The 70,876-nt window shown below is 37.4% G+C and overlaps 7 protein-coding genes across 8 annotated transcripts; 2 read left to right on the forward strand and 5 right to left on the reverse strand.

The window, feature by feature from the left end:
* Positions 1–1,301: 1,301 nt before the first annotated feature.
* Positions 1,302–4,124, reverse strand: LOC130745475 (uncharacterized). The gene is made up of 2 exons (XM_057597763.1): positions 3,898–4,124; positions 1,302–1,842 (listed from the first exon to the last, which is right to left on the reverse strand). Exons 1-2 carry the CDS (start codon positions 4,010–4,012, stop codon positions 1,550–1,552), a joined length of 408 nt encoding a protein of 135 aa, XP_057453746.1. The 5' UTR covers positions 4,013–4,124; the 3' UTR covers positions 1,302–1,549.
* Positions 4,125–11,078: 6,954 nt separating this feature from the next.
* On the reverse strand, positions 11,079–13,759 carry LOC130742366 (protein FAR1-RELATED SEQUENCE 5-like). Its single transcript, XM_057594467.1, has 4 exons — positions 13,543–13,759; positions 11,794–13,253; positions 11,599–11,688; positions 11,079–11,490 (listed from the first exon to the last, which is right to left on the reverse strand). Exons 2-4 carry the CDS (start codon positions 13,240–13,242, stop codon positions 11,419–11,421), a joined length of 1,611 nt encoding a protein of 536 aa, XP_057450450.1. The 5' UTR covers positions 13,243–13,253; positions 13,543–13,759; the 3' UTR covers positions 11,079–11,418.
* Positions 13,760–17,645: 3,886 nt separating this feature from the next.
* On the forward strand, positions 17,646–18,011 carry LOC130749102 (uncharacterized). Its single transcript, XM_057602389.1, has one exon. The coding sequence runs from the start codon at positions 17,646–17,648 to the stop codon at positions 18,009–18,011; it is 366 nt and encodes a 121-aa protein (XP_057458372.1).
* Positions 18,012–22,817: 4,806 nt separating this feature from the next.
* LOC130745476 (ADP-ribosylation factor GTPase-activating protein AGD5) lies at positions 22,818–30,312 on the forward strand. The gene is made up of 11 exons (XM_057597764.1): positions 22,818–23,061; positions 24,803–24,861; positions 25,030–25,120; positions 26,396–26,450; positions 26,561–26,651; positions 26,778–27,036; positions 28,185–28,407; positions 28,543–28,721; positions 28,933–29,166; positions 29,255–29,313; positions 29,924–30,312. The coding sequence occupies exons 1-11, from the start codon at positions 23,011–23,013 to the stop codon at positions 30,078–30,080; spliced, it is 1,458 nt and encodes a 485-aa protein (XP_057453747.1). The 5' UTR covers positions 22,818–23,010; the 3' UTR covers positions 30,081–30,312.
* A 1,296-nt stretch (positions 30,313–31,608) lies between these two features.
* Positions 31,609–36,727, reverse strand: LOC130745477 (putative disease resistance protein RGA1). 2 transcript variants are annotated; one of them, XM_057597766.1, is made up of 4 exons: positions 33,463–36,727; positions 33,350–33,373; positions 33,171–33,258; positions 31,609–31,954 (listed from the first exon to the last, which is right to left on the reverse strand). In XM_057597766.1, exons 1-2 carry the CDS (start codon positions 36,550–36,552, stop codon positions 33,368–33,370), a joined length of 3,096 nt encoding a protein of 1,031 aa, XP_057453749.1. In that variant the 5' UTR covers positions 36,553–36,727; the 3' UTR covers positions 31,609–31,954; positions 33,171–33,258; positions 33,350–33,367. The 2 variants fall into 2 exon arrangements, with proteins under 2 accessions (XP_057453749.1, XP_057453748.1); XM_057597765.1 differs by having other exon boundaries at positions 33,171–33,373; positions 33,463–36,726.
* An 11,783-nt stretch (positions 36,728–48,510) lies between these two features.
* LOC130745478 (cytochrome c-type biogenesis ccda-like chloroplastic protein 2) lies at positions 48,511–53,405 on the reverse strand. The gene is made up of 13 exons (XM_057597767.1): positions 53,278–53,405; positions 53,076–53,160; positions 52,710–52,826; positions 52,306–52,340; positions 51,783–51,913; positions 51,596–51,681; positions 51,478–51,509; positions 50,820–50,981; positions 50,195–50,267; positions 50,007–50,107; positions 49,268–49,360; positions 49,112–49,158; positions 48,511–48,948 (listed from the first exon to the last, which is right to left on the reverse strand). The coding sequence occupies exons 2-13, from the start codon at positions 53,158–53,160 to the stop codon at positions 48,873–48,875; spliced, it is 1,038 nt and encodes a 345-aa protein (XP_057453750.1). The 5' UTR covers positions 53,278–53,405; the 3' UTR covers positions 48,511–48,872.
* Positions 53,406–54,900: 1,495 nt separating this feature from the next.
* LOC130745479 (proteasome subunit alpha type-6) lies at positions 54,901–60,366 on the reverse strand. The gene is made up of 9 exons (XM_057597768.1): positions 60,124–60,366; positions 59,596–59,690; positions 59,426–59,507; positions 58,680–58,776; positions 57,313–57,371; positions 57,071–57,153; positions 56,859–56,954; positions 55,876–55,935; positions 54,901–55,241 (listed from the first exon to the last, which is right to left on the reverse strand). Exons 1-9 carry the CDS (start codon positions 60,197–60,199, stop codon positions 55,149–55,151), a joined length of 741 nt encoding a protein of 246 aa, XP_057453751.1. The 5' UTR covers positions 60,200–60,366; the 3' UTR covers positions 54,901–55,148.
* Between the last annotated feature and the right edge of the window lie 10,510 nt (positions 60,367–70,876).

Below are 70,876 nucleotides of genomic sequence, written 5' to 3' on the forward strand. Positions count from 1 at the left end.
AGAACAATACAAAGACTGGTAGTTTGTTCTTCCTCTCCATCTGGTATCTGCTATGACACAATATCAAGCAACACATTCCTTTCTTTTTTTATATCTGTTACTTTTGCTTTCAACCAATCAAAGAAATGAATCAGCTTCTCCTAACTCCTCCTCTACAAGATCGTCCGTCTCTTCCTTTATTGCTGAAACAAACAACTAAGTAATGAGGAGTGATAGAAACAATCACTTTAACATTTTGTTTCTACTCTCTCTTATTGATCGGTTGAAATTCATGTGTCCCCCTAAATTGGAAGTGTGACTTTTTTTTAGTGTTCCTCACATGAATTTCAACCAATTAATGAGAAAGCGTTGGAAAAATAGTGATAAAGTGAGTGTTGAATGCGGAGGCTTTGAAGGCGCGGCGCCAGTCTCTGATTCACAACGAATAACTTTTCGCTTCATGAGCAAAACACGATAGTAACATCAGAGGAGACAGCGGTGACAAACTATGGCATTCTAAGGAAATCCAGATTCAGTATTTCATGTTTCGTTGATCTATAAGGAAATCTAAGGTTGAGTGACTGGTGTTTAGATCACATCTTAGATTCCTTTGTGCCTCAACACACTACCGAATGTTTTATCTTGTAGTTTCTGAGTTGTCTGCTTCAATTCATCTTTTATTGTCATATGACTAATTTGATACTAACAGAGTGATACCTAGTCAAAGTGGTATAGCCTATAGGAGACCATTTGATTGGGGGTTTAATCAAATCTTGAACTGATGGGGGAATATAAAGTTATCTTTGGAATAATGGAAAATGATGCAAAGCAGCAGAATTGAATGGTATAGATTGTGACATTAGCTGTCATGGTTTAAGTGAAATTATTTAAATCAGAATGGAATGGAATTGAAACTGTAATTCCATTCCACCTTATATTATATCTGTTTTTCAATGGAATCTCAACTTATTATTAATTAATCTTACCATTCTGTCCATTTCCAAACAATCAAATGGAGACTACTCCAATTATAAAGAACTATCCATATATGATATGACAAGTCTTAGTAAGCCTTTGTAAAAATGGCTCATGTGTTTAATTGAAGTCCTACACAACATCAGAGACAATTAAAATGCATACTGCACAGATTGTTTTGTTAGGATCAACTTTCTGTGTCATAATAACAGTGCACTTTTCTATGAAGCTACTCTCAGAACATGATTTAAATTGGAAGAAACGAAAGGAGCAAAAGCCTTAATATTTTATTATCCTTATGGCACCAAAAGAGAAAGGTCAAATCAGTTGCTGTTAACATTCCAATCTGGTTCAACTTTAAAGACCTTGGTACCATCTTTTCAAATATACACTGAAATACACATGTTGCTTGGGATTTGTAATATACTCATTAAGAAATATATGATCATTAATACTATTGGAAACAACAAGATACAGGACCTAGGGTTATACCAGTGAACTTCCCATACATGGTGAGATGGAAGAACAGAAAGGGCAAATATTATATTACACTATAAATGTGTAGAATCTCTAGTGTGATCTAGTAAATTCCATTCTATAGACGAGACCGAATGAAAACCCTCCTTCCATTTTTCTGCAGAAGATTAATTCCCTTAAAGCCATCATTCGATTTATTTGGAGGCAGCGACTCCTCAGCGCGTTTGGTTGATGTTTTGTACTGCTGCTTTATGTTATTCATGTCTTCCTTCCCTTCCTCCATTTCTGTCTGAAAACGAAGATGTTCTGCAACCTTAAGATCATGGTTTTTCTTGGTTTTTAAAGGTGTAGGCAAGGGTATATTTATCAGTCCCTCCGGCAGCACCATCTTATTATCTACCTGCTTCCTGCCTGTAGTAAGGAAAGTAATGACATTTGCATATAAAAAATCTACATAAACTCTTTCATCCTTTTCTTTTTAGGTACCATTAGAGATGCATGAACTAAATAAATTCAACATTTCAACTTCATGATAAAGCAAAGTTAAGCAAACCACAATAATAGAGTGCAGCATTACTTGTACATGTTATAAAAGGTTCAGTATAGCAACCCTTCTGAAATATGAATAATTGGAGAACATTCAGTATAGCAACACAGAATAGAATGGTTTGCTATCTACAAAACTGAATAGAATAGAACAGATGGAGATGAAAGGGACAAAGGGACAACATAATGTAAAATAAAATAGACGGGGACAAAGTTTCTCGTCTCCAATCAAAGACCAATGGAAGAGAAAAGGTAGAAATATACCCAAACTAAATAAAACACAGCCGTTTAGGGTAAAGGTTGGGGCAAAATAAGTTTTTTCATCATGACTCACAAAATTGCAGCTAAACTCACGAGTCAACACGATTCTACCCGAGTTAAAGCAAAAAGGATTCTGCGAACGTGTCAACACGATTTCCTTTGGTGGAATCGTAAACTTGTCTGAGTTCGCTAGTTTGACAGCCATGATAAGGAACACACTTTTTCTACTTTTATATTCTCTCAAACAAGTGTAAAACTTATTTATGAATTATTAATGCTTTCTTCATTTGATAATTAAAATGCAACTAAGATGATCCATTAGAAGTTTAGACTTTAGAACAACTTAGAATTTTCTTTCATTATAAGGATTAGATACACACTAGTAAAGGGAAAAAACTAAAGGAATTGGTAGGATGAAGCAGGCATATTGACCAGACTGAAGTTAGAATTAGGAGTTTTGAGTCACCTAACATGTCACCAATTTATGACCTAACCTGCATTAGACTTGGTTTGGTAAGCAAACTACACCAAGATATTTTAAGAGTCTATTCTACTAAAAGAGTTAGATTTTATGTCATTAAAAAAGCCTTTAAAGCCTAATGGGTAGACATTGCTTCAATAAACAAGCAAGCATAAAACTTTTTAAAACATATTTAGCTAAAGTTGTCAGATCATGCTATAAAAAAAGATTTTAAGCCTAATAGGACTGCCCATTTAGCAGTAATAGCAATGAAAATAAACATTTTTAATACTTGTCCTATTTTAATCTCTAAAACTGTTAGGCTGTGCTATAAAGATCGTATTCTAAAATTGGTTTTGGGTGAAGCCAAATTTTTATAAAGAAAAGTCAATCATTAGAAGAAGCCTAATATCAACTACAAGTAAAATCTGTGCCTTGTATTACAGAGGTTTGCTTCCTCTAATTCCTAACTGGAGATTATGATCATTTTTATAACAAATTATGGAGTTTTTTGCTTTTCTTTTTAAAATATATAACTCATGTCCCCGTAGGATACCTCAAGTGGTAGGAGCTGGGGGGACATATGGGTTGGGTAGGGGAGGTCCAGTATCGATTCCTGGCGGGCACAATTTATCTTTCCGATGTACCCAAAAAAAAAATCTATAACTCCTCACGTTTAGTATCTAAAAACAAACCACTCATTTCAGATGAGTCAAACTCAAATAAAAGCACATGAATGTCAGAGTCAGAAATCAGTGGGTATAATCTTGTAACATAGGATCAAGGATATAGATGACAAGTAACAAACATGAGACTAAAGTAATATCAAACAAGGGACAAGATACTCTAAGTTGCCCAACCTATATCCTCAAAACTACTCATTTTCTACATCTAGTTTCACTTCAATCCAGCACAGTGTTGGGTTTGGGATATTAATTTCTGTATCATTCATTTTAATCAATAATTAAAATAATTCTATCTTATTTCCATTTTACAATATTGAGACAAAATATTGAAAATACAAACAATCCCATGTTAAAAAAACAAAAAAATCGAATCCCTCGAAATTCAGAAAAATGAAACGAATAATCTATTTCTTTCTGAACATAAAACGAGATAGAACTAGAGTTAGCGGTGATTCGAAGCGAAATGAAAGCTTTGGACCAGAGAGAGAGAGAGAGAGAGAGAGAGGAACCGACCAGGGATGATTTTGTGGGAGCCATCGATGGCGGAGCCGACGGCGAAGTTGAAGAGGTCGACGAGGATTTGGCTGATGGTGTGGCGGCGGGCAACGTCGGACAGGGCGGTGGCCATTCCGGCAATTTCGATGAGCTTGTTTCGGACGAATCAAGGTGTGGTTCTGTGTTTGTGACGAGGGAGCTTTCAGTTGATTCGTGATTATTTGGATATTTATATGGAAATGATGAATGATGATATGTACTTATAATATGTATATGAGACTGAGATATTTGTAGGCTAAACGCCAAATCAAACTTCTATCTTTTTCTTTTTTTTTAGTATTTTTTAATTGATTAATTGACTTAGATTTGGGATCAATTTCATGTTTGTTTTTTTTTTGTTACATAGAGGGGGCATGGTCCCTAGAGCGAAAAAACGATAAACAACAGAAGCACGAAGAGAAGTTAAAGCCTTCTCAACATCATGAACCAAAAGACTACGACATTCTGCCAAAGGAGAATGTAACACCTGTGTACCAAAGTCAAACACATGACCAATTTTAGCAAGACAGTCTGCAAAGGATTGGAGCTACCTCATCAAACACACTTGTGGCTTACGAGAATGTTGCACAACCTTTTGTGGCTTTCAAATCGTTGTTTTGTAAGGGAGTTGTACTTAAAAGAAACAGCTCCGCTAGGGTTTTAAGAAAACAGCTAGCGCCGTCACTCCCCTTGGGGGGTTCCCTCCTCCATTAGGGAAGTTTTTCTCCTGCTTTCTAGGTGTTTTGCTCCCACAAATGGTGGGTTTCTACCACATTAGGTGGTTCTTTACCCAAATAAGTGGGTTTTGATGTTTTTTCTGCTCTTTTCCCCTTTTCTTCCTGCTTCCAACTACCTCCACTCTGTCTTCCACCTCCATGTCCGGCCACCGCGCTTCCTTTCCCTTCCATAGCTGGATCTCCAACGATTGTGCAAGTGCGCCACAACTGAGCCATGTTCCCCTTGTCCAGACCTCCACGCACCTTCTCCCCACTAGCTCTCACCTCTTCCGTGAACACGTTCATCCTCCTCTGCCTCCGATCACCTGCAAACACCGTCGTGCTGCTGCTACTAGTCCAATCGTTGCGCCACCCGTTTCCGCCACTGCTCCCACCTCTGTCAGCTCCATATCTTGCCGCTTCCACCGTCCTTGCAGCCTTTGTTGCTTGGGATCTGCAGAAGCTTCTCCCTTCTCTTTGTTGTCAGATCGGTTGAATGACCCCCGTTTGTTGCAGCTGAAGCCTGCACTACTTGCAACACCGGCAGAGCCGGTTGTGATGTTGCTTTGGGAGCACCGATCAAAAAAAGATACATTTTAACTGCTTAGAAGTTATTTAGCTTTCTGTTAATTTGGGTTTTGAGAGGTTTATGTCTGGCCTTTTAGGGTTTTACTTCATGATTTATTCTGATTGAGTCAGCTGAGTGTGCATGTTTGAGCTTCATTTTCTTATGTTTTTGAGCATTGTTGTAGCACTCCTTGAGATTTAGTCTCACATGTTGTAAGTGTCGTTTGGCAACTCTTTGGGGCTTTAATTCCAAGTATCATTGACCCAAAAAAAACCTTATGGTGTGACAAAGGCAGGAACATGACCAATTGACCAAACTATTGTAAGGACATTATCCATTGATTTTGAAGAGAGTTAATGGGTGCACAACTTGAAGTATAAGAGTGATAAAATATATGGTCTCAAAAGGGTTTTTTTTTGTTGCAAAAATGGTCTAAAGTGGTTGAATGCATTGAATAAGTTGAATGCACTTGAGGTGATGAAAAGTTCAATAGAAGAATGAGGATCTCAATTGTAAGTGTTAATTTTTTATTTTTTATTCAATTAAATCATTTCAAAAACTCATATGTGATAATTCTATGAAATTTGATTAGTTGTCAAGTGTAAAACCCTTTTAAACTATAAAAACTTTATGACAATGTAAGTAGAGTTTACACACATGTCCAATCATCCAACAACACATCCTATTACTCAGAAATTAAAATACGTTGGCAATATATTCTGTATTGCTTGTCAACAAGAATATGGATTATCCATGTCCAGATTATGAAAGAAAGTTCCTCCATGGCATGAACCATGAATGGTACAAACAAAGGGGAGCAAAAGAGGCAGCAAGAGCAGAACCATGAAAGTTCCTCCAGGTGCAACCTGATGTATACTATAACGTCAAAAGTAACTAGTAACTACACAAGAGTAGATAATGTAGCTCAAGCTCAGCCAAGTTATCAGTAAATGTTAACCGAGTCAGTGACCATAGTTCATGCTTACTGCAATACATACAACTGTAAGCAAGTATTTTCTATATCTTTAACCTTCAAGATCCTGAACCATTGCTCCGCACCACATGACAACGTGGTAACCAAGCTTGGAACCTGTGTCGGCGAAGTAAGAAAATTAAAAGACCAGATCAGGTGGTTACTATAAACAAACCTATGGAATACTAATTTTCCCAAAACTTACCATCGCCGGCAATAATTCTTTCACAGAGACAGACCAGCAAAGAGCTGCTCCAACTCCTCCTCTTGGGATGCAGTTCTCTGACATAACAAGGTAAAAGTACAATACAACTATTCAGTTACTAGGAGCCAATGCAGAAATTAGAAACTCTAATGGATACTAAAAAAGATAAGTGAGAAAACCAGCTATAGCTGATAAACAAAGAATGGCCTACCTGAATTGACATAAGCTGCAGAATTTTATTAAGAACCTTTAGACGATGCACAACGTAGATACTGTGCGCAGGCAGCTGGTTCATTCTTCTTAATTCTTCATGAACGGCGGCCTGCTTTCTCTCACACCACAATGGTTTCTGTGGTACAGGCTGGTCCATAGATCCACTCTCCAGCATTTGATGATCAAGGGAATCCACTTTTCCACTAAACTGATCAAAGATCAACAAAACAAATTCTCAGAATCCCCAACTAAACCAAACAAACATGTCGAAAAGAAAGAATCCTAAAGGGGGCACGGGCAAAGACAACATTGTCAATCACAACATATATAAGCATGATAAACTTTAAACATTGGTGATAAATCAAGTACTCCAACCTTAGCAATCACCCACCAGGGTAACACACACCAAGTCACCAACAGAACCTAAAGTGTTCCACAGTTTGCACAACCAAAGGCTTTGTTTGGTTGGGTGGAAAGAAAGGGGGAGGGAAAGAAAACACGGAAATCGATGCATGAATTTAGACTAAGGTCCGTGTTTTCTTTCCCTCCCCCTTTCTTTCCACCCAACCAAACAAAGCATAAAGCTTGAGATAAGCCTATTGTACTCAGCAGTCAGAAAAATCAACTACAATAAAAAGAGAAACTAAAAAAGTTGAATCAACATGAATTGGTGTAGCAAGGAAAATTTCAAAACCATTTGACATAAGATAACAAAAATGAGTTGATTTTTACAACATCATCTTATACAGATAGATACACAAGTAAATAAAATCAAATTTCTGATTTTCCTATTGTTTTCTAGCTTGAACATGTTAACAATTGAAAAGGGGAAATAACGAAGACAAAATTGGATGGAAAAATAGTACGGAAACTGAAACCCTAGGAAATACAAAGGGGAAACTTACAAGGGGAAAGAGAGGGAATTGGGGAAAACAAGGTATTCTTCTTTCTTTTGTTCAGATTTGTAACGACGTCGTCATGGAGACAGTGATCAATTCGCGATGCCAAGTAAAAAGAAAAACAAATTTCATCTTAAAACGCTTAGTCGAATAATAATATCACTAGTTTTCAAAAAAAAGAATAACAATATCTAGGGGTGTAAGTGGGTACGGTCCGATCTGTGAATCCGATCAAACCGATCCGAACCGAACACATTATAGTGGGTTGAATTGGATCATCGGTTTGGTTCGGATTTTTCCGATCACTATTGGTTTGGGTATCGGATTTGGGGATTCAAAAACCGATCAATCAGAACCAAACCAAGGAATTGAGAATTGTTATTTACATTCAACCAAAACACTCGAGCCCATTACATTGCTTATTTAGATTTGTATTAGAGATGCTGGTTTTATTTGGTTTATATAAATTATGTCATTATCGAATGTTTTGTTCATTAGAAATGTTGAATTTTTCTATATTATTTTATAATTTTCACGTTTTTAGAATAATTTTCGTGCAAATTTCTTAATAATATTCTTTTTATTCCAAATCCGACCATCCGATCCGAACCAATCCAATTGAGATCGGGTTGGTTTGGTTCGGATTTATGAGCAAAAATCAAGAAATTCGAATCAACCCAAACCGAACATGTTTGATTGGTTCAGACATTTAAACACCCTAAATTTGAACCAATCTGGTTCGATTACACCCTTAATAATATCACTAACTAGTAAATTTTTTTAGGGTTAAATATGTTTTTAGCGAATCTAGTCCTCTAATTAAATTTGGCGGAGTTTCTTGTGTATTAGCGATAATTTTAACTGTCATAAATTATTTATTATTTATTATTTATTTTAGTGGTCGTATAAACCGCCGCAAAATGAACCGAAAGTCTAATTTCACCTATTTTATTAATATTAGAGATAAAAGCTATAAAAAAAATTATAAGAGTTGTATTCAATTCACCCTTGATAAGGAGTAAAAACATATCTAACTCTACGTTACTAGTAGTATTTACGCATATAGTTGATTATACTCCCCTTTTTACATTTCAAAATTTGTTTAGAACTAATTTGTAAATATTTTACAAAATCAAAAAAGAATATACTCTGTAGGTTAAGTATTTTATGATGTTTTTTGTTTTTTGACCAATGTCCTTACTCGATAGTGAAATTGTAGTTATGTCTTTCAACAAATTATTTTCTTGGGGTATGAACTTATGCTTTCATCATTGCAGAGGGCAAATATGCTACTAATATACCATCATCTTCTTGGTGAAGTATTTCATGATATTGAAAGATATGTAATTTAAAAATTAACAATAAAAAATACAAAGGTATGGACTATCCTGACTCAATGGACAACTTGACTCACTATATTACTACAAGAAATATGCTCCTTATTGACGGTCAAAAATCATTTGTAACCATGAAAGATTGTTATTAATGCTTGATTACCGACGAAAAAAATGGTCTCATCGTAAATTTTTCTGATGAATTCAAAAGTTGTCGATAATTACCAACGACTTTTCCCATCAATAACTTTATGGCGGATTGTTTTGTTGGTAATAGCAATGAATTTGATCTGCATAAAAAAACTCATTTTGCCGTTAATACAAATTTTATTTTCATTAAAGTTTCATCCATAAAAATAGCATTATTATCCGCACCAATTCGGGAGGGGGAGGAGGAGGAGAGGTTCACTAAACGCCATGTATGGGTTTAGAATTTAGTAACAACTTGTTATTTTTCATTCTTTCTCTTCTTGTCTCATTCATGTAACTTATAAGTAATTTTAAGAGCATTAATTCATTCGCACTTTATTATTTTCTCCCTTTATTTCCGTTCAATTTTGTGTCTATCTTTCTCCTTATTCCCTATCGTAGACAGACATGAGAATGATGCATAATTTTTTCTCATATTGGAGGAGTAGCGGCCGATCTATATCATTTTATCTTTCTTTTCTTCTTATCTCTCTCTTCCCAGTGTGAACAAAACATTTCTAATGAAAACTTTAGCCTTGTAGCTCCCTTGTATGTACACACCCATCCAAAGGTGATAAAATCATCACTCACCGTACACGAGTTTTAATCATTTAATTTATGTCCCAAGTTGCACACATTTTCGTGGTTGATTATTTTGACTGTTTGTAGTTTTTCTACTTTGCATCCTCTCCCTAAGATCATATTAATATCAATTCAATGTGTTCCCCATCAATTTCAATACTAAGCATATATGATCAAAGCTTGAACCCTCTTTGCAAGGAAAAAAACAGAAAGTAGAATATATCTCTTTCTGGATGAATTAAAAAAAGAGTAGAATATCTAGCCCACTGAAACTGGTCCTCGGCTGTAAATGAAATGGAAAATGATAGGAGTGTGAATCAAAGCTCCTACAAAATCTACTCTATTTCTCATATTTTTCTCTTTACTCATCTTCCCATTTTCTTTCTTTCTTCTTTATATCATCAACCAAACAAAGCCTTAGTGCTGGTGTAGGACCAATGGACCATCTTACAAATTTCTTAGTGTAGGATTAATGATCATTCAAAAACTTACATAAGAATAAGATGCAAGCATGACTCACAAGTCACATGGAGAATCTAATATTTGAAACCCCCATCTCATTGGTTAGTTTTAAGGACCAATTTGTTCTCCAAGGTTCTAAAATTATAAGGTCAGTCAGTGGAGTCTGTTTTTTTTCCACTTTTAGATCTGTATACCTATGTTTTCTATCACCTAAAATTTGAACATGACAAGCATGGTAAACTCACTCGGGCAAAACTGACCGAGGCCTCTATATGCAGTAGCATAATTCAGCAATGGAATGATAAGTATATACAGGATAGTGATACTACCTAAAACACCTTAAAAGAGAACATCATCTCATGATGTAGATGATGTTTGACTCAGGGAATTGTAAACCAATCTTTTTTATTTATTAGAATCATACTTGAAACTCTGCAATGATCACTGAAACACCCCAGAAAAGATGGGGTTGGCACCTGACAATCTTGAATGTGCATTTGGCCTTATAACCTGGGCTTCTAAAGAGATATTTCTAAATTTGGCTCTAAAAAATATCAACAATTTTAAGAAGAATATCCCTGTTGTTGGAGTCACAAAAATCAATTATCCTTTGTGAAGAAACACTTTTGTTGAATCCAACTAACAAACATGATGCCTAAAAGAGTAATTTAATCTTGTACAGTTCAGTAAAAGTGATACAGCACTGTTAGTTAGTAATATAATCTTGGTCTTGGGCAATTTAATGTGTTATGCTGTGACAGAGGACTAAGAAATAAACTCTAAGCACTATGGAGTCAATACTGAAATTAAACACATATATCGTTAGTGATTCATCGAAATTTACCATAACTTTCCTGGCTGATTACAGTAAAAAATAAAATGCAAATTGCAGGTGTACAAAGTGTTAACGTGGAAAATGAAGGTGCATATAGAAACCAAGTTGAGAAATACCATACTCTCATACTCATGTTAAAATTTCAAATAACAAGCAACACTTCATAGATAATAAATTAATAAGATCATATCCAAATATATTTAATACGTTAACATCTTCTGTCTCAAACAGAATGCATTGCCCGCTACCAATTTCCATCAAAACTAAAACAACAAAGGTCTTAAACACTATGAGATAAAATCACAGAAGGATTCAATGCCCGAAACGGTATTCATCAAGATGGACAAACCTAACAAAAAAAAACATTCAGATAACCATGTCATGACCTCACTGAACTACTAGATTCTGACCATTTTGAAAAGTGCTAATACAACTCATTAAATACTTTAACATTGTTGAAGAGGCCATAAAGCATAACTAAATCTCTAACATGCTGATGTTTAACTGGGAACCGACGTCCTAAATCACCATTTGTCATCCACATTATTTTGGGCACGCCTCTTAAAAGATGGACTACCATTTGTATCAGAATCATCCTGCACAGTCAAATTAAAAATCACCTTGATAGCCTCAAATATATATTTTCCAGTCAAAGATAAAACATTATGATGACAATAGAATGTGTTGGCATTAACACCACTTACAGAGTCAGAGAACAATTTAACATTCCAGTCACGACTGCTGAAACTAACCTCATCGTCATCTTCCAATAAAGAACAGCCTCCATATTCATCCTGCATAATGTAAAATTAATTATTACCTAAATAGCCACAAATTTTTTTTCAGCCATAGATAGCATTATAATGACAATAGATTGTGTCAGCATTAACACCACTTACAGAGTTAACGAGCAAGTTAATGTTCCAGTCCTCATTGTTGAAATTAACATTATTGCCATCTTTCAACATATCAATTTGATCCCTAAAATGCTCTGGTAAATAACTAATATCATCATCATCACAGGTCCCTTTGACAACAACCTGTGCAAGCTTGGCCCATCTCTTTAGTACTAAAGATGTTGGCATCTCAGCTATGCCTAGATAAACCATCACGTGAACTATGTGTTCACATGGAATTCCAAAATTTTCCATCTTCTTACAATCACATACAAACTGGTAGGTTGGCGGAGTATAATGTGGCGGATAATAATCCACATACCACATCCTATCTGGTTGACCATATTTAGACACTTTGTAAATGTCTGAGGTACCTGACAACACTTCTTTACAGTAATAAGTAACTTTCATTGTGCCTACCCTTGAAAGCACATGACGAAATAACTTGAAGACCTCCCTAGTGAACACCCTAGATGCAGACCTCTCCAATGATTTCACCATCGTTAGTAACACAGGTTCACGGCCAAACACTGATTTGAACTCTGCATTTCTTTCCTTGTATCGAAACTCATCAAGGCAATCAAGATGAAATTGCTGCAAAACGTCTACCAAATTACCAGAAGAACGAGCCAACCTCCCAAATTTAACATACAACCCCTCACATTGAGAAGTGGCCTTAAAACCAACAAAACATGTACCTCGGATGTATGCAGTTGCCCACATCTTCCTTTTCTCGTACATGTCTCTTACCCAACTATGGTTTTCAAGGCCATACTCGGCAACCATTTCATGCCACTGACCATCAAACTCGCTAGCCACACAATCAGACGACATAAGTTTGTTTAATGCTGCGGTCATCATTGGGTCTCCAACTTTGCTGCTTGCATTACGTAAGATTTGTTGAGCACATAATCTGTGGCGAGCATTTGGAAAGACTCTACTCATAGCATTCTTCAAAGCTATGTCATCATTGGTAATAACTAACCCCGGTGATTTAGCTTCCATGGCTTCCTTGAGCTGTTCAAACAACCACACATATGTTTCTTCAGTCTCATCAGCAATAATAGCACTAGCAAATATTGTTGTGTGGATGTGGTTGTCAACCCCTGAAAACACCACTAGTGGATACTTGTACTTACTCTTCGCATAAGTAGTGTCAAGAGCCACCACATCACCAAATAATTTATAATTAGAACGACTTCCACGGTCGCACCAGAACAAATGTTGAAGTCTTCCTTCCCCATCAGCTTTGTGCCTCCAAAACATTCTTGTCCCAGTTGATTTTGATTCCAAACTTCGGAGGTATTCTAGTGCAGCTCTAACTTCAGAGCTTTGTATCCACTTTTGTCTGGTTAAGTTACTAGACACGGCTGTTTCCACAGATCCAGCCTTTTGAAACCCATGACGAAAACTATAAGGATTGCTAGTACCAACCTTCCGCTTGTTACTCATTGGCAAAATGTCTGCATCAGTTATTGTACATGATCATCACCAAGAAATATGTAATAAAAAAACATGGCATCATTTGCAATGTTATAACAGCACATCAAGATGAAACATAAATATTATAGAGATGAAACATAAAAAAGCATGGCATCATTTGCAATGTTGTAACAGCACATCAAGATGAAACATAAATATTACAGAGATGATACATATAAAAGCATGGCATCATAATCATTTCCTTTCGGACTAATATAAGAGAAAAACAAAACATTTCATTTGATAAGGAAATAGGACTGAGGATCTTACAGAGATGCTTTTGAAGGGTTTTGGAGTTTCAGACGGCGTCAGTGTTTTGAAGAAACAGAAGATCACTCACCCTTCAAAATAAGTTATTGTAAGCGATATAAGAAAAATAAAGGGTCTCTCGTTCGGTTTGACAAGCAAGAGGCTCGGGAAGTTGACAAGACAGAACAAGCGGTCAAGTCACTCTCTTTCTTTCGTTTTCAAACCTTTTTCTGTCATGATTTTTAACCCTGCGCTCCGCAAGTTACCATTTTGTTGAAACTGCACTCTTTGGTGTGACACGATACTTTATACTTTACTTACAGGCCTCAACTAACGATGGCCAAATAACTTCTATGGGCTGAATAATGTGCCTTGAGATAGTGGAGAGTGAATAATGTGCTTGTAGGTAGTGGAGAGTGGTTTTCAACTTTTGGTTATTATTTATTGGGTTAATGGTTAAATTATTATCTGATTTTGTAAGTGAGTTTGATTTTAATTTCTATGCAGAAAAATAACGTTTAGCGATGGTTATTCTTAATATTATTGGCTGTTTTTTTTCGCTACTAAACGTCATTTCGCCGAATGACTAAAATTAAACTCACTTACAAAATCGAAAACTAGTTTAACCATTAACCCTTATTTATAGGAATTAACGCTTTGTTTGGTAGAGAAGATAAAAGTTAAGTAGAGAGAAAGATGTGAGAAATATAGTAGATTTATAAATTTTTTGATATGATAAAAAGAAATGAGAGACGGAGAGGAGAGAATGTCACTTTTTATGTTTTAAAAATTATTTCTAATATAAAACACTTTATGGTAGTCTGAAGGTAATTACTGTCGGTTGCAAATCGGTAGTAAAGTGCAACCTGGGATTAAAAATAATTATCTATAATATTGACAATTTCTGGTGATCTGATATGATTACTGGGGTTCCAAAACCGCCAGTAAAATACGAAAAATCAGAAGAAGAAAAACTGCGACCAACCCATCTCTCCATTTTTTCTCCGTTCTATCTCTCTCCTCCCACTCACCAAACACACATGCTTCCTCCTTTCTCCCCCTAACTTTTTCTTTCTCATCTCTCTACCCAAATCTCCATCTACCAGGCCTAAATTTCATTCACACCTAAAAAAACACTTAAGCTTGTGGCCCGTTGGTTTGGTGATTATCCAAACACCAACAAGTCTACTATTCAAATCCAGCACAACCTGAAGAAAAAAACACTTAAATTTGTGAGAAATAGAACCAATAGATAGCAAAATAAAAGATATAATGAGTGACTTGATAAAAATAAAAAGAGGTTGGAAGATGAAGTAAGTGAAAATAAGATGGAAGATCAAAACCCTCATAATAGTGGAGATAATTAATAGACTACTTAAAGTGACTATTTATGCTTTTTTTTTTTGGTACATCAATGCTTAAAAGAAAAATAAAAATAAACAGAAAAACTCGACTACGCCACTAACGCCTCATAAATAAGGTGCCACAATAGTCCTCCGCCAACAAAGGGATGGCGGCCTTCGGGGGATGTTGTTACTTTGTTGTCTTGCATTTTGTCAAAAACAACCTGATGTCGAAGCAGATGCCTTGGCATCTGATTTCGTGAAGCTAGGACATCAGTCCTTTGCTTGGAACGTGATTGTGGGCCCTTGAAGATCTTATGAAGATATATTTTTATAAGTTACTTGAGGTTCAAGTAGCTGTACCAGAAGGGTTTTAATTGTGGGTTGTTATTTGTTGAAACAATCTTTGATAAAAGATTTGTTTCTATCTTTACTTGGGAAAAACGCAACAAGATCTTTGGAGATTTAGTTTTGATTTGATGGTTGTTGCAATCTGTTACTTCAGTCCATGCTAACCCTAGTGCCTATGCTGCTACTACTGAAGTATATAAAAGGATGAAGACCACCGAAACTAATTGAGAGATCAAGGGTTTTAGGGTTGTTCATTGTTCTTTGTCCTTGTTTACTTGTGAACAAACTTTGCTCACGGATTCTATAAAGCAAGGTTATGATCTGTGTCATTTGTATCTTCAAACTCTGATTGTTGATTGTTTATTACCAGTCACTGAGGCAGTGATTAAGAGAATGTGAGAGGGGCTTTCATACTTAGGTTGAGATACTAAGTAGAAATACACTGGGTAGATTAGGAAGTGAACTATGAACTGTGGTGTTCATGAGTGTCTGTAATTCCTGAATCTTGAGATAGTGGATTTCCTTTCTTTGGGTGAAAACCCTCCAGACGTAGGTGAAGTTTCACCGAACTGAGTTACCAATCCTCTGTGTTCTTCTTTATTATTTTGCTGGTTTTGTTACTGTTAGTCAGTTGTCGAACCGGTTGTCCCAGCATCGCGTAGAAAATTTGTCCTGTGTGAGAACCAGAATTACAATTGGCATCAGAGCAGGCACCATATTCTGTTGGGTGAGCTTCATGGAGTATATTCTGTTCTCAAGGACAACATTATGGATGGAAGAAGATTAATCTATATGCCACCAATTTTGGATGGTACCAATTATGACTACTGGAAGGCTCGAATGATGGTGTTTCTCAAATCTATGGACAGTATAACATGGAAGGAAATAGTCAAGGGGTGGAAACATCCTGTGATAGCATCCACAACTGAATTGAAGCCTGAAGAAAATTGGACAAAGAAAGAAGATGACGAAGCTATTGGAAACTCCAAAGCCTTGAATGTTATTTTCAATGGAGTTGACAAAAATATGTTCAGGCTAATCAACACATGTACTGTGGCTAAAGAAGCATGGGCGATTCTCAATACTGCCCATGAAGGAACATCAAGAGTTCGTATGTCAAAGCTTCAGCTTCTTACAACTCAGTTTGAAACTATGAAGATGAATGAGGATGAATCCATATATAAGTTTCACATGCGTATAAGGGATCTAGCCAACTCTTCTTTTGCCCTAGGGGAACCCATGTCTGAAGAAAAGTTAGCAAGAAAGATTCTCAGGTCTCTCCCCAAGAGGTTTGATATGAAGGTAACTGCCATTGAAGAAGCCCAAGACATCAGTAACATCAAGGTTGATGAACTCATTGGTTCCTTGCAAACCTTTGAGATGTCTCTTAATGGTAGATCTGAGAAGAAGGCGAAGAGTATAACTTTTGTGTCCAACACTGAAGAAGATGAAGATCAGAGGGAGGAGGATACTGATGCAAGTATTGCAGAAGCTATATCATTTCTTGACAAAGCGTTGAAGAGTTTGGGCAGAACGTCAAATACAAATGTCCTGGACAATGTGTCGGACAATGTGAAGAATACTAAATTTCAACTGAAGGGCAAACATGAGAATGATACAACCAAGGCTATTCATGTAAAGGCTCTCATTGGAAAGTACTATTATGATGCTGAGTCAAGTGATGATGATGTGGTTATCTCAAATGAAGAACTAGTTGAAACCTACAAATTGTTGCTGGCTAAGTGGAAGGAATCATGTACGTATGGTGAGAAAATGAGAAAAGAAGTCAAGGATTTGGTTGTTGAGAATGAGAAGCTTCAGAGCACTAATGCTAGTTTGCAAGAAGAAGTAAAGAACGTCAATAATCTACTTGCAGAAAAGAAGCAATTTCTAATCATCAATGGTAGCTTACAAGAGGAAGTTACTCTTTTGAACTCCAAGCTTGAAGGTATGACAAAGTCTATTCGTATGATGAATAATAGTACCAATGTGTTAGAGGAGATTCTGGAAGTTGGGAAAACAGTTGGAGATATGGAAGGGATAGACTTCAGCTACAAGAATGCAAATAAGCTTGCTTCATCTGAAAAGCAAACTAAGCAACCAATGTCAGACCCAAGGTTGCACCATTCTGTACGACATGTGTACCCTCAGTTCAGAAAATCCAAGAAATCTACTTGGAGATGTCATCACTGTGGTAAACTTGGTCATATAAGGTCCTACTGTTACAAGCTATATGGATATCCTCAGTCTCATGATCAACCAAGGACTAATCCACAAGTAGCTCCAGCAAGGAAAGAGCGGAAACCTAAAGAAGGAGTTAGAGTCAAGTTTTTCGGTGAGGAAGAGATGTCTCCACAGGCATCTAGGGTGAATAGATCATATTCAAAGGATGTTGCTCTTCTTAAATCTCAGAGTTCTGGTGTAGATGTTATGAAGGAGTGGAGGAAGAAATTTGTTGCTGCAAGTTCTCTTGAAGTCTCAAATGCACCAGCAATTGTTCATGCAAGCATAGGTGAATCTGTAAGTGGAGATCCTAATGCTATTGTGCCTAATGTGATTCATGAGATATCAGTTGAATCTGTTTCTGTTCCCAATGTTGAACCTCATATTGAGACATTAGTTGAGACTACTTCAGATGTGAATATTGAACCCTCTGCTGGAAATCCAAACCCCATTGTTGACACATTAGAACTTGATCTCCAAATCCATCAATCTACCTTGGATTCTGAGCCATCTACCGGTTGTAAGAAGTCAGTTATTGAAAATGTTCATGAATTTTTGTCATTCTGGTCTTAGTAGTGATGGTTTGCTTATGTTGAAGACCCTTTTGCCAAATTTATGTTAAAAAGGGGGAGTAGCTGCATGTTGTTTCTGTTTTCTACTTGGTAGCTGTTTTCTATTTGGTAGCTTTGGTCTGTATTAATTTGAAGACTCTTTCAAGACAAGGCAAGTAACCGGTTGTGTAGTACTCCAAGCTGCTACTGTTTTATGTTCAAGTTGCTACTGGTTTACTGGTTTGCATTTGTTGGATAGTTAGTGTGTTTTGCTGCTATGTTCTATGTTCCAACTATGCTAGTTGTTGGTATGGATGCATCATTTGAGGGGGAGTTCTGCTGCTAAGGAGGAGCTTTGGTTCTCCATGTTTACCCTCTCTGATCTGTGAGTTGTTTTAGACAAAATTTGACAAGGGGAGATTGTTGTTACTTTGTTGTCTTGCATTTTGTCAAAAACAACCTGATGTCGAAGCAGATGCCTTGACATATGATTTCGTGAAGCTAGGACATCAGTCCTTTACTTGGAACGTGATTGTGAGCCCTTGAAGATCTTATGAAGATATGTTTTTATAAGTTACTTGAGGTTCAAGTAGTTGTACCAGGAGAGTTTTAATTGTGGGTTGTTATTTGTTGAAACAATCTTTGATAAAAGATTTGTTTCTATCTTTACATGGGAAGAACGCAACAAGATCTTTGGAGATTTAGTTTTGATTTTATGGTTGTTGCAATCTGTTACTTCAGCCCATGCTAACCCTAGTGCCTATGCTGCTGCTGCTGAAGTATATAAAAGGATGAAGACCTAAAACATGAAGACCACCGAAGCTAATTGAGAGAGATCAAGGGTTTTAGGGTTGTTCATTGTTCTTTGTCCTTGTTTACTTGTGAACAAACTTTGCTCACTGATTCTATAAAGCAAGGTTATGGTCTGTGTCGTTTGAATCTTCAAACTCTGATTGTTGATTATTTATTACCAGTCACTGAGGCAGTGATTGAGAGAATGTGAGAGGGGCTCTCATACTTAGGTTAAGATACTAAGTAGAAATACACTGGGTAGATTAGGAAGTGAACTATGAACTGTGGTGTTCATGAGTGTCTGTAATTCCTAAATCTTGAGATAGTAGATTTCCTTTCTTTGGGTGCAAACTCTCCGGACGTAGGTGAAGTTTCACCGAACTGGGTTACCAATCCTTTGTGTTCTTCTTTATTATTTTGCTGGTTTTGTTACTGTTAGTTAGTTGTCGAACTGGTTGTCCCAGCATCGCGTAGAACATTTGTCATGTGTGAGAACCAGAATTACAGAGGAGACTCTAGAAAATTCAAGCGGCAAGAATCACGCGCACCCTCTTTGGAGAGCAAATCCGCCACAGCGTTGCCTTCACGGAGAATATGTTCCAACTTCACTTGCCAAGCCTTGCCCAGAAGCTCTTGAATCATCCCCACAACCACAACATACATGTGAAAACGGCCACAACCCGCCTTCACCAGCGAAAGAGCATGCTGCGAGTCCGAGAAAATCACCGCGCGACGAACACCATTAACCCAACATAAGCGCAACCGATGGAGGATTGCCAAGAGCTCCACTTTGAGGATCTCGGAATGGCCAACAAAGGAAGAAAAGCCAAAGCACCACTTGCCTGTGTCATCGCGCACAACACCGCCCGCACGAGCACGACCCGGGTTACCCAATGAAGACCCGTCAACGTTCAAAGCAACACAACCCGAAGGTGGCGCTCGCCAAGCAACCCAACGCTGGTCAACGGTTGTCCCATGATCAAGACGCAGAACCCGCAACGTCTCATTCGCATACTGCAACACCAAGGGTCACGACTCCAAGGCATTGGTGAAGACAAAGGTGCAGCGACGACGCAAATGCACCGGGAGTGAATAAGAAGGGCTGTTGCATGCTCACGCGGAACAGTATTAATCCACTCTTCAAAAGACACAGCATCATAGAAACCAGGCGAAAGAGATAGCGACAAATTGCGCCCAACTCGAACCACCTCTGAGCAGTCGTGCAAACAGTGAAGCTGCGACTTCGGCAACAGGTTGCAGACGCGGCAGCGGTCAGGGAGGGGCACACCACGACGGGCCAGGATAGCAGCGACCGGAAGGGAATTATGAAGAGTTTTCCACGCAAACACACAGACCTTCTCATGCACCACAGTCTTCCAAATCCAAGCCCAAGGAGCTAACAAAGGAGGCTCCCCACACCTGTTTTGCAACCAAGAACAACGACAACAATAGTGAACATACCATCTTGAGAATCAGCCCAAACCATAAGATCATTCTGAGAGTTCCCGGTATGAACACACATAGAAGCCAAGTGTTGGGCAACCGGTGGGGGAAACAGGGTTGCAAGACGGTTAAGCTCACAAACCCCATCCCGAAAGACATCATTCACCATCAGAGATGTGTCGAAGACATGGACATAGGGCACAAGTTGGCAAAGCGGACCGCCACCCCCTCAATCAGTATACCAAAAAGAGACATTTCCAGCCTCAACTCTCCAAGTAAAACCGGCATGGAGCATAGCCCACACCCTCATCAAAGCATTCCACAAAGGTGAACCCCTCCTAGCTGGAGCATTCATGAAAGAAACACCTGGACAGTATTTGGAGAGAAACAACCGAACCCACAGCTTATCGACGGAGTTAATGAGGTCCCAAACCAACTTCCCAATCATGGAAACATTCATAAGGCGAGATTGACGAATACCAAGGCCCCCATAACGCTTGGGACGCGGAATTTTCTGCCAAGAAACCATATGCATGCCACGAGAGTCACCTCTAGCCCAAACAAAGTTCCGCGCTAAACCATCAAGACGATCACACACCGACTGGGGAAACCACATGAGTTGCATGGGGTAAACATGGATGATTTTTGAGGAAAGAGATCCTTTATTTTTCCTTATATGTTTATTTTACGTGGGGAGTTCTTGTTTTTTCTATGTTGAGAAGGGATCTTTGCATGAGATTCACATTACTTCGTTCTTCTCTTGTGATTTCTCCTTTCTTCTTCTTCGGATAATAACATTATATATGCTTGAGCTACGATTTAGAGACATTTTGCATTTAAAATAATCTTTGTGTTTATGAGCAGACTTCTGGTCAAATGATCAACCTTGATAAGTCTCAACTTTTGTGTAGCCGAAACGTGTTTAGTATCAGGATCAGTTTACACAACTTTTGGGTTTTAAGGCAATAGGGAGTTATAGAAAGTACTCAGATCTTCCTACCATTACGAGGAAGTTGAAGGCTTGAGTATTTAATTTTGTCAAATGGCGTGTTTGGAATAACTCAAGTGTAGGTTTGGCTTTGTATTTGGCATGCAGTGGAGGCGCGTGGTATTGGAATCAACTATTGTAATGGTTCGGGAAAATTACGTATTTGATCTTTGGATGCCAATTCAAACAGACACTAAAGGGTGGAAGTTGCAAACAATCTCTAGAGCAAGGAGGGAGGTTTGGATAAAATCTTTAGCACAAACATTCTCATCTTATGTTGTGTTTTGTTGTGCTCTTCCTTATGATTGTAAGGTTCTTTTGGAGTGGTGATATTGATAAATGAATATAGTGGGAAAAATAAGGACCTAGTGTCTTCCCAAATTATATTGACTTTGTAATGAACAAAGTTTATTGTACTTGAGTTGGAAAAAAAAATTTGTTATGCTATAACTCATCATGTGCATCGTCATGACAAGTGACTATTTGATTTTGTCATAACAAGTTGAAAAAGAAGTGTTTATTTGATGAAAAAATGAATTAAAATTATTTTTAACTTTATTTTAAGCTAATTTTAACCTAACTATTTGATCCGATGAAAAATGTTTTCTGATTATGATATTTAGTTTTAAAAATCTGTCATACCTCAAACCTCACTATTTTCCCGAACTCCTATTTCGACATATACCACTGACAATGACACCCTTCATTATTGTCACCTCCACTACCACAACAACATCATTATTATTACCTGACACTCTTCACGTGCACCAGTTCATAAAACCCTCCTCCATCACCACTATTAATGATGTCCCCCGCCTAACACTCTCCACTACATCATCACCTATTAATTTCTACTACCATCGTCCAATACCTACCATTAACGGTTCATCGCTTGACATCCTCATCTACCATCGTCGTCACCACATGAAATCTTCCTTGCCACCACAACCACTGCCACTCTACACCATCCACCACTATTGAAACTATCTTGATCTTTCCAGTGTCACGACACTCATCATCACTATTGTCGTTTCCTTATACCATCCACCACCACCACCACCACCAGGAAGCACCCTCTATCACCATCACCCTACATCGTTGTCCCACTACCCGAAATCTTCCACCATAATTACTACCAACATCTTGTCGCTGCCTTGAAACTTCCATGATGAAGGGTGGAAGGTGGTGGTAGTGATAATGATAACGGTAGTAGCAGAGAGTACGGCAATTATAGTCATGAATAGCGTTAGACAATGATGAAAGAAATGAATCTATCACCCCATGATCAACGCATTAATCGGTAGGGACCGATCGAGTATTTTCTTTTCATTCACAAAGCTTAGGATTCAAAATTCTAAACACTTGCTTAAGAGACATAGTGGTGAATCACGACGTAAAACTAGTTCCTTCCTAAACTGAAATCAGATACTACTAGCACTATGCTAAATAAAGAAGTAGATAAATAAAATGTGTTAAAATCATATCTCCCATTTTATTTTCTTTATAAAGAAAGCAATATGGGAGTATAAGTGCCAAAAATAAATAGTGAGAAAATATAGGGAATCAAGCATACACATATAATAAAAGTCAAGGATGGAGGACGCATGACGCATCCATTGCTTGCATTTCATTCCTCCCCTTCTTCCTTCTACCAGAAATCACAACCTAGAGAGAGAGGAGATAGAGATAGAGAGAGAAAGCGCGTTAAAAGACCAATTTGACCTTCGATCCTTTTCATTTTCCTCTCTCTTTCTCGCTCCTTCCCATTCATCACATTCATCATCCATTCACAGACACCATGAACCAGAAGGCCAACGTTTCCAAGGAGCTCAACGCCAAGCACAAAAAGGTTCATCTTCTTCACTCATTTTTCCGAATTCACAAATACCATCAGATCAATGATCCCTTCATTTTCGGATTCGATTCAATCATCGTCCGATTCGTTTATTGAGAAATCAGAGTTCATTTTTTGTGATCGTTTGCTGCCATAATTAGATGTTATATTAAATGTTGAATTATGATTGTAAATCTCAATGTTAGGAAATGGATCACTGATTGATCGATCTGCTTGTAACGAGATATTCGTTCACTGATTGATTTTTTTTCGTTTCATGATTTTGGGGATTAAACTTTACTTGCTAGTTTCGATCATTTGAAAAAAAGGTTAAGGCTTACATGTCTTATTGTTGATAGGGATTGCTTAGAAGTTAAAATCTTTATCCTTAATTGGTTTTGCTTCAGTTGTTTCTCAGCTTCCAGATATTTGGGTATTTGTTAGTTTCTCATTGAGTAGCTATAGCTCCTGTATTACTTGTGGCATGAAGCATGTGGTACCAAGTACAACTTTTAGGGTTACATTGTTATCCTATTTATAGTGGATTCTATTGATCTCTATTTTACAATAAAATCCTAATAAATCCTATAACAATCCCTTAAAAAGTTTTACAATCCACATTAAATCAAATCCTAATAAACTAAAGATTTTAGCCCAAAATATAATGAGCCAAATCTCAACAATCTCCACCTTGGCGAATTCCGAACTCCCCTATGAAGATATGCTGCTTTAGTTTCCTGATTCTGATTTCTGGGATTGAACTCCACCTTGCTCAACACCTTGTTGCTTCACTCCTCCACCTTGGCATCCATCCACTTCTCCTTCCCTGGCGTGGCCATCGCCTCTTGAAAGTAGACAGATCTCCATCTTGTTCCGTGTCTTTCTAATCCGTCGATTTCTCCTCTCACAACGACTTCTGCAATCCTTGTTGACCTCCCTTCGCAGCGGAAGATATCAGCCGTCACTATGGTTACTAACCATCGGCCCCTCCGCAGAAGTTACCCGACCGTTACCATGGTTACTAACCATCGGCCCCTCTGCGGAAGTTGTCCAGCCGTTACCATGGTCCCACTAACCATTGGCTCTGATACCACTTGTAGGGGATTCAAGCACCTCGATTGCATGAAGTAGTAGAGCGAGAAATCACAAATAAAGCACACAGCATCTTTGGTCACGCAGTTCGGCCAAATTGCCTACCTCTGCGGCTATAGAGTAGCTATAGCTCCTTTGTATTACTTGTGGCATGAAGCATGTGGTACCAAGTACAACTTTTAGGGTTACATTGTTATCCTATTTATAGTGGATTCTATTGATCTCTATTTTACAATAAAATCCTAATAAATCCTATAACAATCCCTTAAAAAGTTTTACAATCCACATTAAATCAAATCCTAATAAACTAAAGATTTTAGCCCAAAATATAATGAGCCAAATCTCAACAGAGGAGAATTTATCCATGATGTTGGTTGTGGTAATTGGGGAAAGACTTTGTGGGGATATTATTTGATTTGAGGATAAAATCTTTAGTTATTAAATTGTTCGGTATTTTGAGTTGAAATGGGCGAAACTTCATTAGTATCGTGAATGTTATTATTTTGGATTTTGGGTGGTAGTTATCTTATTCTTACCCTACTTGAATCTGGATCAGTTTATGTCATTGAATGTGGTTGCATTGGTAACTTGCTACACTTTTTAAAACCTTCACCTTCTCTTTTGTTTAAGTATATCCTTTATTTACTTTAAATTAAATACGCAGATACTTGAAGGACTCCTTAAATTGCCGGAGAATAGGGAATGTGCTGACTGCAAAGCTAAGTATGTATCTAGCTGGATTCTCTATCTCACATTCTCATGTCACTCAGTAGGAAACCGATAAAAGAGATACTAATCAGTCCATGAATTTTGGATTGTCTTTGTATGAAGCATTTTCGGGATTATTTATCAATCGTTTTTGACAATTCTCATTTCTGATTTGATTTGCAGAGGCCCAAGATGGGCTAGTGTCAATCTTGGTATATTTATATGCATGCAGTGCTCCGGAATACATCGAAGTCTTGGGGTACACATCTCAAAGGTAATATTATGCTCCTTGGTATGGTAGAAGTGGTTGTGGTCTGTAGGTTTCTCTTATAATGCTGATGCTTATAAAGGTCTTGGTTTTATTTATAAAAAAAATCACGTGGGGGAAATTATGTATTACGGTCGTCTCATTAAGAAATAGAATCTTTGTGAATTCAATTACAATGAGTTTCTTTTCTATGCTTAGCGTATGCTGCTGCATCAATTCTATTATGGATGATAAATTTCATTGTTTTGAGGGACAGTGATATAAGGTTTTAAAATAAGTGACAGTAATGAAAGCAATTTACATCTTGGTCTTTGTCGTTATAAGTTAGGAGCTTGCTGCAGGACATCTATTTGTCAATATATGGTTAGACTGTTATGTTATTTTTATTCTGGATCTAACAAGGGCTCAGCTGATAACCTATTTTTTTTTAGAAAGCAAAACATATATTAATATATATAAAATGTTGAGAAACAACCCCTCTAAACATGGCTACAATAACCTAACCAGCAGCCCGGCCACAACAACGAAAACCTCCCAAAAACCTCGAAAAAACCCACAAGCATAGAGACGTGCTTAAACGCCCAAAACACCTAGTGCATACCCCACTAGAAAGGTCTCCAGTAAAGTCAAAAATCAGCGACAAGATCAACCGACAAGGGATCCTATCAAGCCGCTCAACACCAGCAACAGAGACCTAACCCAACCGAGCAGACTAAAAACCCAACAACAAAAACCTACCAAAGTGCCAAAAGCTGGGGACCAGAACCTGTACAAGACAACAAGAGAAAAGAAACAAAACAATTAAACATAAAAGAAGCCAGTAACCCACAACTGACAGCCTCACCACCAAAGAATCCACTCCCCTCCAGGTCTGCAGCTGCAATGCCCAAAGATCTCCAAGACCTTCCAACGCAGCCAGAGCTCCCTCCATAACAAAACGTTACAGAGAGCAGACCAATCGAAACACCAAGAGAGAAAGCCCCTTTCACAAGATCCAAACCCCGAAAACAAATCCAAAAAACCGGGGAAGATAGTTGTTTGACCCTTTTCCTTTTATATTTAAAATGAAATATTAATTCTGACTTGATCCGATGTGGGGACAGGTGACACATGGCTCCTAGGTCCTAACTATTTGATTTTTACACCCTAGTCTTGGAATATTTATATGAACTAAAGACTCTAAATTTCAACTTGCTAGTACAATTACAATCATTTCATTGGTATGACTCATGACGATGATGATCATTATTATTATGTGCTCACTTAACCATTTTTCTGCAGGTTCGCTCTGCTACTTTGGACACCTGGCTCCCTGAGCAAGTAGCATTCATTCAATGTAAGGGAATCTGAGTCGTCATGACATCATGGTTATTGCGAGTTTTGTTTTGTGCATTAGTTATATAGTCTGCTCATTATATTTGAACTTCAATTTTTGGCCCTATATAGCGATGGGAAATGAGAAGGCAAATAGTTACTGGGAAGCAGAATTGCCGCCAAATTATGATAGAGTTGGAATTGAAAATTTCATTCGTGCAAAGTATGTTAGTTGATATCCTTGAACCAGACTTTTTTTTTAATCTTTTTACCTTTTAAGTGTGTCCGTTTCTTATTATTTTCATCTGGTCAAGATGATTATTTGCTTTCCATCATTTTATATTTAAAGGTATGAAGATAAGAGATGGGTTTCAAGAGACGGGAATTCAAAATCACCTTCTAGGCTGCAAGATGAGAAAACTCAATCAAATTGGCAAAATCCAGGGGAAAGAGGTAGGCAGAGCTATGTAACTGCATCTGAGAATGCTTTTGTGGAAAGGAAGAAAATCCAACAATCCAATGTAATTCCGGCTACAAGAATCAGTCCATCAAATGTAATTCCTGCGACAAGAATCAGTGTTCCTGCTCCTCCTAAAGGACCTGAGCAGGTAAATATGGAGCCCCAGTTAATGCATCCCAAGTGTGTGTTTGGATAATTTATTTTAACAAGGTAATGCTTTTGTTGAGGAGATTTATATTACTTAAAATACCTTATTTGGATATCAAATAAGAGAGTTTTGAAAATTCCAGATAATTTTATAGGGTAAATTCTAACTTTAGTAGGAATTCTAATCCCAAACTCTCCTCTCTCATCCTCAACTTGTCAAATTCTCTTCATTCAATTTCTAAAATACTTTTCCAAAAAAAAATACTTTGTTAAGTGACAATTATTTAAATACATCGATTTAATTTCTTAGTATTTTAAATTTCCTAAAATTTCAATTGATTCATTTCATCCAAACACATTGTAATGTCTTCTGGATATTGATATCTTTGTTGAAAAAGAAAGAATAGAATTTGTTGTTAGATAATACAAAGCAGCTATTGTGTCATCTTATGAAATTGAAGGGGTTTAAAAATTTAAGGGGTCTGTGCAGTGAACTTTTCACAGTGATATCCAGGTTTTAAAGTGTGCAGATGCGCGCCTGTGATAAACATTGCAATGTGAAACAAGAAAATGTTTTTATGAAAAAAGAACATGATGTGACAAGATTGACATTGTGACACGTCACAGGCTTGCTCTTGTAATGTGGGTTACTTATGTTATCTTATAAATGCCTGAAATGCTTATTTACCACTTTGTTAATATCTATAAATTATATTCTAAGGGTCTAAGGCAGATTGTCTTTTATTTCGAGCTTATACGGCAGACTAGAAATTTTAAGTGCCTAATTTCTCTCTGATTTAAAAGATAAGTGCCTCTATTTTTGAACCCCAATTCAATCATACAAAAATGAAAATAATATGCAGAACTGCAAGGAAAAGTTTGTTTGAGGTGCATATTAATAGTGAAGGATGGTCGGAAAATATTATCAGCAATAGAAATATTAATTTTGACTTCTTTTATTAAAAAGTAATTTAGCTTTCAATTTCATTATTTTGCATGATAAATTATCATTTGGAACAATTATTATAAATATTTTAGCTTTTCTTTTCTTCTTTTATTTTTTTAACATAATTCATTTCCTTGCCTATAAAGATGACAGTATCATGGTTTATTCCGTTCTAGACATGAAAATACTCAATTTCTTAACAGGTAACTCATGTGGCCAAACCTCAGCATATTGAGAAAGTGGAACCTGCGGTGCCACAACCACAAGCTGAAACTTCACAGTCTACTGGCACAGCTCAAAATTCCGCCCCCAAAGTTGACTATGCTACTGACCTTTTTGATATGCTGTCTATGGATGATCCAAGTGAAAAGAGCTCAGGTCCAGCTGATGCTACTGCTGATGATAATAACTGGGCAGGTTTTCAGTGTATGTTTTAGGTGTCCTTGTAAAAAAATGTACTCCTAGTCTTAGACATCGTTTTTGAAGATTTGAAGAAGCTTCTCGTTATTATGTTTTTTCTTTATCTTTTTTTTTTTAATTTTGTTACTGTTATTGTTTCAGCTGCTGCAGAGACATCAACAGCCAAGAAGACTGAGACCACGAAAACAGTTGAAAATACACCCCGTCCAACTTCTGGAATCGAGGATCTGTTTAAAGATTCACCTTCAATTACACCAAGCTTAGCTTCAGAAAAGCCACAAAAAGATGTTAAAAATGACATCATGAGTCTTTTTGAGAAGGTATGTACGAATGGTTCAATAGATTTGTTGAAGTTTGTGAGTTCCTTTGACTTGATTTGGTTTGTCTTATTTTATTGAGTTCTTTCTGTCCTATGTATTACATAAGACATTACAAGTGAATTTAGTTGCTGATCTCTATATTCAGACGGGTTGTTTTTGTTTTGGTATGTCACAAAGATTTTACCTGACCCGGTAAATTGGATTTCTGCAGACCAATATGGTGTCTCCATTTGCTATGCATCAACAGCAGCTAGCCATGCTGGCACAGCAACAGTCTCTTCTAATGGCTGCTGCTGCTAAATCTGCAGGTGGGGATTCCAAGTATTCTTCTAGTGTACAGCAACCCGGGTCCAATATTCCTATCCAAAGTTGGCCAACGGCTGGTTACCCTATTCCAGGAGTAATGCCCATCGCAGGTCAGGGAGAGTTGCAGAAACTTATGCAGGTAATAATCGATGCAAGCATTAAGTTAATTGATTAATGACATGTTCTTATCTCCAGAGAAATTAATCTCACCTTTCATTTTGGGCTAGACAATGAACATGACTTCAGCGCATCCAGCAGGGAGCTCAGTTCAGTATCCACCATCTAGGTACACCAGTAATTTGTGAACTTAGCCTATTTAACTTCAGTATGGAAAACTTGTAGGGATTTGACTTGAATGTGACCTGATATTGCTGCATAGAATTTTGAATAATCTTAGGCTGATATTGGTGCCAGTCAGAAGGAAACATTGTTCCACAAATCAAAACTAATGTCTAGATTGTTCTGTTTTCATTATGAGTTGAAAGTAGATCCTCTTGGTAAAGTATTTTCCTTTTCATAGTTGAGGTTGGTGGTAGTAGCATTGGAAAAATTTTCAAATTTTCATAATAATCAACTGCTGGTTTTGCCGCCCCCATTTGGCATTTCAAATTTGAGCGCTAATTATCTCATCCTGAACACATGCCAATGAGACATTCTTTTGTTTCAAACATTTCTTCCAAATTTACCCGAATATGGATTAGTAAGATATAGGCGCTTTTCGCTGAAGATTATGTTTCGATTTGAGCGTAATTCTTGCAACAAGTATCTTATTAAAGTATCTCACATATATACACAATGTTTCTCTGTTGATTCTTCTGTTCTCTTCATATATCCTTCTTCCTTTTTTTTATAAGCATATCCTTCTTCCTTATTAACTGAACTGCCATGTATTGCAGTTACTACACTATGGGGCAAGTTGCTCCTGTTAATGGTATGATGACAGCGGGAGCAAGCAAACCTCAGTCAGCAGCTCCGGTATCATCAACCACTCCTCAGAAGGAGAAGGAATATGATTTTTCCTCCTTAACACAAGGAATGTTTGCGAAGCAGTGATTGGCAATTGCCTGCAATATTTCATATACCATAGAAAGTTAGTTAAACTTACAGAAAAGAGTACTTTCTTTCTCTGTCATTTGACATGTGCTTGGGTTGTAAACCATTTCCAGAGCTACTGGGATAGTTCAGCTTTTTACTTCTTTTGGGTGATTGGTTATTTTGTATCGATAGGTGTATTATTCACAATAAATTTTGGTGACGTTAATTGTTCATTCCTGTTTTCCTTCTACATCTTCTGGACTACGGACAGGTCTTTTTTATTTTTCTTTACGAGGGGCTATGCCCCGACTACGGACAGGTCTTAAACCACATCATTGGGTGACAAATTACTATTTAGTGTATGTGTGGATGCACAATGAGAAACCGTGAACCACGTGAAGTCAATATCATGCTGGACAGTCATAAACGCTAATAAAAGTTGCTTCTATTTATCTTAATTTTGGTTCACCATGTATTCAAACATGCACTCAAGTGTGCCACACACGTATTTACATATATAGGAAAGCGATAGGGAGATGGAGAGGGAGAGAGATTATATTCTTTTACACTGAAATATAATTAAATCATGGATCTCACTACATTTTACATGAGGGGTTCATTAATAGTTATGCGACACTAAGTAACTAATTATAATGGATTACATACGAATTTGAATGGAGCCTTCCAAGTTTCTGCTTCAACTGCATGTGGCATTCCTTTTTAATGAACAAGTTGAAAACACTTCCTCACTAGCCAATTAAAAGAGTAAACCATGAAATAGATATAAAATGAAACAACATGCATATTGTTACTTGCAACGAAAAGAAGTAGCGGTCTTGCAAATGCAATATAGTCTGACAAATTTATTCAATTGATAAAAAGGCATCAACCCAACACTTCTTAACTTAACAATGCAACAAGTGGTCCGTCATCATCCTTTAAATCTTTAATACATCCGACATTCATCAAGCAATTGAGAGCCTGTTCGTAAAAATTAAACCTCTATTATATGTGGGACAAAAATATTTATTTAATTGTAATTTAATTGTAATTAGTAGGGTGTAACTCGTAACTAATTTATAAATTTCTAATTATATTCTGGTTATTGAATTGGATTTAAGATATTTAATTAAATTTGTACACTATTCTATGCTGAAGAGAGTAGAAAATGTTATCGGTTGAAAATTAGGAGGCACAATGTAAGGACACATGAGAAGGAATAAAGGAGCCTGCTAAATGGGATACTAAAAAGAACTGAACCAAACAGGGTATGTTGTAGAAAAAAATTACTACAAGTTGTCTGCCAATGATGAGATCAAAGTTGTTGGCTCAAAAAGTGTAGATTGAACGAAATCACAAGAGTAGGGTTGGATTTTTCATTTTTCATAGCCAAATAGCTTGATTTGTTGGTGAAAAATATTTTCAGCTTCTGCCCTTAATTTTTATTTGTCATATTAACTCTCATCACTCCCTTATTTTGGCATGGATCAGTCAGATGCGATGCATCATGCTATATATGAACGATAATCAAGAAAGAGACAACAGCAACACCAAATCTACAAGTACACTTGCCAGAAGAGGAAGTTCCATCCAGTTTAAATATACAGAATTACAGACAGTGCAAAAAGCATAGCAAATAGCAACTAGCTAGTGTAGTGATCGACACAAGAATCTGATACACCAGCACTAATTCACTTGAATTGCTTTATTAGAGAACTAATCAAATAATAGTAGCTTACTAGAGGTAACCAGTGACACGATCATGATTAGCACGAATCTTCTTGCCATTCTTGATGAGATATTAAGTATTGAATCACTCTTGATGATGGAGTCAAGATATGCAGGCATGAGCACGCTAAGCTCGCTTGATGTTGAATTGAACTATTTGTGTCCTGAAATCAAGAAACACCATTTTTAAATACCATCTCTGAACTGAACTTTACTAAGGGTTGCGAAACTTGGAGATCAAAGCAATCAGGTGGTAAGCAAAACTAAAAACAAGAAGTGAAACTCAAATCATAAACAATTATGAATTGAGTTTCATCATTCAACTAGAGACGATAAGAGGAGTGCGGACTTTAACTTCTCTTTTCAATACTCTCTGTTAAAGTTTATAAAGTAAAATACACTAACCACCCTTCAGGTTTGTTAGACACTACACCGTTTTTTTCTCAAAATATACACTCCACTCCAAAAAAATTCTAACCAGAGTTAGAGTAATTAAGCACAAACCCAACACCTCACTTTTAAGCACAACCAATGAAAAATTACATATTGAATAAATTGGAAGTGAAACTCATATTTTTAGAATAAGAGGAGTGCTACTATCGCTCATTCTCTTTTCAACACTCTCATTTATTGATTAATTTTTTTATCTAATTATTAAGTGTGTTAGAATTTCATTGTTAAAAAGAGTATTCTTAGCATTTTTCTTAAAAGTAATAATTGCAGTAGGAGCATGAAAGCTATGCTGAAGTTTAATTAATAAAAAGCACACAACATAAAGTACACTTAGCATTTGAACCAGTAGAGTTTCCTGCAGAACCAAGCTAGTGAACTCACACAACTCCCCCAATGTATTGATAGCCAACACCAAAAACCAGCAAAACTACATCATTGATAAAAATAAAGCAAAATGTGCGGCAACATTCAGAAAGTTTAAATTCAAGTTCAAATATACATCAACAAATCAATGAGTTGCGACAGATCAATATACATCATCAATTTTCAATCTATTCATACGAACTACGCAAACAACATACACTACCACACTGTAAGCAAAGCAAAGCAAACCAATTCATTGTGGTTTTGCACTTCAGATAAATGTCTTACACATCATGTATTAACATTACACGACACATAAAGCATGAATAAAGAGCACACCCACTCAAATCATCAAAGTTTCCTACACTACTTAACCTACAAAACCTCAAAAATTTGCAGTTCCAACAACAAACATCATCAATCAAAATAATTCAAGTTTCACATAAATTTAGCAAATTTTTTGTAACGGGACATACCATATTCATCAAACCCACACACAGTCCAAAATTGAAAACAGTAAAAGACAAATAATTATTATAGACGATTGTAATATTTATCACACACCTCGATTCGGAGCTGGTCAACTATCTTGAACCATGCTCTTGCTAGCTTGCCAGTGAATCCAGTCTCCAAAGTAAAGATCAAATTGGTGCTGAAGTTGTCCTCCATTAGGCAAAATTACAACACAGTCTGATAATTGGAAATTACCAAAAACCATTTCAACATGGGATCAGAATACTCACTTGGTAAAGAGTCAAGAATCATGCCTGCAAAAACGCACAAGATATATGTATTAGTACTTACTACCCAATGAGAAAGGTAATAGAAAAAGCTGCAGCGGGATGAGAGAGCTTACCGAATTGGAAGCACCTATCTTGTTCCAATCCTCATCTACAATAATTTCTACTTTGGGAACGTGCGCTATCTTGTCCCAGTCCTCCCCTGTTCCCTCTTTACACCTCTTGGCTAATGCTGGGCAGTTCTGAATTGTCAAAAGCTCGAGTGAAGTGAGGTGTCGAACACCATCCGGCAAGGATTTCAATTCCCAACAGCCCCAAAGCTCCACAGTTCGAAGGGAGTGGAGGCCTTCCCAACCTTTCTCTGGTAAAGACTCCAAATCTTCACACAAAAGGATTATCAGATGCTCCAAAGTGTTGAGGTTTTTGAAGAGTTCATTTGGTAATTCCTTCAATAACTTGGAACAAGTTATCTCCAGAGTCTGAAGACATGTCAATTTCCCCATCGGGAAGGATGTCAGGTCTACATTCCCATGGTGAAGGCTTAGGGAGGTAAGACCACTGAAACACGAGAGTGACCTTAGGAACTCATTGGAATAAAGAACTACCTCGAGGCTTTTAAGGGATGGAATGCAGCATGGCAACTCAAGTTTAGGGCAAGTTTGAATGTCCAAACTAGAAAGACAGGGGAAATTCTCTCCAGTTTCCACTTTCAACAACGGCTCTAACTTTGGGCACGAATATAATGAAAGTTTTTCTAATGACGGGAAAGCTTTCACCTCCACACCATCGTAAGATTCGTCATCATCCATGTACTGCACATCATACAATTTGCTTATTTTAATTCTTCTTAAATATGGCAGTTTACCAAGTGAGGGAAGCTTCACACACTTCTTGCATTCATTAAGCTTAAGAGAAACTAAATTGGTGAGCATTTCCATCCAGCTCGGGAATTGTAATCCTGCATAGTATTCTATTTTCATATTCTTGAGATTTGAGTGAGGTTGAAGCGCATTAAGTACTACCTCGGGATTAGTAGCATATGGCTTTGTCTGGACCTGCTTGTCACATATCAACTGTAATTTGTGGAGGTTTTTTTTACCCATCAGATTGGCCTCTTGAGCTTCAGATGAATTGCCAACATTTTCTAGTCCTTCAATGCGCAAATCTCCTCTGAGTTTTAAATCATGTAATTCTGCCATGGTATGTCCTATCTCTGAATGGACAATGTACTTACTCAACGTTCTCAAATGGGATAATTTTCCAATGTTAGGGAACATACAAGACAATGAATCACAACCTTCAATGACAAGATGTCTAAGATCCTGTAAGCAAGTCAAGTCTTTAGGTAGACAAATAAGATTTTTCAAAAATCTCAATTTCAAGATTTCCAATTTCCGCAAGCTATAAATTGAGTCGGGCAAGGTTTCTATCCGAAGCTTGAAAAGTTCCAAATATCTCAAATGATTTAAACTCTTGAGTGGTGATAAATCGAAAGAACTTGTGCGTAATACCCGAAGAGTGCTGCAGGGTGTTAGGATACAACCAGAAACTGAAACTCTTTTGTTGTAGGGTTTTAACTGATAAAATGTTCGCATGGACTCAACTTTCTTGAAGGCACACTTGTGGAGCGACGATGCATCCCAACCAGAGTCATAACTAACATGGTGGGTGCTTCTTGACAAACCTGTCATGTTTGCATTGCCCAAAACCATGCACTCTTGCCCCATTATTGATTGAGCAAGATCATGAACAAGATCATGCATCTTGAAATGAATATCACCTGAATAATCAACCAACCTCATATCTTGAAAGAATGATTTTTGATACAATTCATTCCAAATCATATTGCCGACATCTTCAACCTCCAAGTTTTCCCTGGATGCAATAAACCCATTAGCCATCCAAAGATGAATCAAATCTTCCTTCATGATTTCTGTATCTTTAGGAAACAGGGCACAAAATGCAAAACACTGCCTTAATGTTGGTGTTAAATGAATGTAGCTCAATCTCAAGGCAGCCAAAATAGAATTTTCACCCGCTAAATTCCAAAGCTCACTTTCCATAACTTCAAGCCATTCTTTTTCCCCAATTCTTGAGTGCAAGAGACCTCCTAATGCTTGTGCTGCAAGAGGTGATCCTCCACACTTCTTTACTATCTCTTTGCCTATAGCTACAAGCTCTATACGCTCTTCTTTTTCAGTTCCAAATGCATATTGTTTGAACAACATCCAACATTCATCCTCAGAGAGACCGCACAAATGATGAGCTTGACATGTTCCCATGATTGCTGCAACCTCCATATCGCGAGTGGATACTAAAATGGAAGATCCTTTGGATGCACATGACAACAGACATTTCAGCTTATTCCATTTGTCTTGGGTTAAACCAAATTCCATTTCTTCATTTTTTCTCCACACGTCATCCAAAACCAGCAAATATCTTTTACTTTGCAATAGTTGTTGCACCTTTCTTTCTGTAACATCTAAATTCAAGCACTCATGTTTTGCTTCTGTAATAGATTCTATGATAGAGCACAAAATCCTCTGGACAGAGAAATTTTCAGAAACACAAATCCAAACTTTGATGTCAAAATTGCTTGTTACCTGATCATCATTGTAGACCATTTGAACAAGTGTTGTTTTTCCAATGCCACCTAAGCCAACAATGGAATAGATGGAAAGGAAGCCAGAGTCACGTGCTTGGCTTAGAAGAAACTCCAGAATCTTCTCCTTATCATCTTCTCTTCCATATAGTTTAGCTTGGGGAATGAACGACCTGGTTTGGCGCCATTCAGCAACTTCAGTTGACCTTTCCCTAACACCCTCTTGCAGAACAAACTTGTTCTTCTGGTTAGCAATCTCATCAAATCTGCTTGAAATCTCTTTCATCTTGTTGCCAATCTCATAGCGAAACTTGATGTTCTGTGGTTTTAAAGAGGACAATCCTTTAAGACGAAGTGAATCTATGGAACATTCATCAAGTATATCATCTAGGACGTACGTAGCATCTTTGAGCTGCTGCAGCCAAACCTTTATAGGTTTGTTTGTTATTTGTTTCTCCTCAGCATCTTCAACAACAGCCTTGATCAGTTCAAGAGTGTGTGATAGTTTCTCAGCCTTTCTGTTGATTCCAGACATGGTTGCGAATTCATTCTGAGCTAGAGAGATCAATTTCTCAAACACAGCTCCAAGTAAGGCCTCAGTCATTTTCAGAAATGCAAAAGTTGGAAAGGGATGAAGATTAGAGACTGGTTTTGCTTGAATGATCTCTGAAGCGAAGTGTGGATAGTGTTTGCAAAAGTCTGCAAATAGCTAGTTAAATCCAAGGAAACTTCAAGGTAGCTACGAGTGACATTGGATTCCAACCATGAAGGCTGAAAAGACCAAAGTCACCCAACTTGGCATTGAATAGTCCAAAGTTAGCAACGTGTTGTGTTAGAAGTCTATTAGTTGGAACTTTGAAAAGTCAAAAATAGTGGCTGTCCATTAGTGCTTCTATATCAATGAAATGCTACATCTAATTTAGGGGAGCACCTAAACAATTGGCTACTGTCAAAAGCTACTGTTCAAAAGAAATGAGTGAGAAAAATTTAAGAAAAGCTCCAGCGAGTTTGTGTGTGGTGAACTTAGTGTTATTTTGAGTTGTAAATTGGTAACTGTCAAAAGATATAGTGTTTGAGTATATCATTGTTTCTTCAATACAAATATGTTGTGCGATTAAATTTTGTTCTTTATTGGTTACATTTGGAAAGTAAATGTTGTTCTTTGAGTGTTCATATTTTCTTCCCAAAGCATCTAAATTTCAACAAGTCAATTTATTTTAAATGCCAATAGTCAGGAATTTAATTTATATTGAAGGTAAAAATAATATAAATTGAAATCTGCATATTAATTCAGAGAAATATAGAGCAAGCAACAATGCAAAGAAGATCTGAGACTGGTTTATCTTGGATGAGTGTTGAAGTGCTGAAGTCAAAATGTGAACTTGTAAGTCAGGCATGTGCCTATTTTTCATCAGGTCTGAGTCCATTCAGAGAGGTTTGGATAATAATTAGTGTAAATTGACCACAATCTACAAGAAGAGTTCCATTCTCTTTTTGTATTGAAGTGCATGCTAACGTCTGTTTGCACTAATGACAAGGGGTATTATAGATGCTTTAAGCTAATAATATTGGGATATACATATTGACTGGGGCAATGTTTACAAAGGAATCACTTAGGAAGAGAGAAAGACTAGAAATCAGAATCAATTCATTGAACGAATGAGAATACAAGACACTGCTATATAAGCAGTTATAAGGCTTGTAAACTAACTAACTAACTGAAGCTGTTAATAACAGCTGTACATTCATAAGCCAATAATATTGTAACAATAACAACCCTGGAGCCTAGCTATGGGTAATCTATCAATAAGCTTTTTATTTTAAATACAAAAAATTATACTTGTTCTAAACCCAGATTACCTGTTAAAATTGTGAAGAGCTCATCAATGAATGAACAGCTCGCTGAAGTTTTAGGGAACCTTGATATGATCTGCAAAATAATGTGAACTTCGAATAAAATGAAAAACCATGATGATGCTGAATTTCAGACTAAAGTCATAATTAGACTTAGGAGAATTAATCATTTCAATGCCCTGAAAGATGTAAACAAAAAATTTCAATCTGATATTCCAACACTAATACACTTGAATTGCTTTATTAGAGAACTAATCTAGTAATAGCTTATAACCCTAAACATAAAGATTGCAATTTGCATGCTCTTCGGAGAATCCCTACCTTTCACAGAGGGCGAAGAAGATGAACCTGTGCAATTTTACGCAACACAGCAACATTAATGTCTTCATCCACGTTGGAGATGATTCACCTTGCATGGGCGTCGTAGCCAATCCACGAGGTCAATGTGTTTTTTCTTTTTATTAGTTTAACCAAGGTATTCACAGCTGACACACATGAGACTAATCCATGTGAAGTTGTAAACATCATGCAACAAATTCTTCTCTACACGCCGCTCAGATTGAACACTAAGACTAAATATCTAAAGCACTCAGTTATCTACCAACTTGTGTTAGAACTTTTTGCTATTTTTTTTTGACAATCATACAAGGAGCTCTCTCCTCTCCTCTCTAACTTACAGAGTTGCCAAATCTCAAAATTACTTCTGCTTAAGCGTGAAATCTCTAACTAGATCTCAAATCACTTAGCATATGTCTCATTGTTATAAAATGCTAATTTCTTAAGGAGACACTTTCATATCCTTTCTTATTTAAAGAGTTCATCGAGATCATGAACCTTCGGTGGATGTGCATGTTGTCATCACCTCCAAGCACGCCAATGCAAAATTTTAATTTGTACATCATTGAACATTGTTTACTAATGTTGAAATTTGTGGATCTTTGTATTGGATTTGAAGGTTAGTCATCAATTTTTTGTCAGGGTTTATTTTTCTAGTTGATCTCTTTCCTCATCTTCTCTTTTTTGCAATTTTTTGTTGGATGTTCAACCCGTGATGCTAGACTCGTTATAATTGTGGCCCGCACAAACGAATCCAAAACCCGAAGCCTTTGAGCGGATGGAGGCGAACCTGGTGGTTCGTTGTTTTCACCTGAAGAAACCGACACCGGCCACCCGAAACAGACCGTTACCGACCGATAGACAACCCTATAAGGACACATGAGAAAAGGAAAGTGAAACTACCTTTGTGAAATGTAACACCCCAATTTCTCAACTGAGGAGTCACATTAGTAACCTAACAAAGTCTAAGGACCAATCTGCAATCCCTAAAAACCAAGGGAATTTTTTTTCTGTAAAACAACTAAACACTTCGGCTAAAAGGTTGGAAACATACCATAACTTTATTTAGATAACTTGTTTCCCGATATACAGTAATAATAGTTTACAATACCATAAGTAAGGTTCAGAATAAACATGCGCACTTTAACAGTGGCGGAAGCAAGACTTTAATAACAGAGTTCTCATAAAGTAAAAGTGACTCCAACATAATCCACAAGAAGAGAAGCAAAGCTGCTTCTCATACCTCTACTCCACCACTTACAACTCGATCTCCAACTCGAGTAGCTATGCCTCGGCGGAAGGATCTCCATCGCCTAATAGCGTTAAGCGCCCAAACAACAAGTAGCAAATAGAAAGGGTTAACTCCATGCAATTACCATGTATAAAAGAGAAAAATCATGCTGTTCGAATTTAACTAGCAACATAACTCAACTCATATATCAACTCATATATCAACAACTTAAACATAAATCGGACTCAGATAATAATAACCTCAACAATGTAACATCAAATCAGATATCAATAAACCAATACGAAAATCCAACAACATAGGGTCAGGTGTTAGTTCCCTATAATGCAACTATATGCTGCTAACAAAATGGATCGATCAATATCGTCTCTCAAGACGGGACAATGATAGGACACACCTCCTCATCGCCACTTATAACGTCATACATGACGGGACAATCATAGGACACACCTCCTAATCGCCACTTAACGTCACACAAGACGGGACAATCATAGGACACACCTCCTGATCGCCACTTAGCATCTCGCAAGATGGGACAATGATAGGACACACCTCCTCATCGCCACTTGACTCAAGCCCTATATGCCAAGTCAGACAATAACAAAGCCCACCCAAGGACCAATCCAAAGTAACCACATGTTTCATCCACTAGGAAGCAGTAACGACAGAAACCAGTAAACGGCCGAAGCCTCTCAGAAAACATTTTCCAAATTCAGCATAATAATCATAATCATCTGCCAATCAATATAAACATCTTCATCTCAAACACAGGCAGTGCGATAAAAGCATGCAAGACTCAAAGACGCTCTAAAACTGAGTTACCCTTACCTTCGTGAGTAGAAGTTGGGCATGGAAATTGCGAACCTAGAACAAAGAAAACACAATCATCAACACAAGCTTCACTAGGAGCAACACGATCTACTAATACTAATCGAAATCGTAAAGAAAGCCTCTAAGCTTCAGAGTTCCTATTTAGGCACAAATTGACAACGGAGACTTCGTTCGCTAAAACGAGCATAACTCGAGCTACAGAACTCAGAATGACACGAAACCGGCGCCAAAATTTCGACAATTGAAAGAGCTACGCAATGGCTCAGGTCATAGAGACCCAAAAATTATTTTTGGACACGGTACCCAAGCAATTAGGTTTCGGCCACTATGGAAAATAGAGTTTTCGAACTTTTTCTTCGATCTAAATCAATTCACAAGGTAGTTTTAGGGTAAAACTAAGGCAAAGAAATTGTCGGAACAATTTTCGGACAATCGGGTCGAAATACGACTATCCAGGGGCATTTTGGTCCAAAATAAAGGCTCAAAACTTCAAAGTTATCAGTTCGGAAAACAAATTTGACAGCAACGATCCTCATGATATCCGTGACAACAAATCCTAAAGGCACGAAGTCAGATTAAGTCTTTTCGACAATAAAGTTTCGAAATGTGAGACAAAAAGAGTTTTGAGTCAATTTTTCAGATCCTGGACAACTGAATCGCAATCAGAGTTTACTGACAGAGGTTTTAGACTCAGGGGAACATAAGGAACATAACCCAAGCGAGAAATCAGAGAAATCGGACAATTTTAGAAAAAGCTCAAAACTTAGAGCACAGAAACGACTTCAGAAACTCAGCAGAAACAGAAATCAGAGGCAGGATTCATGATAGTTACCTCGATACCTAGAAGTAGGGACGAACTGCACGAAGATTGGTCAAGTTTTCGCGGAAATCTCCTCCCCCCTTGCTCCCCACGAAATCAGCCACAAATGGAAAGAAAATGAGAGGATTTTGCTTTTTCGCGCTATTTATAGGCGGGTGAAATCGCGGGAAAATGAAAATTTCGCGATTCCGATTTTTGCAGCACGATCACCGAGAAATTCTAAGAGAGATTCTGGCGTCAGAATTCCAGAACTCAAAACAAATATCTAGGATTTGGGAAAAACGATATCGAAAAACTCAAAAGCGGTGTCGGTTAATCTGCCCCGAAAAACTACTTTTTGCTGTGATGCTCAAACGACAAAACTTCCAACTGAAGAAAGATTGGAAATGTCGAAACAAATCTGGCAACGCGGACGGAAACTTCGTTAGAAGTCCCGAATAGAAAAAGTCTTCATCCATCGCTCGAATCTAGGGTTTCGAAGCAAGGAAATTAGCGTCGTCGGACTTCCGAAAAGTGAATACTATCGTGCGTACAGTCCAGAGTTCCGAAATGAAACGCTGGTCGAAGGAAAAATAAAGAAAATCTTTAAATTTTCCAAGGATTCGAAATCTCACTTAAAACGTTGCTCTAAAGCGAAATTAGCCTATTCTGGGCACGCTTGCCATAAGGCGGGTGTGCAGACGACTCGCTCTAATTCCTAAAATGACTACGCAACATTCCTCAAGCAATTCCTGAACTTTCTTCTTCATTAATCTTTCTCAAATATCAAACTCCTGTCACGCTTACACTGATTCTACGCGTGAGTCGGAAATTAGCTTGTTCTGAAAATCCAGGTCTTACAATACTACCCCCCAAAAAGAAAGTTTCGTCCTCGAAACTTAAGGCTCAGTGAAGAGTTCCGGATACTGTTCCTTCATCCTCTCTTCTAGTTCCCAAGTAGCATCGCCCGTGACTTGGTTCCAAATCACTTTTACCAGAGGAACCTGCTTGTTCCTCAACTGCTTGATCCTACGTTCCTCAATCCTCATTGGTGCCACTTCAAAAGACAAGTTGTCTCTAAGCTGAATATCATCTTCCTTGATGATGTGAGAGGGATCAGGAATATACTTCCTCAATTGTGACACGTGTAGCACATCATGAATCTTGGAAAGAAAAGGTGGCAACGCAATCCGATAAGCTACTTTACCTACTCGCTCGATAATCTGATACGGTCCAATGAACTTCGGTGTCAGCTTCCTCGACTTTATCGCTCTTCCCACTCCGGTAGTTGGTGTCACGCGAAGAAACACATGGTCTCCCGCCTCAAACTCTAACTCTCTCCGTCGTGTGTCAGCATAACTCTTCTGTCGACTCTGTGACGTCCTCATCTTCTCTTGTATTTGCTTCACTTTCTCAGTAGTTTGTTGTACTAATTCAGGTCCAACGAGAAGATGTTCGCCATCTTGAAACCAACATAAAGGAGTTCTACATCTCCTCCCATACAAAGCCTCATAAGGTGCCATTCCAATACTAGCATGAAAACTGTTGTTATAAGTAAACTCGATCAACGGCAACAGCTCATCCCAGCTTTCTTGACTATCCAGAACACAGGCTCGCAGCAAGTCTTCCAATGACTGTATTGTCCTCTCTGTCTGTCCATCCGTCTGAGGGTGATAGGCAGAGCTCAACCTCAACTTCGTCCCAAGCGCCTCGTGCAACGCCTTCCAGAAATGCGAAGTAAACTTCGGATCTCTGTCAGAAACAATACTCGATGGTACTCCATGAAGTCGTACAATCTCAGCGACATACACTTTTGCAAGTGCCTCCACATTGAACGTGGTCTTCACCGGTATGAAATGTGCTGACTTCGTCAGACGGTCCACAATGACCCAAATGGAATCAAATCTCTTCCTCGTAGCTGGCAAAGCTACCACAAAATCCATAGAGATACTGTCCCACTTCCACTCCGGCACATCAAGTGACTGTAACATACCCGCAGGCTTTTGATGTTCTATCTTCGCCTTCTGACATGTCAGACATGCCGCCACAAACTCTGCTACATTCTTCTTCATTCCTGGCCACCAAAAATTCAACTTTAGATCTTGATACATCTTTGTCGATCCCGGATGAATACTCAATCTGCTCTTGTGACCTTCGTCAAGAATCATCCTTCTCAACTCCATGTCCAATGGTACGCAGACACGTCCTTTGCAACGCAGAATGTTGTCGGTTCCTACCTCAAAATCCGGCGCTTTTCCCAAAATGATCAAGTTCCGTTTCTCGATCAGCTCCTCATCTAACAGTTGTTTCACCTTGATCTCGTTCAGAAAATCACTAGTGATCGTCACCATCCCAAAGCTCAATTTTCCAGGTGTCACTTGCATACCCAAACTGAGGTCGCGAAAAGTCTCGATAAGTTCCAATTCCTTAATCATCAACGATGAAACATGAATTGTCTGGCGACTCAGTGCGTCTGCTACAACATTTGCTTTTCCTGGGTGGTACAACAAAGTGAAATCATAGTCCTTGATGAATTCCACCCAACGCCTTTGTCTCATATTCAGATCCTTCTGATCGAACAGGTACTTCAAGCTCTTATGATCACTAAAAACAGTGAAAGTGCTCCCATAAAGATAGTGCCTCCAAATCTTGAGCGCAAATACCACAGCCGCTAACTCCAAATCGTGCGTAGGATAGTTCCGTTCATGTATCTTCAATTGCCTTGAAGAATAAGCCACAGCCTTTCGGTGTTGCATCAACACACAACCCAAACCTTGGTACGAAGCATCGCAGTAAACCTCGTAGGGTTCCTTCTCTTGTGGTAATGTCAGAACTGGCGCGGTCGTCAAACGCTTCTTCATATCTTGGAAACTCTGTTCACAATCCTCTGTCCAAGCAAAAGGTTGGTTCTTCCGGGTGAGTTTCGTCAATGGTCCTGCAATCTTAGCAAAACCTTCGATGAATCGTCGGTAATATCCAGCTAAACCGATGAAACTCCTTATATCTGTCACAGTCTTAGGACGCTCCCATGCAAGTATCGCTTCCACTTTACTGGGATCCACAGCAATACCCTCCTTTGAGATGACATGTCCTAAAAACTTTACTTCTTCGAGCCAAAATTCACACTTTGTCGCGTTAGCATACAGTACCTTATCCCGAAGAACTTGTAATACTTGACGTAGATGTTCCTCGTGTTCTTCACGATTCCTCGAGTAGATCAAGATGTCGTCGATGAACACCACAACGAAGCGATCCAAGAATGGATGAAAGATCCTATTCATGTAGTCCATGAATACAGCTGGTGCATTCGTAACTCCAAACGGCATCACCAAGTACTCATAGTGCCCATAGCGTGTCCTAAACGCCGTCTTTTGAATATCCTCATCCTTGACTCTAATCTGGTGATATCCCGATCTCAGGTCAATCTTCGAGAAAATAGCAGCACCCTTCAACTGATCCATCAAATCGTCAATCCTTGGCAACGGATAACGGTTCTTTATCGTGACTTTGTTCAACTGTCGATAATCCACACAAAGTCGCGATCTTCCGTCTTTCTTCTTCACAAGCAGCACTGGCGCTCCCCACGGAGAAACGCTAGGTCGGATAAACCCCTTCTTGGTTAAATCTTCGAGTTGACTCTTCAGCTCAGTCAGTTCTGCCGGTGCCATACGATACGGTGCGATTGATATAGGTCCAGTGCCTGGGACTATATCAATTGTGAACTCCATATCTCTGACCGGAGGTATTCCAGGTACGTCTTCGGGGAACACATCCTCGAAATCTTGCACAACAGCAATTCCTTGTACTCCATTCTCCTTAGCTTCCACCACGGTTGTAGACATGAGAGAACTCAAAGCTCCTTTCCTCAAAGAAAGCTTTGAAAAGTACGAGTTCAGGAACTCAGCGAGTCCAGCATCGGGAAAGATAACTACCTTATTGGCGCAATCAAGAAGAACATGATGGTGGGACAACCAATACATGCCTATGATCACATCCAATCCCTAAAGGGGTAAGCAGGTCAAGTTAGCTACAACGTTCTCTACCTAATACATGTTGTTCGATAATAACTAACTATGTATATACTTATATCAAATGTATAATTAACAATAACTAGCATAAGGTTATTCACTTACGAATAACCTTCAAAAATAATCTATATAAACAGTAATCAAGCACACTCTTCCTCCGATTGACACCCCATCAATCGGTCTCAGAGTTCAAACATCTTAAGCAGGCACTCTACCCAAAAGCTCTGGTTTTCTAGACCAAAGCTCTGATACCACAATTGTAACACCCCAATTTCTCAACTGAGGAGTCACATTAGTAACCTAACAAAGTCTAAGGACCAATCTGCAATCCCTAAAAACCAAGGGAATTTTTTTTCTGTAAAACAACTAAACACTTCGGCTAAAAGGTTGGAAACATACCATAACTTTATTTAGATAACTTGTTTCCCGATATACAGTAATAATAGTTTACAATACCATAAGTAAGGTTCAGAATAAACATGCGCACTTTAACAGTGGCGGAAGCAAGACTTTAATAACAGAGTTCTCATAAAGTAAAAGTGACTCCAACATAATCCACAAGAAGAGAAGCAAAGCTGCTTCTCATACCTCTACTCCACCACTTACAACTCGATCTCCAACTCGAGTAGCTATGCCTCGGCGGAAGGATCTCCATCGCCTAATAGCGTTAAGCGCCCAAACAACAAGTAGCAAATAGAAAGGGTTAACTCCATGCAATTACCATGTATAAAAGAGAAAAATCATGCTGTTCGAATTTAACTAGCAACATAACTCAACTCATATATCAACTCATATATCAACAACTTAAACATAAATCGGACTCAGATAATAATAACCTCAACAATGTAACATCAAATCAGATATCAATAAACCAATACGAAAATCCAACAACATAGGGTCAGGTGTTAGTTCCCTATAATGCAACTATATGCTGCTAACAAAATGGATCGATCAATATCGTCTCTCAAGACGGGACAATGATAGGACACACCTCCTCATCGCCACTTATAACGTCATACATGACGGGACAATCATAGGACACACCTCCTAATCGCCACTTAACGTCACACAAGACGGGACAATCATAGGACACACCTCCTGATCGCCACTTAGCATCTCGCAAGATGGGACAATGATAGGACACACCTCCTCATCGCCACTTGACTCAAGCCCTATATGCCAAGTCAGACAATAACAAAGCCCACCCAAGGACCAATCCAAAGTAACCACATGTTTCATCCACTAGGAAGCAGTAACGACAGAAACCAGTAAACGGCCGAAGCCTCTCAGAAAACATTTTCCAAATTCAGCATAATAATCATAATCATCTGCCAATCAATATAAACATCTTCATCTCAAACACAGGCAGTGCGATAAAAGCATGCAAGACTCAAAGACGCTCTAAAACTGAGTTACCCTTACCTTCGTGAGTAGAAGTTGGGCATGGAAATTGCGAACCTAGAACAAAGAAAACACAATCATCAACACAAGCTTCACTAGGAGCAACACGATCTACTAATACTAATCGAAATCGTAAAGAAAGCCTCTAAGCTTCAGAGTTCCTATTTAGGCACAAATTGACAACGGAGACTTCGTTCGCTAAAACGAGCATAACTCGAGCTACAGAACTCAGAATGACACGAAACCGGCGCCAAAATTTCGACAATTGAAAGAGCTACGCAATGGCTCAGGTCATAGAGACCCAAAAATTATTTTTGGACACGGTACCCAAGCAATTAGGTTTCGGCCACTATGGAAAATAGAGTTTTCGAACTTTTTCTTCGATCTAAATCAATTCACAAGGTAGTTTTAGGGTAAAACTAAGGCAAAGAAATTGTCGGAACAATTTTCGGACAATCGGGTCGAAATACGACTATCCAGGGGCATTTTGGTCCAAAATAAAGGCTCAAAACTTCAAAGTTATCAGTTCGGAAAACAAATTTGACAGCAACGATCCTCATGATATCCGTGACAACAAATCCTAAAGGCACGAAGTCAGATTAAGTCTTTTCGACAATAAAGTTTCGAAATGTGAGACAAAAAGAGTTTTGAGTCAATTTTTCAGATCCTGGACAACTGAATCGCAATCAGAGTTTACTGACAGAGGTTTTAGACTCAGGGGAACATAAGGAACATAACCCAAGCGAGAAATCAGAGAAATCGGACAATTTTAGAAAAAGCTCAAAACTTAGAGCACAGAAACGACTTCAGAAACTCAGCAGAAACAGAAATCAGAGGCAGGATTCATGATAGTTACCTCGATACCTAGAAGTAGGGACGAACTGCACGAAGATTGGTCAAGTTTTCGCGGAAATCTCCTCCCCCCTTGCTCCCCACGAAATCAGCCACAAATGGAAAGAAAATGAGAGGATTTTGCTTTTTCGCGCTATTTATAGGCGGGTGAAATCGCGGGAAAATGAAAATTTCGCGATTCCGATTTTTGCAGCACGATCACCGAGAAATTCTAAGAGAGATTCTGGCGTCAGAATTCCAGAACTCAAAACAAATATCTAGGATTTGGGAAAAACGATATCGAAAAACTCAAAAGCGGTGTCGGTTAATCTGCCCCGAAAAACTACTTTTTGCTGTGATGCTCAAACGACAAAACTTCCAACTGAAGAAAGATTGGAAATGTCGAAACAAATCTGGCAACGCGGACGGAAACTTCGTTAGAAGTCCCGAATAGAAAAAGTCTTCATCCATCGCTCGAATCTAGGGTTTCGAAGCAAGGAAATTAGCGTCGTCGGACTTCCGAAAAGTGAATACTATCGTGCGTACAGTCCAGAGTTCCGAAATGAAACGCTGGTCGAAGGAAAAATAAAGAAAATCTTTAAATTTTCCAAGGATTCGAAATCTCACTTAAAACGTTGCTCTAAAGCGAAATTAGCCTATTCTGGGCACGCTTGCCATAAGGCGGGTGTGCAGACGACTCGCTCTAATTCCTAAAATGACTACGCAACATTCCTCAAGCAATTCCTGAACTTTCTTCTTCATTAATCTTTCTCAAATATCAAACTCCTGTCACGCTTACACTGATTCTACGCGTGAGTCGGAAATTAGCTTGTTCTGAAAATCCAGGTCTTACATGAAACCATTCACTCTTGAGGGGATAATAACTCAAAGAAATTGAGATGGTAAAAAAAGTATAAGAGCCTAAGTTGAGGTCGAGGTTTAGGTTCATATCATCGCGTTACTCTGCAAAGAACATTTATATAGCGTTTGTTTGTGTTCGCATCTAGCACGCATTGGACGTGTGTAATTTTGGAATCAATAACATGAATGTTTGGGATAGCCGTACATATAGAGGGAGGGAGGTGGTGCACATACAAACAGGCGGATAAGTTAATGAAATTGGAAGGCTTATGAGAAAGATCAAAAAATGGTAACATAGTATCAAGTATAACTAATATGTTATATCTATATTAAATACCATTTCAATGATTGAATTCTAATGAAGATATTAAATTGTAAAATAAATAGGGGCTCTTAGGAGATGAAATAAAGTTTAATTATGTTTTTATGAATTGTAATTATGTTTATAAGAAGATCACATAGATTTGAAGTATTGAGGATGAATCTCACCTAAAATATTGACATTAGAAAAATGTCTAAATAAATGATTTGGCTTAATTTTCCTTCTTCGTGGAGAATGAATTTTTTCCCTCCAAAAGCCCCCCATTGGATCTATGTGTATCTGGAGGAAGAACTCCAGCTGTGGTATGCAATAGATTTCATATTTGAATTTCCGTGTCAATGGAATAGTAGTATGATATGTACACATCTGTTCAAGTAAAAGAACAAGGCATGTCAAGAGCCCAAGAGATTTTCTACATCGCCATAGTAGTGGCTGGGAACAGCTTATCTAAGAAAGTATATACACCACCTCCTAACAGCATAGCTCCGCTGAGGACAAGCAAATTGTGAAATGCATCAAAAACATGAAAAGTATAAGAAATCCAACTAGGATGCGGATATTCTCGAAACTAGAAAATAATCAGATGATGATGTTGTGTATGGGGGAATGCAGGTTCGCCCTTTGAGTTCTTATTAGAGGTTCAAAAATTACCTGATAGGATTGATCCATGCTGAGTACTTGCGAAATGAAAGCAAGCTCTGTCAATAAAGATTTGAATCAGCAATATTGTTTTCCTCGAGACATCCATATTGAAAAACAGGCATTTATGGTTACTCTATAAAACCCAAAAAAAAGTCATGTATGAACCTGTAACGCTCCCGCAAAAGAAGCAGCCAAGAGTAAGGGAGCAATATAGCCAGTTGTGTATGTCAAAAGTAAGCTGCCTCCAATCACTGGATCCTGCAGAGAAATATCATCACTTTCTTCATTCACATAAGAGTGAATAAATATGCAAACTGAAGAAAATAGACAATCAAAATACTATGCAATGATGTGCTTATAATAATTTAACATGCTGCACTACAACATGAGCATATATTTGATGCACAGGATAGCCAAGTGTCATGGGGAATTAGGTACACAGATATCCTAAGCTTTAAAAACTTCCAAACATAAGTTATTTGACATATTAGTTTTTTATTTATTTTAAAAACAAGGTCTATTGGACAGATTAGCACCCTATAAGATTTTTTGGAAATGAATGACGGGAACTAATAAGAAAGTAACACTGGTTTACACTGTATTATGGATTCAATTAAGATTAAATCTTGGTCCTGGTTTCCTGCGCAATTGGATGGAGCGTTGTAGTAGGATTGAACTTCTTGGAGTGGTGTTTATGTCCTTTTCAGTGCATTAAACAATGTTCTTAGTTCTCTTATTTCAGTAACTTTGGACTCAGATGATTGTATACTCTGTTCTTAATAAAATTTACAAGCTAATTAAAAAACACTGGTTCGCCCTTGGTTCTTTTACCAACCCTGCATGAAAATGCTGCCAGCAAGGAATAAAGAAATGCTATTGGTTGGAAATAGGAATTAGGAAGTACCTTGGATGCAGCGACATATCCAAGAAGGGTGGCAAGAACAGGTGTACTACAAGGTGAGGCAGCTAATGCAAACGTAAGCCCAGCCAGGTATGCTTGCACACCTAAGAGTAGAATCCCTTCTTGTAAACTGCTTTGCATTGAAGGTTATTCTGAAAGAACTGAAGTCAACGTAAAGAGAATCAACTTACTGGAAGGTAAATTGGCAGCCACTGAACGTGGATCAAAACTGTCGAAGAATGAGGGAAGTTGTAATTCAATGATCTGCAAAATTTTCACAAGGTGAATAACAAACAAAACTACTGCAAAGCATCTAGAAAAGGAATTTTTTTCTTTAATAGTATATTAGCTTTTAAAACTAGTACTAGCGAGCTATTAAGAAAATAGTATATAGTACTTTAGAAGAATAACTTCTCGTAAACTCACAAAGCACGCATCAGCATCAGACTATCTCAGATGAAAACACATAGAGGAAACTGTACAGAGCTTAAGGTAACTAATGTTGAGTTTATCTGAACATTTGAATTCATAATTTGATCATAGTAGTTAAGAGTTAAGAAACTACGTCAACATTAAATTATTACTGTTTTGATAGGCCCAATTTCACTTCAATTCTTTACAAGGTTTACAGATTTTTTCAAGAACATGATGAATAAAAATGGTTCCAAATGCAGTGAAAAACCCTGCCAACTGAGTGAGATTATGAAAGAATGTTATTGGAAGAAGGAAATAAAAAGAAAATTACTACCACAAATTTTCATGACTTGAATTTTGTGACCTTCAAAACAGAAGAAGGGGGGAGGGGGGTTGAAGTACCTCAAGAAGGTTCAGACCCATAATTACAGCCAAACCAGAAGCAGCCAAAGGTAATCCTTGGCCAATCTGCCCATAAGCCTTCCCCGCAAATGATGCTGCTACACCCAACAGCGCTAATGTGGTTGCAAGACCTAAGGAAAATGCAATGGAATCTCCAATAACCTGACATGAAGAAGACATCATTACTACTGACAATTATGTCTGAGTGTGTGTCTGTACAAGCATGAGACAGAATTTATCCAAAACAAAGGAAAAGGAATAAATACAAGTGGCGGAAATGATGCTTTTTAAAAGTTCATTTATGAAATGCTATGGGTCTTGGTGACATCATCAAATATGCAGCTTACTGAACTAGAGTCAAAATATACAATACAGATAAACAAAATAGAAGGCCTCATCAAATAATCAAACATCCAAGCATTTGACATACAAGAGCAAGACACTGCGGTTGTAAAGTGATGCCACATATCAGATCTTTTAACCTTAGTGAAAACCTATAAAAAACTGAAAATATTTAATTTACCAATATTGTCCAATGACATTTCCCTTACTACATTAGTGTTCAATAGTAAAGTGAGAACCTTAATCCTCAAATAGGACCATGGAAAGAGATAAGACGAATAATGTCAAAAAAAAGATAATGAAGAAAGTTCTTTACCTCTGCTCTGCTTTTTCCAGAGCCAAATGCCCCTGCATATCCCAACCAATAGATTTAGGCATCTGAGAAAGATACTTAACTGAAAATGAAAATGCAAAACAGTACCAAGCCTACTAACCAATGTAGCCGAGGGTCAGTGGTAAAACACTGAGTGTACAGGGAGAAAGGCTGGTAACAAGCCCTGCCCCAAAAATTACTGCCAAACTGTAAATACAAATAAGTGAATAACAAACCATAAACACAGTTTCCAATTATCAGGAGAAATAATAGATACAAAATAATGTTTAAAGAAAATTATAGTGCACCTAGTGAAACTGAGGGAGGACAGTTGGTCGAGAACAGCTTCATTGGCCTGTTGTCCAGCTGAATATAGAATGCCTCCAAACCAGTCATTGATGCTTCCATCAGCCAAATCATAAAAAGAAGCAGCCACTTCCTGATTCATAAACAGATCATTCTTGTTCCTGATATCTACACTAAAACTTGGATGCATCCTGATTTCTACACTACCACGATTTACAACACAAGGACTGATTTGTACCATTTCAACTATCGAAAGGACATTCATAGAAGAAAAAATACTAAATCCTCCGAAATTGATAGCCGACAAATCCTCCGAAGCCATTTACTGGTCACTACAACACTGTTTAAATGAGAATGAATGCTCTATTTGTAACTGTTTTTCACATTTTCAAAGGGTCGTAGGATAATTCAGAGAGTGAATTCGGAGGATATAGCAACTCTCTTCATAGAATAACCTCATTCAACAAAAGATATCGATGCAAAATGACACAGAAACATCTCAGCAACATATCATTCTGTACTTACTGCTTTTGCAGCGATTGGAGCAACCAAGTTTGCCGCTGAAATGGAAATTTTACAAAATTGCCAATCAGTAACTCAAAGAAGCATGCAGTGACATGTCATCCAAAGTCCAAACAGCAGCAATGGATTTTTCCAATTTTATTTCGCATCTAAAAAATTTAATTAGACTCTGGAAGGATCATTTATAAGTTACCCAAATCAAGAGGTCTGTAAAGTTAACCTTGTTTTATAAAAAAAAAAAAAAAATAGCAACAAGCCTTATCCCCATAGGAGAAGCACTCCAAATAAAGAGGGTGAACAAAACTTGAACAGATAATACTCAATGACACAACATCTTGTAATCAATTAAAGAAAAGAAACAAGGGTATAAATGAGACAGTAATACAAACCACAGCACACAGCAGTACCTGTCATGGCACCAATGAATGTCCTGATGTTATTACCATTACTCTTCCAATCTGACTGAAGACAATTTTCAGGTTCTGAAGCTTTTTTGTGCACATTGATGGGAACAACATGCCTGCCTATAACCAGAAAACAACAAAAGAAAGGTTACCATGTTTTAGATTTTCTTCAAAGACAACAACTTCAAACCAAAGGGTAGCAATATTTCACAAAATTATTGGCAACTACATTGTTCCAATGCCATCTTAATGTCACAAAAAATGGAATCATTCATGGCCAACAACAAAAAATGAAAAATAAAAAAAAAATATGGAGATTCATAGAACCCTCCTCCTAACACAGCTTGAAAAACATTGGCAGGCTCTCACCATGGCGGTCAAGATTGCAGTTTGCAATTCTGCAAGGTTGAAGCCGAAGACTGTAACTGCCACAGTAGCTCATGCTCATGGTCATCTGAATTTTGCAATAAGATAATAAAAAATAAAAATAGCTCAGAATTTTCTACTCATTTGGTTATTTCAACTTTCTCGGGAACCAAACGGAAAGTTTGAGAGAAAAGTGTTTCCTTACTGTGTCGGAAGCGGTGATGGGAATTGCCAGAAAATCCCAATTGATATGTGGCGGTTATTATGCTTATGCTTAACTTGACAGATTTTAAAACCTTTACTAAAGTATTTAGTACTGTGTTTTTTAAATTTAGGAATATAAATTAAAAAATATTTATGAGATGTGATTATACAATATAAAATGAATATATATAGATTGTTGGATAAAACTTGCAAGTTGTAAAGAAATTAATTAAAACAAATTATGTGAATTAAGATCTACCTGGTGTTTAAAAAACAAAACACACATTATTATGTAATGGGGTTGTTGTTCACCCAAAATGTTTTGATTTTTTGCAATCAAATGGAAATGGGATTCATATGTAATGGTCTCCAAAACGACACGCAACACACATGTAGCCAAATTTTACCAAGAGGGATGGAGTTGGAGAGAATCCTAAAACATCATGTTAGTGTCATTATCATGGCTAGTGACTTTGCTAAGATGATTATCAAAGTCAATTCGGATATACTTTTAACAAATATAAAATGAATCAAGAATTAAAATTTCACACATAAATTTATTCAATTAATTTCAATAAGGAAAATATTTCACACATAAAATGTTTCTTTACACGATCAATGTGTCATCAAAATCATTGATCAGTGTTATGGCGCAACAGGTCTGTGCTCATGGAAGGATGGATAAAGATTAACACGGATAGCTTCTTTTCTCCTTCATCAAACTGTGCCTGTGGAGGGGTAGTGAGAGACCACCTTCATTGTTGGCTTCTCTGTTAGGTTGGGGTGCTGCTCGATTAACCATGCGAAGCTCTGGTGGATTTTCCATGGTGCTAAAATTGCTCTTGTCAGAGGCTTCAAAAGGATACTTGTCGAATCAGACTCTAGTTTTATTGTTAATCTAATCAATCAAGGCTGCCTTCCTTCAAAGCCCGCAGCAGCCTTAAGGACATTAATTGCTTTGAGCAAGTCCACCTAATGTGTTTAGAGAAGCTAACTCGGTTGATGACACTTTTACTAAGAATGTCATAGGATTGTTGAAACCTAGCAAGGTCTATAACCTTAAGGACATTAATTGCTTTGAGCAAGTCCACCTAATGTGTTTAGAGAAGCTAACTCGGTTGATGACACTTTTACTAAGAATGTCATAGGATTGTTGAAACCTAGCAAGGTCTATAATTTTGTTCCTGTGTCTAGTTCTATTCCTTTGTTATTTGATTCCTGTAACAGTTTAACACCCTCTATGTTAGGGGTGAGCTTCCTTAGTTTTGGGTGTAAGCCCCGTATTGAATCAAATAAAAAAGTGTTATGGCGTAACAGATTTTTTTTTTCTACTGGTTATTTTCACGAGTCATGCCGGTGCAATCACATGCTATTGACAACCTGGTACCTTATAGACCTAAATTTAAAATGAGCATTGAGAGTCATATTGATATCATTTATAGGAATTGAATGATGGTGGCAAATATAATACAAACTAAATTTAGCGCAATCAAGTAATTGAGAGATTTGATAGAACTTGAAATCCGCTCCCAATAAACTTTCTCCTCGAAATTTAATGATGTTTGCTCAGTATAAGCTGTAGGAACAGAGAAAGCTATAGACAAGAAAGGACCAATCTCGCTCGTGTTCAACAATAGCACTCCGTTTCTTCCCACTAGTGTTGTACACTGTCTACAGGATCAACATATTCATGGGCAGGCTCCAACTTTTAATTTTTTTTTAATAGAAAAGCGAATTCAATCAATCTTCAACGATAGTGGACAACTAATACTCAAATATCAAATGGAAATCAATTCCAAGATCACATAAAACAAGTTGAAGATTTAATCTAACATCTTAAAGTTTAGACAGTCATCCTTTTTTATGAGGAACTCAATCACGCTCGCTTATTGCAGTCAAGTGCTCATCAATCTCATCGGTGGATAGAACTCTGAATTCTGGATTATCCTTCCGCACCACTCCAACCTAGAAAGCACAAAATACAATCATTTAAATCAAACCAGGGAAGTAGTATTTGTTAATTATCATAGAATTTTCAACATCCATAGCATGTAAGTCAAGAACAAAAATGTTATAACATGCTGATTTATGCCACAGAAAGCATTTAGTTTCAAAACTGTGAAATAACCCAATTCTGGAGCAACTAAACATTACAATTCATTTATCTAAAAAGCAACATCTGTTATAGTTATTAACCATCTTCCAAAACCATGCACAAAACAATCACTTGAACATGACAGGAACATAGATTATAGACTATTATGATATGATCTATTTGTCATCTAAGAATAATGAAAGAGAAATGCTCTGGCCTGAGTTGCCTGACATTAAAACAAAAGCTAGAAAGTCATGTAATGAGGAGTTGTCGAGAGAGTTTGTAAAGGAAAACACCAGACAGCATGACAAAAAATGCATCAGAATCGTTTAATGATAAAGAGCAAGTAACTTGCAAATAATGTTAAAAATTAGAGACAACATGTTTTAGCTCATCAGGGACTATACGAACAAAATCCTTCAAAGAATTTTTTTTTTTGAAAAAATTGCACTAACTTCAATTGACGGGATGAGGATGTCTTGAGCTGTAAAAATGAAGTTTTACCTCAATCTCAGTGGCCTTAAAATCCTCCTGAAGAACTGATTGTAAGGCAGAAATGGCAGTCTGAAAACAAAGCAGGGAGATCATATATTTAGAACCTTAAAAGCATCAGATAATTCTTCAACAAAATTGATAAACAACAACTATTTGAAACAAGGTTCAGGTGTATTCAATTACACTATAGCTTCTTTTAATAAAAAAACCAGTAACTATTCATAAGATAACACAATAAAGAAACTGTCAGTCGCAAGAATAAAAGTCTACGCAACAAATCCCATAATACACAATTGAAGGTTTAAGCTAAGGCCGATATACAATGTTAACTAAACCTAATGATAGTATTAATATCATATCACAATTAATGTTACAATTTAATGAGGATTCACAGAATCACAGGTTTAGTTTTTCCTACATTATCCGATTGACATAGATATAAGTTTGTGACCTCCTTGAGGAACATTTAGAAATACAAAACATATCAATCATTATTCATCCAGTCAGAAAAAGATCCAACACTGAGATCATTCACATCAAATTCCACACATTTTTCAGACTTTTCACCTTTTGGTAAAACACAGCCAATCTTCAGCATCTACATACATAACATATTTTATCCAATAACTTTCATGCAGACCAATGATAGAATATAAAAGCATAGTAAACATTCATTACGAAAAATTTAAGAGTCGCCAGAAAAGGAGGAAAATAGGGATAGAATATTATTGTTTATCCTCAAAAGAATGACAAAAATCCAAAATGTTGAAAAATATCCTTAAACGCGCACATGTCCTCAGTGATAAGAAGGTAGTCACAAGTCAGTGGTCTACACTTTTTATACCAACTTACTGAACTTAGAGACTGTCAATTTGTCAAGCTAGACAGATGGAACCCCACAACTAGTACATGATCAATTTTATAGAACTTCATCTCCAATGAAAAATTTGGCTAGTGAAATGGGAGTTAGGGGGAGAAAACACAAATGCTACCTGAACTGTCTCCTCATAGGTAAATGAAGGGTCATTCTTCATCTTCTTTTCCAAGAAATTAATTGCCTCTTGGTCCTTCAATCCAGCACTTGTGGCCTGAGTACATCATTATAGATTCTCAGACACTTAATTTTTTGTCTATCTGTCTATAATAACACTAAAAGGATCAAACAATATTTAGACTTTAGAGTGATAGATGAACTTCTATGTACCTTGTGACCAAAGTAATGGCCAGCAGGATCGCATTTGTAAAGCTGAGCCCCATTTTCGTCATCAATACCCAAAACCATAGCAACTTCACAACAGATTCAAAATCATAGAAAGAGGAAATGACATTAATAATAACACTAAGTACTAGAAATATAAAATTATTATGACCATACAAAACTAATTATGTGATTTTCCACACGAGGTGAAGGTTGTCCAGTAGAGAAAAGGCTAAGAAAAAATATACCTACTCCAAGAGGTCTCATATAAGCATGCTGAGTATAGACTTGTGATTTATCAGCAATCCTGTTAGCATAAAAATCACAAGTCAGATAAAAAAAAGTTGTTATTGTCAAATTGTAAAAACCTAAAATGTATGAAGTCATATATTATGTAGCCTTTGACAAAAGTCAAAATTACAGTCGCTTCAACAGACGAATTACTTTAATCAGGTTATAGTAATCTAAGAGCACAGGTGTGAAAAAGGCTTTGTAAATAGTGAAGTGACTAGAAGCACATCATAAAGCTCTGTTGTACGCAATATGTACTGATTCCTAACTTCACCTGTTTTTTTTTTGCGGGGTGGGGGTTCTTGAAACCTTACATTTGTAGCAAACATTGACAAAAGCTAATTCTGCAATTAACTATGTTCTCTTGTGTTCAGCAATTAAATATGTTCTCTTGTGTATCAAAAAGTGCCAGAATAATCCCCTCCCTCTTCATGCTTCAAACACCCCCTTCTCCAATGTCTTACTGACTTGCTGCCACCTGTCTATTTTGTTAGTCCCCTCCCTTTCCCTCTTAAACAAACTTCTCCAACCCACAATTCCATTCTTATCACTTCCTTATTTCCCCCGTGTGGTCTAACCTATGAGTATCTAACAAACAGTGGAAAAAACAACCATGAAGCTGGCACAGAGCCCCAGAAAGAGAGAATGGGAGATACAAAAGAAAAATAAGTCACTTGACTTCACCACTATTAACATAACTACCAGAGTATGGGCTTTATATAACCTGCTTGGAAAAGTGAAAGACAGCAATTAACGAACTCGCTCATCATGCCCAACAAATTAAAATCATCTATAAAACCCTAAAACTAAATTATGTCTAATATTGAAATGATTTTGCCATTCATCATCAGGCTCCCTATTAGAAGTTAGAACAACAGCATAAGAGTAAGAAATAGTTGCAAGCTCTAATGGCTTGCTAAATATTCATGGCCACAATGATTCCTAAACTTGGATCTGTTAATAGCAGCTATTTGGAAGGAGAAGTGATAATGATTCCTGCATTGTTTTATGCATCAGATGCTTATTACAGTCTCATAAGTGTGCAATTGCCATTTCCAAACAGGATGGCAGCAATAAAGAATATAATCTCCCATTTGCAAATCCAGTAGCAGGTGCACATGTTATGACATTGTGGCTATTGAGACAACAAACTGAAGAGAAGAGGAAAGATCGTCCATGCATTGTTCTAGGACATTAAGAAAAGAAGCAAAGATAACATTCTTGACAACAAAATAATGACAATTTGAAATGCAGATATGAAAGAGAGAAATAAGCAGCTAGTAATGGTTATAGTGGACACTACAAAAAAAACTTAATCACTAACCATTTAGCTAATACGTCCACAGGCATCTCATATCCATATGTGTGCCGAAATTCAGCTGCTTCATTTCTTGCTTGTTGAACCAGTGTCCTAGCATCAGCTGAAAAAAAAATGTTCCAACGAGATAAAGCAAAAGTGAACTTGTGATGTAAAGACATTTTAATTCAAAATATGTCTGTAATTTAAAGAAACTATTCTTTTTCTCCTGCTAAAACCTAAACATTTTATCATACATCAGATTTCAATTGTAATAGAAAAACAATATTATCATTGTCTGTGATGTGAACCTGTAAGCATGGGTCAAGTTATCCTTAGACACAATGTTGACAGTAGCATTCAGCTCTAATAGATCTATTTTCGCATTACAGATTACTAATGATACTCTATACAGAGGAACATGAAATTAATAACCAGCATCCCAAATAAAATTAAAGAGGTGAAACTGTACGACAGAGGTTTGAATTGGTTGCCAAGTGCCAACAACACGTCACTATCAAGAGGAATGATAAGCACTCTCACAAAAATCACCATTGCCTTCTTACTTTCCCCTCACTAACAAGTTGCTAGGTTGATATCAGATTCAAAAATTGTACTTTATATTTTACTATAAGATACGATATAATGAAGAACATTGTCTACGAAATGCCTCCTAAATCAACTTTCCCTAAAAACATATTTGTTTTTAAGTGAAAAAGCATGCAGATAAATATCAAAAATACCTAAAACAAATTAAATAATGAAAAACATACCTGTCATGCCAGTTGCCAATAAACCAAGATACTTTGTAATGGGAAAGAGATGTGAAACACTTGTCTGATCCAGCAGCTTGTCCTGCATAGAACTTCCTATCTTAAGCAGCCAGCACAAACACACAAAACAAGAAAAATAGAAGATTCAATAACCAACTTCGTGAACTCACCGGAACCTTCTTCTGAGTAACAACACAAATCGAATCCTTTCCACGGACACCAATTGACGTTATCCCGGCCGCCTTAACAGCCTTGAAAGCATACTCTGCTCAACACATTCAAAACTCCACAACTCAGAACACTAAAACCTAAACAACTAATCAACTCACTCAAAAAAATCAAAACTAAAGGCTCATTACATAGTTTTATATTTTTTCAATTTGGGATAACATAAAGAAGTAACACAACCTATTTAGATTCATGCAACCTAGCTCACTAGTCCAGTACACAGAAATTTCACTTTAAATCATCAAAATTGAAAAAAAAATGGCACTACAATTACCCAGTTAAGTTGTGTAATTTGCATAGCAACATTTATTTTTTAAAAAAAGGAAAAAATAGTGAATTTGGGAACAAAAATTAAGAAACCTTGGTGAATGGGTAGGTCAAGAAGTGAAAGATCTGAAGCAAATTAGGGCGATTAAAACGTCGCCGTTGCGAGGGGTTAAGGAAAAACCAGAAATCTGAGGGTTACGTACCAACTTGGAAGAGACGGCCTTCAGGGGAGAAGATGGTGATGTGGCGATCGTAGCCGCCTCCACTTCCTCGACTCATGTTTTCCGATTAGGGGGTGGCGGAAGGGGTTTTGTGGGAGTGAGTTTCACGGTGGTTGACGGCGGTGATGGGTGGAGGGTTTTTTTTTCCGATTTGAAACGGTAGCGAATGAGGGGAGGAGACTGGAGTGAAGATGGTGTTTTTGTTGTTAAAAGCGTCGACCTCTCTTCCTGCTCAAGAAAACAAGGAAAAAACAAAAGTGAAGCACCGTCAAAACGGGCTGGGCGGGGCCCCGAGACTGACAGAATGATCTGGCCCATTGGACTGATGGATTATAGCTCAAGGGAATGGGAAAAAAAAGATGTTAAAGTTTTATTTTTGAACAAAAAAAAAGTTTTATTCATTTTGGTATTAATTTTTAATAGAGAAAAAATTTTGTAAGTAATTTTTATGTGTAATTTTTTTCCATCAAAAGAAACTCTGATTCATGCGGATGGATCATCACATTACTAACCCTAATCTAAAAGAGTTGGTCTAGTGAAACATAATAAGGTCGTACCTAATACGTCGCAGGTTCGAACCCCAAATAAACCATTTGGGTGACTTAAATGTAAGTCTTTTATAAGTGTTTTGAGTCCGACATTTTTCTTTACTTTGGACCCGGGCATCATCACCTTACTCTAATTTGTTTTTATACCAAAAAAAAATTATCACACAACTCAACACAATCATTAGTCTAGTTTGCACTAAAAAAACACATTAGTCCGGCCTACAAAGTGACGTCACACAGAAGAGTGCAGTATCCACAAAATAGTAATTGGCAGAGTGAAGGGAAAAATTCACGGAAGAACATTTTGGTATCGTTTGGTAGACAGGTGGGAAGGGAACGGAACATAACATATGAGTTTTGTTCTGTGTTTGTTATGTTTTTAATAGGGAACGGAACTGAACAAAAGACACCTTGAACAGTACACTTTGATTCCCTAAAAATAGGTGGAACGGATGGGAACGGAATAGAACCCCTATTAAAATATTTTACACTCGCAAAATTACCCTAGGTTTTCTTTCTATTTTTCCTTTTTCTTGTAGGCTTCACTCTTCTTCGTCTTCCAGCCGTCTCTTCCACCTGTGATTGCAAGCAACATTTTTTCCACGATCCAACACACAGTTCACACATAATTCAGATTCGCATCAACCATTTTCCCCCCTGTGAACATCTATTGGTTCGATTCCCCAATTCACATGACTTTTCTTAGTTTCGAAAACAAATCAAAAAAATCAATGCTTTATGAGGAGAAAATGTTGTAAATTACAGGAAGCAACCTAACATGATCTTCACGTTACCCACCAATTCCTTTTTCTATGATTGTCAATCAGATCAAAGGGAGCATAAGCTTCTACATTATTATAAAGATTAATTTTATATGATAATTATTTTAAAATAATATACATAAAAAGTATTTTATCTTTTAAACTTAATCAATCAAGAAACATGATAGGGATATATGTGTAATTAACTTTATGGTTCTGATATGTTTAACATGGGTCAACCAAACGCAACGCACATAATATTATTGTCCTGTTTCATCATGTTCAGTCCCGTTCCGTACTGTTCTGTCCTGTTCTGTTTTGTCACCAAACGCTACCTTTAGCTCTCTCGCTTCCAATTAGAAATTCTGCAGTTTCCTTCCGTCGGCGCTGAGAGTTCATCAACAAGGTTCCAAAGAGATTGTAAGTTTGTTTCTTTTATTGCTTTGATCATTCCTTTTCAATTTGTTACTCAAAACAGAGCAAAAGAAACAATCTTGACATGAGTTTGTTGTACGCATGCACCTTCACCCACACGTAGGGATGGCAACGGGTAGGATCGGGCACGGGTTTTACAATTACTAAACCCAAATTCCAGAACCCAAATCCAAACTCAGACCCTTATGGGCGATAAAATGAAATCCATGCCCAAACCCATTGGGTTTCAGGTTGTTTCGGATTTACTCGAAACCCAAACTCAAATCCAAATCCATTACTTACGTGAAATAGAAACACGTCCTAGAACCCGATCTAGAACCTACTTTCATAAAAAAAAAGTGAAATTCATAGAAAGAAAAAACAAATACTATTCATCATCCTCATCCATCACCAAAGTGAGACAAGAATAGTTTATAGTTTACTTTCTCAAACATACAAAAGTACAATTAATCGTCAAACACTAAGAAGAAAGTTTATAAATACATAATTATGTTTCGGGTATCTTGGGTTCGGGTTTGGACGGGTACGGACATGGATTTAACTAATACCAAACCCAAAGTCATAAACTACTTTGGTAACGGGCAAAACCCAAACCCAAACCCAAATCCAGTCAACTCGGATTTTGTCCGTCAAATCGGATCGGGTTCGGGCGGGTACCCATGGGTTTGGGCAAAATTGCCATCCCTACCCACACGTCACACTAATCTTTTCTATTAATCATTTTCAACACAAAAACAGACCACAAATTAACGTGAGTAATCCCTATTAGTTATTTTTCTCTTTGTTCATGTTGTAACAATGTTTTCTTTTTAGGATTTTCTCATTTTGCATCTTTCAATGTCAAGAAGATACCTCCGTATCATCGTGAGTTCCATTGTCATTGTCTGAAACTTAAACCCTTCAACAAAATACCAAAACTAATATAAGGTGTGTTAATTTGATGTCGTGGAGTGACAATATTACAAATGATGCCATGTTAATTTTTAATTCCCTACCAACATCAATAAAATCTTATGTTCCAATTTTTATTTTTATTACAAACTTCTTGGTGATGATGTACAATGACTGATGCAGGATTTATGAATATTCATCGATGGCTCAACTTGGATCTTTGTTAGATATGCCTAAGCAGATTCACGACATATTTTGTCGCTCAAATGATACAGTAGAAATAGTTAGGGATCAAATTAATAAGTCAGAAGATGAAGATGATGTTAGTTTCAGCAACGACGATTCGAACATTAACTTGAGCGCTAGTTCTGTGAGTGGTGTTAATGCCAACACAATCTATTGTAATTATAATGTTATCTATGGCTGGAAAAAATATTTGAGGCTATCGAGGTTATAATTAATTATACATTGTGCGAGATGAATGTGGAGCCTCTATTTCAGCAGAAGAATGATGAGGTTAGTTTCAGCAACCGTGACTCTAACATTATCTTGGACTTAGCTCTGCAAGTAGTGTTAATGGCAACACTGTCTATAGTCCTTATAATGTTATCTATGACTGGAAAAAAAATAATTTTTGAGGCTATCAAGGTGATTTTTAATTTTACTGGGCAGGGTGAATATGATACAGATAGTGGTCCATCTTTTAAGAGGCGTGCTCAGAATAATGTGGATGACAAATGGTGATCTAGGACGTCGGTTTCCAGTCACACATCAGCATCTGTCAGAGATTAAGTTATGCTTTATATGGTTTCTTCAACAATGTTAAAGTATTTAATGGGTTGTATTCGCACTTGTCAAAATGGTCGGTATCTAGTAGTTTAGTGAAGTCATGATATCGTTATCTGAAACTTTTTTTGTTAGGGAGGTCGATCTTGATGAGTAGCATTTGGGCATTGAATCCTTCAGTGAATTTATGTCATGGTGTTCAGTTTTGTTGGAAATTATTAGTTGAAACTTCTAATATGTCCTTTGAAGGGCAATGCATCCTATAATCCAGTTTGAGTCGTGGACCTCATTGGCTATGTTGACTCTTTGTACACATGCAAGTATGTGTTGTGCCTTGTATTTATATTTTATTTCTGACTGTAACCAGCAAGGAAATGGCAAAATAGTTATGGTTTATGTCAATGAATTATTAAGGATGTGGGTGTTTTATTTGAGGTTATTGTCCATCATTGACTTGATGCTTAGTTTTTAGAGCTTATTGCTTAGTTTGTTGTGTCACAACATATCACATTAAATTGTATAGTAGTACTAAATTTGAGGTCCTGATTCTTTCTTTAGCTAAATTCCTTTAGTTTCAAGACAATGTTATTGCAGTGCAATATTACATAATTCTCTTATGCTTCCTTTCAGTTTGTAAGACATAAACAACATACCTTGTATGTCTTAAATATTTCTTTAACAGTTGGATTAAAAACTTGTTTCTTTCACAATAGACAATTGATTTTTGTGACTCCCAACAGGGGTTTGCTTTTAAATTTGTTTGTTTAAAATCAATTATCCATTGTGCAGGATGAATGTGGAGCCTCTTTTTCTTCGGAAGATGAAGATGAGGTTAGTTTCAGCAACCGTGACTTGAACATTGTCTTGGACTTAGTTCTACAAGTAGTGTTAATGTCAACACATTCTATTGTCATTATAATGTTATCTATAGCTGGAAAAAAATATTTGAGGCTATCAAGGTTATAATTAATTATACATGTGGAGCCTCTTTTTCAGCAGAAGAATGATGAGGTTAGTTTCAGCAACAGTGACTCGAACATTATCTTCGACTTAGCTCTGCAAGTAGTGTTAATGGCAACACATTCTATTGTCCTTATAATGTTGTTATCTATGACTGGAAAAAAAAATTGAGGCTATCAAGGTGATTTTTAATTTTACTGTGCAGGGTGAATCTGATACAGATAGTGGTCCACCTTTTAAGAGGCGTGCTCAGAATAATGTGGATGACAAATGGTGATCTAGGACGTCGGTTTCCAGTTACACATCAACATCTGTCAGAGATTAAGTTACGCTTTATATGGTCTCTTCAACAATGTATTTAATGGGTTATATTTGCACTTGTCAAAATGGTCATAATCTAGTAGTTTAATGAAGTCATGATATTGTTTTCTGAATCTTTTTTCTTAGGGAGGTCGATCTTGATGAATAGCATTTGGGCATTGAATCCTTTAGTGAATTTATCTCATGGTGTTTAGTTTTGTTGGCAATTATTAGTTGAAACTTCTAATATGTCCTTTGAAGGGCAATGCATCCTGTAATCATGTTTGAGCCATGGACCTCATTGTACACAAGCAAGTATGTGTTGTCCCTTTTAATTATATTTTATTTCTGACTATAACCAGCAAGGAAATGGAAAAATAGTTTATGGTTCATGCTAGTGAATTATTAAGGATGTGGGTGTTTTATTTCAGGTTATTTTGCATCATTGACTTGATGCTTAGTTTTAGAGCTTATTGCTTAGTCTTTTGTGTCACAACACATCACATTAAAATGCATAGGATTATATTGCTAAATGTGAGATCTTGATTCTTCCTTTAGCTAAATTTCAAGACACATGTTTCTGCAGTGCAAGATTACATGACTCTCTTATGCTTCCTTTCAGTTCGTAAGACATAAACAACATACCTCGTATGTCTTAAGTATTTCTTTAACAGCTGGATTAAAAAATTGTTTCTTTCACAATGGATAATTGATTTTTGTGATTCCCAACAGGGGTTTGCTTTTAAATTTGTTTGTTTAAAAGTTCAGATACCCTGTTGTTTACATATGGTACTAAATTGGAACTCTCTTTATGTATTGTCAGATATGTGTGATTATGGTTACTTAGGCAAATGGTCATGACTCTTAAATGTGATATGTCTAGTTTCTGTTTCCTTTTCGAATATCAAATAATCTGAGACTGTGTATATTTATTCAAACCAGAGTTGTGAATATGATCGTGCTAGTCGGGTTGTCTATGGGAAGTGGGTTTATTTGAGTTTATGACCGGATGCTCGTTGTGCCTTTAAGGTTTGATATATGTTTTCAGATTGACTTGCAATGCTGTAAGTGTAAAAGAATAAAGAGGGTCTACAACTTTTGCCTGAGAAGTTTTGTGTGCATATATATAGAAATCCTAGTTTCTCTTATTGCATTAAATAATATAGCGTTTCTAGAATGTGCATATTTTACATCATCTTAGTAGTGATTACTAAAGTTTAAATTGGTAGCAAGATTTGATATTGTATAAAGCTCTGATCATTTTCCTTTCGGGTGTATTATGTACACTGGTGTGTGATGATGTTTAGCAATACTTTGTTATAGGAAAAGAAGAATGGAACAAGTTAAGCTCTAGTATTGTTCTCATTAGAACTAGTGCTGAAAAGGAAGGTTTCTTAGTTTATGATGTATGGAAAACATGTATTTATAGCCAACTTGAGAAGTTTAGAGGCCCAGGTTTGAAGACCTTAAGGAAGTTGAAGAAGGAACGAAAGAGCAGAGCAGTACCGTGTTCCCAAAACAGAGGAGTGAATCTGGGAGGCGTTGATTGAGAATAATGAGAGCGTATGTGGTGGTGGTGGTCGGAGAAAGAGAAGAAGAAGAAGCGGCGGCGGTGGGTTTCTCCGGCGAAAGAAGAAACTTTGAACAATGACACATAGTCTCCATCTCTCTTCCTTGCCTTCTTCTCTTCTTTCTGATTCTCAATATTACATTGCATTGTTTATATATAGATATAGATTATAAATTAATTAATTAATTTATTAGTTTATTCTATTATATGCTTTTTTATTATGCTTATAATAGTAGTACATGCTATTATTGGTCGTAACTCGTAAGGTAAAAGGGTAGGTACACATTTCTTTGTTTCCCTCTAACTATGAGTGATTGACCCTCATGACCCAACTCATGTGTCATTTAGGTAATGAGGATATTAAAGTGAAGCTCTGGTTGTGATGGGGTGGATGCCTCACACATAATATTTATGTGGATGTAAAAGTTTTGGTTCAAATGAAATGAAATGAATTTATCTTTGTGTGAAATGACCATGAATAACTCTGATGGCCAAACCCATGTGTCATTTATGTAATGAGTAGCTATGGTTGGTAGATGTTTTAAGTTTGACATTAAGTTTGGTTTTTTGGTTGGTAGATGTTAAAGTCAAATTCTGATTGTGATGGGGATGGTTGCCTCACACATGATACTCATGTAGATGTAAAAACTTTGGTTCAAATGCAATGAAATGAATTTAGCTTTGGTGTGAAATGAAATGAATTTATCTTTTGTGTGAAATGAAAGGGAAATGAAAAGAAATGAAATGAAGAAATTGAGCATTCAGACAACAAGCAATATAACCCGCGGCTGCATCTACCGTGTGTCAGTTTCAAACTGAAACTGACCCACGGTGGACCAGTTACTGTTTCACAGCATAATTACAAAATTGTCCATTTTTTTCTTTTCACCTTCCATCCTTCTCCTTTTCTCTCACCTCATCTCACTAAGCCTTGCCACACAACCACCACCAATTCTAACCGGCCACCACTACCGCCGTACAATGACCTGGATCTCATCCTTAACCACTAAAACTTCTAGATTTGAGCTTTCCAGATCTTCTCCTTCCAGTTTCCAGACATCAAAAGCCATCACTTTTCACAAATCAGAGAGCAATCCACCATGGCTGCCGCTTTTCCAATCTTAGTCTTAGAGTTGTAACATCCTGACTTGACGACTGGCCTCACAGTAACAACACGAGTCTTTTCAGCGCGCTTTGTCCTCACTCGCGCGCTTCCCGGGAAAACTTCCCAGGAGGTCACCCATCATAATATTGCTCCAAGACTAGCACACTTAACCATGGAGTTCTTATGAGTTGGGCTCCCGAAAAGAAGTTGCAACTTGTTGTCATGAGTAGTACCAATCAAATCTTTTATGCCCTCCTCAACTGTATAGTCCATCTCTATACAGTCTCGGAATACCTCTTGTTCGGGTGTGAGATCGGTTCATTCATGTGCCCCTCCGCCTAGAAGCTTGCCAGGAGCCGCTCCTTGTCCGTGCCTCACTGCACCGGCGATCACTCCCCGTCCTCGTCGGCCCCGGGCGTCACAGGCCCACCAGCTTCCGCTTGGTTCGTCCCCGAACCACACCATACTGAGAGAGGTCGGCTCTAATACCATTTGTAACATCCTGACTTGACGACTGGCCTCACGGTAACAACACGAGTCTTTTCAGCGCGCTTTGTCTTCACTCGCGCGCTTCCCGGGAAAACTTTTCAGGAGGTCACCCATCATAATATTGCTCCAAGACTAGCACACTTACCCATGGAGTTCTTATGAGTTGGGCTCCCGAAAAGAAGTTGCAACTTGTTGTCATGAGTAGTACCAATCAAATCTTTTATGCTCTCCTCAACTGTATAGTCCATCCCTATACAGTCTCGGAATACCTCTTGTTCGGGTGTAAGATCGGTTCATTCATGTGCCCCTCCGCCTAGAAGCCTGCTAGGAGCCGCTCCTTGTCTGTGCCTCACTGCACCGGCGATCACTCCCCGCCCTCGTCGGCCCCGGGCATCACAAGAGTCACCTCCACTGGCCACCACCGGTGACCTTTGCATGTCTTTCTCCTCCACCGGAAGTCGCCGGAGAAGAATTGAGAGTTGGAACCTCTTCTTCTCGTGGTGGGGATCATCGTGGTCGTGTTCGTTTCTTCAAAGGCCGAAGGAATCGGCCGGAAAAGTCATTTACAGGTGGCGGTGACGCCTGCCGGCGGTTGCGGAACGGCGATCTGACTTGGGGGTTTTGTTGCGGACGGCGAGGGGAGTATGATGGTGGTGGTGGTTCCGTCATATGGCTCGTGGTTTGGCCGGAATCGGAAAGAGAAGCCCAAGTTCGTCATCTCTTCACTGTGATCTCAGCCCAGATCTGGGTTCTAATATCGATCTGGGTTTTGATCTAGATATAGGATTTCAATGTGGATCTTGTATTTCGGTGCTTTTCTTGTTTCATTCTAAAAAAAAAAGTGGACTTGCTTTTGATTTGTAACTTGCAGCTCAAATCTGAATGAAAATCTCCATGAACCGTTTGAAGCTCCGCAAGAAAGAGCTGAAAAACCCAAAATGCGACGAAAGAGAAGAACTTGGTAGTGATTTGTGCTGGAAATATTTGCAATTGAAAGTCAGTGAAAGAGATCTGGGCATGATTGTAGATTTGAGGGGTGATGATGTCGCTATATTCATCATCTTTTATTTCTTTTGCATTTGTTTTGGTTTTAGTGATTATTTTTGGTTTGTACTCTATTCTGAAACTTGCATAGCCCTGTACAATGAGTTTCTTTGGCTGAAAATAGATAGTGATTTGCTTCCTCATTTAGTTTATTTGATTGAAATGAATAATGCCTTGTTTTGGTGTGGAGGTGAGGGGAAGAAGGGAAGCAGTGAAGGTGCCATCGGAAATAATGGTGGGTTGCCAGAGTGGACAATGAAAGTCACCGAAAATAATGGTGTCAATGGGTAAGTTGGTAGAGGATAAGTGGTATGAGTCTTTTAGTAAATTAATATATATTTAATAAATGATTTTTCTTAATTCAAATTAATCTCAACCATTAAAATATAAAAACTATTAAATCAAGGGTGTAATGTAAACTGAAGCACCTGTAACCAAAAAAAAAAAATGTAAACGGAAGCACCGTGGGTTAGTTTGGTAGACGAAACCAATATAAACCATATAAAATGATGGGAACAAGGCAACCTGAATAAAGTGCATTAAGCACTTACTTTCAACATACAGTGCATCCTTAAACTGTTTTAGGGAAATGAACTATATTCCAACCTTGAACTTGAACTCCTTACACATCTCTTCCCCTCTAAACACACAATTCCCTTAGCAGCTACAAAGGAACCCCGCCTAAGTGACAAACAAAAATAGACATACAATAACTAGCTCCATCCTCCCCCGTTACGAGTCTAGTAGGCAGCTTAATGGGAGTGAGGACCACTCGAATAAAATGCCATGAAAGTATTTAAGTCTGCACCGGAACCACAACCAAGATTTCCACTTAATCCTTTCCGGTACTCGATCAACTTCTATCAAATGAGATCTTGGAAATATAATCACATTCCTTAATCCTTATTACCCAAATTGACCAGGCTACGAATGTAAGCAATTTTACATCTTTGTAAAACATCTTTAGATGGTCATTGCTAGTAAAAAAAATAACATTTGGGATCAAAATTGGATTGCCTTTGTGTTTACCAAAAAAAACAACATTGGTAATCAAAATTTTACCCGTCCATCGTAACTAGTATAAATTATACCAAATCACCATTCTTCCATGTGAATGAACCTTGGAATATACCTATATTCAAATCCTAACCACATTTATTTTTTCCTTTTTCTTTCTTTCATTTATAACATGTTTCGATCAGCTATTTATTCTCAACATCAATTTTGACAATAGAAGCTACTCACTGTAGTTTCTCTTTTTCCAAACATGCACTTACTTTTATTTGGATGTTCTTGTGTTTACTTTTAAAATACTTAAAGAAGACTGCAAATTTAATGCTGCTTTCAATTACAGATTATGAAGAACCAGTGATCTTAGCTGTAGCAAGTTCTGAATTACTCCCTCCGTTCCAAAATATATGTTGTTTTAGGTTGTGCACATTGTTTAAGAGTTCATTAATTGATAATTTTTTTTGATTAAAATACCCCTATTTATAAAGTTGTGTTATATTAAGAAGAGAGAAATGTTATTATTGGTTAAGTGGATAGTGAGAGTTGTGATAGGTGATAATTGAAGGTGGTAATTAAGAGATATAATATCAAATGAGGGTATATAAGGAAGAAAGAGAGAAAAAGTGCATTGGTTTTGCAAAACAACTCATATTTTGGAATATAGTACAAATTCTAAAACAACTTACATTTTGGAACGGAGGGAGTACTATTTGATAAGTATAAGCATTGGCAGTGGTGGCTTATGGTGGCACTCAGCATATCATTTCTTATTATAGGCCAATCCGCTGCAATTATCCTTGAAAGATTTTATTATGAACAAGGTGGAAATAGTAAA

The sequence above is a fragment of the Lotus japonicus genome, chromosome 3 (assembly GCF_012489685.1).
Source record: "Lotus japonicus ecotype B-129 chromosome 3, LjGifu_v1.2".
Taxonomy (NCBI): Eukaryota; Viridiplantae; Streptophyta; class Magnoliopsida; order Fabales; family Fabaceae; genus Lotus; species Lotus japonicus.

Excerpts from the sequence above, each read along its gene's own strand:
- LOC130745475 (XM_057597763.1), bottom strand. The coding sequence starts at position 4,012 with ATGGCCACCGCCCTGTCCGACGTTGCCCGCCGCCACACCATCAGCCAA. Across the intron at positions 1,843-3,897 it reads CTCCCACAAAATCATCCCTG|GCAGGAAGCAGGTAGATAAT; the intron begins GTCGGTTCCTCT and ends TCCTTACTACAG.
- LOC130749102 (XM_057602389.1), top strand. The coding sequence starts at position 17,646 with ATGAAGGAGTGGAGGAAGAAATTTGTTGCTGCAAGTTCTCTTGAAGTC.
- LOC130745476 (XM_057597764.1), top strand. The coding sequence starts at position 23,011 with ATGAACCAGAAGGCCAACGTTTCCAAGGAGCTCAACGCCAAGCACAAA. Across the intron at positions 26,451-26,560 it reads GCAAGTAGCATTCATTCAAT|CGATGGGAAATGAGAAGGCA; the intron begins GTAAGGGAATCT and ends GGCCCTATATAG. Across the intron at positions 27,037-28,184 it reads CTCCTAAAGGACCTGAGCAG|GTAACTCATGTGGCCAAACC; the intron begins GTAAATATGGAG and ends ATTTCTTAACAG.
- LOC130745479 (XM_057597768.1), bottom strand. The coding sequence starts at position 60,199 with ATGAGTCGAGGAAGTGGAGGCGGCTACGATCGCCACATCACCATCTTC. Across the intron at positions 59,508-59,595 it reads TTACTCAGAAGAAGGTTCCG|GACAAGCTGCTGGATCAGAC; the intron begins GTGAGTTCACGA and ends AGTTCTATGCAG. Across the intron at positions 56,955-57,070 it reads GCCATTACTTTGGTCACAAG|GCCACAAGTGCTGGATTGAA; the intron begins GTACATAGAAGT and ends TGATGTACTCAG.
- LOC130742366 (XM_057594467.1), bottom strand. The coding sequence starts at position 13,242 with ATGAGTAACAAGCGGAAGGTTGGTACTAGCAATCCTTATAGTTTTCGT. Across the intron at positions 11,689-11,793 it reads TTAACTTGCTCGTTAACTCT|GATGAATATGGAGGCTGTTC; the intron begins GTAAGTGGTGTT and ends TACATTATGCAG. Across the intron at positions 11,491-11,598 it reads TTAAATTGTTCTCTGACTCT|GATGATTCTGATACAAATGG; the intron begins GTAAGTGGTGTT and ends TTGACTGTGCAG.
- LOC130745477 (XM_057597766.1), bottom strand. The coding sequence starts at position 36,552 with ATGACTGAGGCCTTACTTGGAGCTGTGTTTGAGAAATTGATCTCTCTA.
- LOC130745478 (XM_057597767.1), bottom strand. The coding sequence starts at position 53,160 with ATGACCATGAGCATGAGCTACTGTGGCAGTTACAGTCTTCGGCTTCAA. Across the intron at positions 52,827-53,075 it reads CTGCAATCTTGACCGCCATG|GCAGGCATGTTGTTCCCATC; the intron begins GTGAGAGCCTGC and ends TTCTGGTTATAG. Across the intron at positions 50,982-51,477 it reads CTGGAAAAAGCAGAGCAGAG|GTTATTGGAGATTCCATTGC; the intron begins GTAAAGAACTTT and ends TCTTCATGTCAG.